Here is a 72089-nt window from a genome sequence, read left to right on the forward strand (position 1 = left end):
TTAACAAGGTCCTTCTGTATATAGCACAGGGAACTATATTTGATAACCTATCATAAAACATAAATGGAAAAGTATGTAAAAAAGAATGTGTGTGTGTGTATATGTATATATATAGCTCAATTACTTTGCTGTACAGCAGAAATTAATACAATATGGTGAATCAACTATACATTAATAAGATAAATTTTAAACAACTCCTTTATGACAACCTTTGCCTTTTAATTAATGTGTTTAGTTCACTAAAATTTAATGTAATTTTTGGAATTCCCGTTGTGGCTCAGTGATTAACGAATCTGACTGGGAACCATGAGGTTGCGGGTTCGATCCCTGGCCTTGCTCAGTGGGTTAAGGATCCAGCATTGCCATGAGCTATGGTGCAGGTTGCAGATGTGGCTCGGATCCCACATTGCTGTGGCTGTGGTATAAGCCAATGTCTATAGCTCTGATTCGACCCCTAGCCTGGGAACCTCCATATGCCACAGGAGCGGCCCAAGAAATCAAAAACAAAACAAAACAAACAAAAAAAATTAATCTAATTTTTGATGTGGTTGGATTTAGGTATGCTAATTTATTGTTTTCTTTCTTTCTTTCTTTCTTTCTTTTTCTTTCTTTCTTTCTCTCTCTCTCTCTCTCTCTCTTTCTTTCTTTTGTCTTTCTGGCTGCTCCAGCAGTGCATGGAAGTTACCAGGCTAGGGTAGAATTGAATCTGCAACTGTCGGCCTACACCACAGTCACAGCAACACAGCATCCTAACTGCATCTGCAACTTACACCACAGCTCACAGCAATGCTAGATTCTCAACCCACTGAGTGAGGCCAGGGATTGAACCCATGTCCTCATGGATACTAGTGAGGTTTGTTACCACTGAGACCCAAGAGAAACTCCTATTATTTGTTTTTTATTTGTTCCATCTGTTTTGTGTTCCTCTGTTCCTCATTTTCTGCCTTCTGGATTATTTGAATTTTTTAAAAATCTGTTTTAAATAATATTGTGTTTTAGCTATGCCTCTTTAGCTATACCTCTTTACACTAGACTATTAGTGGTTGCTTAGAGATTAAAATATATATAAACTATACATCCTTATATACATGTATATAAACTATACGGCCTTTTCCAGTATAGGTAGCATTAATTCTAAACACCATATATAAAATGTAGAAACCTTACAACCCTATGGACTTACATAGGTCCATATGCTGCCCCCAACAATTCTTTAATCTATAGTTGTCATGGGTATTGTATCCACATACTAATAAACACCAGCAGGCAATGTTATAATCTTTCACTTTAAACAGATTTATGTATTTTAAAGAAATTAAGATTTTAAAATTTGTTTATTTACCCACATATTTCCCAGTTTTGATACTCTTCATTACTTCCCTAAAATCTGAATTCCCAACTGGTATCATTTCCCCTCAAATAACTTCTATTAGTGTTTATCAGAAATAGCAACAAATTATCTAAGTGTTATTTTGTCCCAAATATTTTCCTTTTTGAAGGGTACAATCCCTGGCTATAGACTCCTAGGTTGACAGGTTTGTCTTTCCGCATCAAATACATTGTTCCACTTCCTTCTGGCCTCCATAGTGTCTGATGAGAAGTCTGCAGTAACTCAAATCATATTCTTCATGTACAATGTGTATCATTTTCTTTGGCTGCTTCAGAGATCTCCTTTTTCTCTTATTTTCAGCAGTTTGATTATGATACTTAGACGTGGTTTTATTTATATGTATCCTGTTTGGGGTTCACTAAGCTTTTTGAAACTCAAATTTATGTATTTCACCAAATTTAGGAAATTTCTGGACCACTATAACTTTGAATACTTTTTCCTCCTACATTCTCTGTTTCCTCCTGGGACTGAAATTGCATAGGTGTTAGAACTTTTAGTATTGTCCCACATGTTCCCAGGGCTCTCTTCATTATTTTCAATCTGTTTTCTCTCTCCAGATTGAATCTATATTTAAGTTCACTGACTCTTTCATTTATTATCTCCATTCTGGTAATAAGCCAATCCCCTGAATTTTCAATTTCAAATATTGTATTTTCTTCAGTTCTAGGATTTCTATTTGGTTCTTATTTTTATAATTTCCACTTCTTAGTTGAGATTTCTTTTCTTTCACTGACAGCATATTTTCCTTTATTTAACCGAGTATAGTTATAATATCTTCTCTAAAACTGTTGTCTTCTGTGGAGTTCCTGTCATGGCTCAGTGGTTAATGAACTAGACTAGTAACCATGAGGTTGCGGGTTTGATCCCTGGCCTCGCTCAGTGGGTTAAAGATCCAGCATTGCCATGAGCTATAGTGTAGGTCGCAGATGTAGCTCAGATCCCACATTGCTGTGGCTGGGGCATGGGCTGGTGGCTACAGCTCCAATTAGACCCCTAGCCTTGGAACCTCCATATACTGTGGATGTGGCCTTAAAAAAACAAAAAAATACAAAAAATAAAATAAAATAAAATTGTTGTCTTCTAATTCCAACATCTTGGGGGGCATATCAGGAGTCTCAGTTGATTGACTTCTCTTAAGACTGGGTCATAATTTCCTTTTTTGTTTTTGTTTTTGTATCCGGAATGTCATGTATTGGGAATGTTATGTTGCAGAGATTCTGGAGTCTATTTTGATCCTCCCTAGAATGTGGACTTTTTTGTTTTGGTAGGTGATTAGCATGATTGGACTTAAACTGCAAACTCTGTGTCTTTAGTATCAGCTCAAATCACAGTGCAAATCTTTTATTTTAGCTCAACTGCCTTGAGTCTGGCTACAAGCATGTGTGGTTCAGGGGCCAGTCAGCTATTTGGATAGAGTTTTTTCTTTTTGTGCAGGGCTTTTAGTTTTTATTTTAATTAATTTTTTACCTTTTTAGGGCTGCACCCCAGGATAGGGGTCGAATTGGAGCCACAGCTGCCAGCCTACGCCACAGCCACACCAATGCCAGAGCCGAGCCATCTCTGCAACCTACACCACAGCTTGCAGCAATGCTGGATCCTTGACCCACTGAGCGAGGCCAGGGATCGAACCTGAATCCACATGGATACTAGTCAGATTCATTTCTGCTGAGCCATGATGGGAACTCCAGGGCTTTTAGTTTTTAAATGCAATTCAGTTGGGTCCAGCAGGAATTTCCTTGGCCATCCTTATATGCTTATTTCTGAAGCACAGGTGTTTTGTTCACCTGTCACAAAGCTGGATGGCCTCTGAGCAGGTGCTTAGTGACAGGAAGAAACACCTTCGCAAGAAGTTAAGGATTAAAAGGCCAACTTTCTCTTAGGCTGAGGGGAGAGCCAGCTGTGGGTGAACCTGTCTGTATCAGTCTGCTCAAGCTATCATCACTATGTGGCTTAAACAACAGAAATTAATTTCCTCACAGTTCCAGATTCTGGAAGTCCAAAAGTAAGGTGTCAGCAGGTCTGGTTTTCCTGAGGCCTCCCTCCTTGGCATGTAGATGGCTATCTTCTCCCTGTGCCCTCACACTGTGTTCCCTCTGTCTTTGTCTGTGTCTGAGCTCCTCTTCTTGTAAGGACAACAGTCATACTGGATTGGGAACCACCCTCACAATCTCATCTAACCTTAAATACCTTTGAGGACTTTGTCTCCAAGTAGAGTTGTATTCTGAGCTGCTGGCAGTTAGGGCTTCAACATATGAATAATTTGGGGTGGGAAACAATTCATCCCATACACTGCCCTTCAAAGGCTAAAGACTGCCCTCCCTTAAAAGGGCAATGAATTCAGCTGATCCACCCCGTGGTGCCCAGGTTATCCTTACGTCCTGTCCTCGTATTCTGATGAGGAAGCTAAGGCTCTGGAAGCTGCCTTCACAGAGCTACTTACTGAGTGGCACATCTGGTGCCCACTTCCCACTTTGGGTCTTGGGCTCTGGTCCTCCAAGCCCAGTAGGTCATGGGTACCAGCCACAAAGCTCAGGACCTCCCACCACAGGGTCAAAAGTACCAACTGTGACCATTCCTGTGCTGATGGAGGGGTCCAGAGAGTTCTGTGGGCCCTGTCTGTGGCTTAGCACTGCCTCCCAGCAGCCCAGACAGCCTGACTCAGAGGTGGGCACTCTCTCCCCATCCTCCAGCACCAGGGCCTGAACATTTCTGAAAGCCCTCCCTCCTTGTCTGCTGCCTCCTGGCTCTGTGGTGCCACAGGCATCCCAGGTCTCAATGGTCTGTGTTTGACGACCCAAGGGAAAGCAAGAGCAGCTCGGCATGGGTGTGAATCACTGCAGAGTCTGAGCCCCTGGGTGTGGCCTGGCTGCAGGGCAGGTGTGTAGCCTACCTCGGGGAACGCTCTGCTGCAAGTGGAGGGGTGGTGGGTCCCAGAGCACAGCGGTCTGAGCAGGGTCCACAGTCCTCTCCTGGAGCATCTGGCTTTGCCGCACTTGCCTCTTCCAACCAGGGACTACCATGGACAATGAAAACATCCAGCGTGGTGGGTCTAGTCTGCAGGGTGGGGAGGGGGGGTTAGCTCTTCCGAGGAACAGCTAGAAGGATGAAGCCACACCTGGAATGACCAGAATCGGGATGTTTTGGAGAACTGGGCTTCTCTGAAAGTCATTTTGAAGCGCAGATGATTTGGAAGAGCACGGCGGAGCCCTGAGCCACCAGGAAGTCGGGGTGGGGTAGGGAGGTGACGGACAGGCAGAAAGGCTGCCGCTGTCACTATTCTCCACAGCTCTGTCGCCAGCCCGTTTTACTTGTCAAAGACCATTTCTAACCAAGCGCCACGGCTTTCCCCCAGCGTGAGTCCTGCGTTCACGTCAACGCAGCATATTTATGCAATCTGCCTCAATTACACTGTCTAGGGAACAGCCCGGCAACCCATTAATCCTCTGGGAAAACATTTTAAACAGACCAATTCAGAGACAGCGCCCTCACAATGCTGACCTCCGCCAGCTCCTTTTTTGGCAGAAGGAGGCAGGGCGCTTGACCTCCCAGGAAGAGGCGGTGGGCGCCGTCCTGCGTCCTAAGCCTGCCCGCCCGCCGTCCAGCCCCTGCTGATTCACTGCCCGGTGTGCGTGCATCTTGCCACCAGGTAACTGTAGCCTAACGTGTTGCCCAGTGTAGGGTCACAACAGGAAGACGTGCAATTAAAGGGACAAAAATACCCCAAGGAAATCAACACGGGACTTATTAATATCAGACCCATAGGTGACAAGTGTCAGACAATCGGTCAACAAGGGGCCCCGTGTCTGCGTGATCCCAGCTAACCCATTATGATCTTTATGAAGTGTCCTTCTGGGGGGTCCGGATCTGCAGATATGAGGGGAAGCCCCTCTCCTTTTATTAGCAGCTAAGCTCTTTATACTTTGACCATATTGCAGCAGGTTAGAAGTCTAAGCTTTATTGTCTTATGTTATTGAAAATCCAGATTCTGGCAGGCTTCTCCCTCAGGTCACGCTTTGTCTGCGAATACATTCTCATCTTTCCATGTACAGAGACCGTCTGGAGAGAGGCAGAAAAAGATTAGGACTGTAATATACTTAAATCCAATTTATTTGCCTGGCCAGAAACTTCCACCCTCCACAATTGCTTCCTACCCGAGATGTTGTCTTTAATTCTTTCGTGACAGGGAGAAACACAGCTCCCAGCAGGTTCCGGCAAGAGGAAGGGCTGGGGTCCTGAGGCGTCCACACCGGTGGGGAACAGGGGACCTGGGGTGGGGGTATCCCAGCCACAGACTGAAGTTTCTGGTTCAGAACGGCTCCCTTTTTTATGAGGAATAATCTTAAGTCGCTGTCATTCATCAGAAGAGAAACGCCTTCATTAGAGGGTGGCAGGCCCAGAAAAGCCAGCTGGCCGAGGTCCCTGCCACCATGGCTCCCTTGTGCTTTGTGTCACCCAGGAGGGGCTGTCCCCTGGCCGCCTGGCTCCCGCCCAGGTGTCAGCCCCAACCAGGTTGGTCCCCACAGTGCAGCCCAGGTCCATCTCAGCCTGTAGTAACTTTCCTTCCAGACTCTGCCTCTGGACGCAGACAGGGAGCCTGGCAGGGACACGATCGGGGGGGGATTGTCGTCAATTAGTGTTTGCTCAGTTAAGGGAAGGGCTGCCCAGTGGCTGCCCACCCCTCTCCCCCTCCCCACCCGGCAGAACCAGGGCATGAACTCAGAGCTGGGCTGCCCCCATTGTTACCTGCGGGCCCTGCCGACAGTCAGCACAGTGGAGGAGGGGTCAGAACACAACTGATGAGCACCGACTGTGTACACTCTTCCATGCCAGGCCTTGACAAAGGGAGGAAGCAGAGATGGGCATCCAGAAAGAAATAATGAACAGGGGACCTCCGAACTCAGGGCAGGGAAGTGGGATGTGGGGACAGGGTCCCAGCTGGCAGGGAGCACCCCAGGAGGAGCTTGGGAGATCCTGCACCCAGTGACCCACTGGGGCCCCTTTTCCCGGAATGTGCCTGTTAACACCGAGAGTCACACATCCCAGGAAACCCTCAGGTCCGGACAAACCACCCTAGCAGCCAGAGTATCATCTCGGTGCTGCCCTGTCCCTCCTGGGTGACCTGAAAGTCAGCTCGCAACCTGGTTAATTCCTCACCCATGCACCCTGGGCACGACAAGGCCTTTGACCTCTAGGAAACCTTGAGGCTTTCCCGCTCTCCTCCGGGTCCGTGGTCTCCCCCAAGCTCCGGCTGCCTCTTAGAGATAGCAGGTCACCATGTTTGCTGTCCCTCGAGAGCCACGGGACGTGATCCATTCCAAGACGCCGCAAGCCACACAGCATCAAGGTGCAGGGCTCGGGATAAGAAACCGGCTTCCTGGGGAAGCGGCTCCAAAGCCAACAGTGGGAGGCCCTGGCAGCCGAGCAGCGAGCAGCTCCAGGACGGCGCCCCATCCTCTGCTGCCTGCCCTCGCCACGGGGTGAGACAGGAGGGGAAAGGAGGAGACAGTGAGGGAGCCCGGGTGCTCCTTTTTAAGGGAATGCTGGGAACCTGGGCTGCCAGCAGCACCAGCGGGCCTGGGTCCCTGCATCCCCAGCCTCCAGTCCCTTCTGGGCAAAAGGTACCGCTGTGCCAGCCAGCCTGTTGCCAGGCAGCCCATAAAGAGCTACAACAGTGGTGCCAAAACATGAGCTTGTCCTTGATGTTCAAGGCACACGTGGGCGTTTCGGTTTCCCCAAGGTGAAGGCCATGTCGAGGCTACTTTTGCAAAACATCTTGGAAAGTGGCCACGTGGGTCATGGACATCAGATTCTGTCCTGGCATCACATTCTGTCCCATTAGAAATAAGACAGCACTGAACGCCTTTGGTGGTTGTCCCAGCCCAGCCTACCCTGCCTGCCTCCAGCAGTAAAGCGCCTACTCAGAAGACTAGACGAGACCAGAGGGGGAGTGGAACCAGAGCCCCAGAGAGGGGCCCCCAGGCCATGAGGGGCTTCAGGAAACTGCACTGACCTCCTTGCCAAGGGCACCATTCCTGGCCATGACTAGGACCCACCACCCCCATCCCGGACATTTGCGCCCTGTCTGTGCCCCCCACCCAGGGCGGGGTTCCTCCTCTCTGGAAAATCTGCTCCCCTTTGAAGGAGACAAGCTCCCAGCACCTTGCCAGGGAGATGCTGTGTTTGAGACAGCGCATCCCAAGCACCGGTGGCTTCACAAACCTAAATCTCCGGGGGCACTGGCAGGTGTCACCATCCCCACATAGCACATTTGACTCCAGAAGGGAAAGAAGACAGTGGTCCCTTGGTAGGCTCCGAATGCAGCTTTGGGCATAAATCTGCGCACAGAATCAATTCTTTGGAGGGAGCCAAATGGAGTGAAGAGCAGGGGCAATTTGCACAGGACTACGTTTTGCCAAACTGTCTTCCAAAATGATTGTAACACTTTTCATTGCTACAAACAGTGACTAAGTGCCTATTTTCCAACATCGTCACCAGCACTAAGTGTTATGCTTTTCAAAAATTCCTGCCAACTTGATAGCAGAATACTTAGAAGACTTGGGGTTTTAAACCTACAAGTTTTAGTCATTTTTGCTGTAGCCAAAATTCCAGATCAACCGAAGTGTCTGTCAGTATGATGCCAGCAGCCTGAATTGCTGCTCACACGGTCAGTGTAATAACACACGGCTCTTTAACGGACGAGCCAGATCCCTGCGGGTGAGCTGCGTTCACAGCAAAGACCCTCGGGACATAGTGTTGAGTGAAAATAAAGTTGAAGGAGTTGTGCCTGTGATTTTAATAGGCTCTACACACATGTACACACACGCACATTCGTGTACAAACTCACGTGTGCACACATACACACTCAGAAATTCACCCTCCCCCCACCACCGGCGGCACCCGTGGGCATCAGGGAGGAAGAGGAGACGGAGCCCAGTGGGAGGGTGGCCGTTGTTCCGGCAGGTCAGGGCTGGACTCGTGCTGGGACAATAAACCAAAGGCACAGAGCTGCCAGGTAGGTACGAAGGTCACCTTGCAGGCGTTAACCAGTTAGCAAGTTAGCTGACCAAGGATACATCCTGAAAAATGCACACTCTACTAAGAGAGGTTTAAGTGCCCCCCCCAGCCCTGGCCTGCGGCCTGCTCAGTCACACTAGTTCCCGTGCCTCGCTGCCCACCCCCAGCCAGCCCTTATCTCTCCCGTCCCCCTTCTCACTGGGGTCCAGGGGTCAGTAGGCCATGGGGGGCCACCCCCAGCAGGTCATTTTGGACCCCACCCTGAGGCTGGGTCTTCCCGGAGGGTGGGCGCCAGCTTTGTCGGCCCCGGCCTGGCCGCTGGCGACTCCGATGACCTTTCCCTGCATGGCAGGCCGTGGGGGGGCTTGTCGCCAGGAACTGGCCCTCACTCCTCCCCTTCCCACCGGCGAGGCTCTCCCATGCCCTAAGGGGACTGCCGTCCCAAACCACTGCCACTGTCTCTGGCTTCCAAACCGCCAGGCCCTGCTGCCCCACGTGGGAGAGCACAGAGGGGGATCTGGCCGGGTCCAGTGTCAACACTAGGAGGCGATTAAAACGTGGGGCTGCCCACAGGGACAGTGACCACCCCCACACTCTCTGACACCGGACTCAGCATTTCCACAGCAGCCGGGACCTGGCTTTGCTCACTCAGATACCACAGCACAGGAGTTCCTGTTGTGGTGCAGCAGAAACGAATCCGACTAGGAACCATGAGGTTGCGGGTTCGATCCCTGGCCTCGCTCAGTGGGTTAAGGATCCGGCGTTGCCATGAGCTGTGGTGTAGGTCTCGGATGCGGCTCAGATCCTGTGTTGCTGTGGCTGTGGTATAGGCTGGCAGATGCAGCTCTGATTCGACCCTTAGCCTAGGAACCTCTATATGCCACAGGTGTGGCCCTAAAAAGCAAAAAAAAAAAAAAAAAAAAGAGAGAGAGAAAGAAGGAAAGAGAGAGAGAGAGAGAAAGAAAGAAAGAAAGAAAGAAAGAAAGAAAGAAAGAAAGAAAGAAGGAAGGAAGGAAGGAAGGAAGGAAGGAAAGAAAGAAAGAAAGAAAGAAAGAAAGAAAGAAAGAAAGAAAGAAAGGAAAGAAAGAGAACCACGGCATGGCATTGCTGCAGCTGTGTCAGGACCTCTATTCCAGAAATGTTTATTCTGTGGAATTTTCAATTGAAGCAGAGGCTTTGAAACAATGAATGCAGACAAGAACGTGTGATGGGGGCCATGGCACGTCCAGTCACCCCACACAGATGGAGGTGAAGCACGACTGAGAAAGTCACATCCCGTCACACCGTGTGGCCCGCACCTGTCTGTGGTGTGGACATGGCTGCAAATGCTGGCATCTCGTTTGTGATAGTCCCCCAATGTACCAAACGCTTGCCCTATCCCCAGGGCAACTGATAAAGGAGTTTGATACAAATAAATTGTAGATTAGACCCCGCGAAGTCTGTTTTCCCGGGCAATGCGAATGCACCTGCTTTGGTTTCTGGCAGAAGTTGTTATCTGATGATAGGACATGAAATATGTGGAAAGGGTGCGATCCTTCACCCGACGGGGGTGGGGAGAGACGGCGCCAGGGGACGGGCGGGGGGAGGGGCTGCAGGGGGCACCCTTGGGTCCTGTGCTGGCTGGACAGCCCTGCTGTCCCCTCCGCTTGGCGCCTCCCCCACCAGGACTGCCCAGGAGCGCAGCCTGCAGTCCATACCTCCGAAGGCAGGCGTTTGGTGGTTCTCACCGCAATTTATTTTAATTATGTGTGACATAAAAAGACCACCTACAGATGAGACAATGCCGCCGTAAGAGTCTCGAGGTTACTGTAGGGAATACTTCATAACCGAAGTGTGTTTTCCCCAAGGAGTTAGACTACCATTTGATTTAATTTTTAATTTTTACATTTTAATCAAAAATAGATCAAATGGTGGTGGTCTCTCCGGGGAAACATGCTTCAGATAGGAAGCCGGCCATGCTCCTTTTAAATATGTAAAGCTGCCATCTCCGTATAAGTCACGGGTGGCGCCTGCTGCCAGCCGCGACACTGGGCTGGCCGTGTTTCCGGAGGAGCGGGGCCGCCGGCAGCGACACCTGCTCCAACCCGTGATCTTTAAACAAAAGACGGGAGTTTCTTTTCATCAATGCACCTCTGCACCACAGGGGCTACGGTTACGTCTCCCAGAGGCGTCTACCTGGATGTCCGCAGAGCCGGGTGGACGCTTCCAGGACAGGGCGGTGGGCAGCGTGAATCACAGCGTGTGAACACCTGTGCACACCTGCTCTGGATTCTCAACAATAACAACTTTTCAGTGGCAGGAAAGGCACGCATATTCCCAGCCAGGTGGCTCTTCCACCTGTGGGGGTCGCATCATCACCTTATCACATCACCTCCTTGAGGGTGGCCCAGGCGCCTGCTGGCATCCAGGTGGGCTTGAACAGCAGCCACCCGACTCCCGGCGTGATGCACGTGTATGTTCTGTGGCGCCCGTGGACTTGATGTTCCCATCTGGAAAGGGGGGACAAAGCCGGGACGTGCCCTGATGGCGTGGGAACCAAGCGCCCCTCAGCGGACTTGCTGGGGATGTACTGGCCGCACTCAGTAAGCGCCAACGGCATCTCACTGACATCTTCCCGCTGCCTGGGTAGCAGAGGTCATGTCTCCTTCTCTCTCCTCCTGAGCGTCCCCTCAGGACTCGGAGGGCTGTCCGAGGCCTGAGAGGGCAGGTGTTTGGTGGGGAAACGGCCTGGACCACAGGGAGACCCAGGCCTCCAGAAGCCCCGCCCTCCCCAGCGCTGCTCAACGCCTCGGCAGCGCCCACAGCCCTGCAGCCCGTGGGGCTTCCTCGAGTACCTGGATCTCCCTTCCTGGGTAACCCAGACACCCCCAGGCTTCCAGGCGTCCCCATTACAAAGCTGGGGAGGGCCACTTCCTCTGACTCCTTTCCCCGCATCAGCTGAGACCCGGGACCTCCCGGCCACATCAACCTGGCCCTGGAGACCTGCTTTCACGGCCTGCAGTATTTAGTGCCTCCCTCTGGTGGCCCAGGGAAGGGAGGTCCCCAACCTGCCCCCAGTGTCACTTACGTGTTTCTTCTGAATTAGCTCTAGGGGAATAGCGTGGTTTCCCAAAAAACAGGTATGCCTCCTTTCTCCCGGCCACCAGGCATATGGGAGACCATCTCTGTGCCTCAGAAGCCCAGAGAAAAAGCTGATGCTCGCGTCTGGTGGCCTGGCTCTCGGTCCAGTGGGCCTCTGCTTTGGTACCTAGCTTGCTTTCTGCCTCCACCTCTGTGGCTCCTCACAGATGTGCTTTGCCGTGGGCTGTCCACTCCCTCTGGATGCCGAACGACAGCGGGGGTAGGAAAAGGCTGGACTGCCTGTGTCCCCTCTCTGTCCCCACCCACCAAGGCTGAGGGCGGAGCCGGACTTGGTGAGCACCCCACCCACTGGCCAGGTGGGAGCGGGCACCCCCTTTCCTGGAACCAGCACCTCTTGCACCCGGCACCCGGCACTGCCTTGGCTGGTGGCTCGGCTGGATGGGCTAAGTCCCCAGTGCCCCCTGCTTGGGCCACCAGGGCCTCTGTTTCGGCTGTGGCTTTGGAACAGCAGGATGGGCCCCCAGCTCAGGGGGAGAGGGTTTGGCCCAGGGGAGGTGAGGTCTGCAGGGACCTCCGTCAGCTTCCGGCTCCAAGGGCCACCCTCTCACCCCCAGTTCCACAGGTGCCAGCAGTTGACCAGTTTTCCTCACAGAGCGTGCAGCGTGGAGAAGGCTCAGGAGAGAAGGGGAGCCGGGCAGACGCGTTCGTGACAGACCTCATTCCCAAAGCCGGGGCCTCTGACCCTCAGCACTGTCCCAGCACATCCCCGAGGGTGGCCCCGTCCGGGCTCACTCACACGTCACCTGTTTGGTCCCAACCCCCAGGGGACTCAGGCAGCTGAGCGGGTGGGGGCCTGGGGCAGGTGCCTGCCCCACGGTGACCAGACCAAGTGGACACGAGCATCCAGAGCTGGGGGACCTCGTGATCACAGCCTCGCTCCGCCAGTCTGCTCGGACACCACCGCCTGTCCGGTGTGGGGAGAACTCGGGTGAGAAGGGGGATGAAAGTGGGCGCCCAGCTCCGACGCCCGAGCTCGGACCAGCCCGCGGCCTGTGGGCCGGGGACGGTGATGGAGCCCTTGCAGATGCTGCACCAACCGGAGAAAAACGCATGTTCTGAGAATGTTTTCCGCACACGTCTGCCAAGGCCGGTCAGGCGGAGAGTGAGCTTTGGTGCGGAAAACGTCTGCCACCGCATCTGAAGAGCACACGGCGACGGGCACCTTCCACAGTGACACGCAGCGTCAGCAGGGCTCTTCCGGCGAAGACCCGTCCTCCTGAGAGAAGGCCCGTGAGGCTCAGCTGCCTCGGGCCCCTGTCGCCTGCCGAGCCCACGGCTGCTGTTCCCGCGGGCTTGGGGCAGAGGCCCATCTCCGGGTTCGAGCCTGAGGCCGCGCTGGCATTTTCCAGTCTTGGGCCCAGAGCAGGTGGGGACCTCGCAGCAGGGTGTCGGTGTGTCAGGGCTCGGCTGCGGGCCGCTCGGCAGCCCGGTGGGGACAGCGGCCGTCGCGGGCTTCTCCAGAGCTGGGCTTGCAGAGCAGGGGGCTCGAGACACCCATCAGTGATACGCCAGGGAGACCGCAGCCTAAGTGGAACCATCTGGAGGGACAAAGAGGCTTTGTGAACAGCCTCCTCCTGCTCCATTCGGGGGAAACTGCTGAGCACGGGGACAGGGAGTACAGGTCCTTCAGGAGGAGCCTCCCGGGGGAGAGGCAGCCCTGGAGCCCGCATGCAAAGACCACAAATGGGGGCAACCCTCCCTCCCCAGTGCCGCTGCGTTCTTTGTAATTCTATGTGGTCATGACACTTAACAGGGGATCTAGCCTCTCTCGGATTTTTTTTTTCTTGGTCTTTTTGCCATTTCTCGGGCCGCTCCCGTGGCATATGGAGGTTCCCAGGCTAGGGGTCGAATTGGAGCTGCAGCCGCAGGCCTACACCACAGCCACAGCAACGCAGGATCCAAGCCACGTCTGCCACCTACACCACAGCTCATGGCAACGCCGAATCCTTAACCCACTGAGCAAGGCCAGGGATCGAACCCGCAACCTCATGGTTTGTAGTTGGATTTGTTAACCCCTGCGCCACGACGGGAACTCCCTCTCTCGGATTCTTAAGTGTGCAACACACACAGTAGGGCTGACAGGCATGGTTGTACAGCAGAGCGTGGAGCTCAGCCACCCTGCAAATCTGCAATCCTACCCACGGAGCGGCAACCCCTGCATCCCTCCCCGCAGCCTGGCACCCCCCGCATCCTGTCCTCTGCTTCCCTGAGCCAGACTAGTTCGGATTCCTCCTCTAAGCAGAATCATGCAATATTTATTTGCTGTGACTGGCTTATTTCACTCGGCATAATGTCCCCCAGCTTCACGCATGTTGTCACACATGCAGGGTTTCTTTCTTTTTCAAGGATGAGTAACATTCTGTGTGTACACACACCACGTTTTCTTTCTCCATTTATCAGTCGATGGCCATTTAAATAGCTTCCATATCGTGGTTATTGTGAACAGTGCTGCAGCAGCCATGGCGAACATATCACTTCAAGAGCCCGATTCCAATTCTGTCAGTTTTCGGCCCAGGAATGGGATTGCTGGACCATAAGGTGCTCCTGTTTTTTCTTTTTTGAGGCACTTCCACATTATTTTCCACAGCAGCCACACCACTGTCCTACCAGCCAGTGGACAAGGGTTCCAATCTCTCCAGGTCTTCGCCAACACTCCCCCTTGGCCTTTTTGGTGACGGCAGTGAGGTGCCATCTCACTGCGGTGCTGAGCTGCGCCTCTGTCACCATCAGTGATGCTGAGCAGCTCCTCATATGCCTGCTGAAGACATCACACTTGCTGATTTCACTATACATCACAAAGTTATAGTAATCAGAAAAGTACAGAATGGTATAAAGGCAGACATACAGACAAACAGGACAGAAGAGAGTTCAGAAATAAACCATGCACACATGGTTACGTGATCTTCAAGGGAGCCGAGAATCCACAGTGGGGGAAGGACAGCTTCCTCACCGGGGGGCTGGGAATCTGGAGACATCCACACACAAAATAGTGAGTCTGGACCTTTATTTATTTATTTATTTTGTCTTTTTGCCTTTTCTAGGGCTGCCTCCGTGGCATATGGAGGTTCCCAGGCTAGGGGTCGAATTGAAGCCGTAGCCACCGGCCTACACCAGAGCCACAGCAACGCGGGATCCGAGCCACGTCTTCAACCCACACCACAGCTCACGGCAGCGCCGGATCCTCAACCCACTGAGCAAGGCCAGGGATCGAACCGGCAACCCCATGGTTCCCAGTCGGATTCGTTAACCACTGAGCCACGACGGGAACTCCTGGACCTTTACTTTAAACCAAGCATAAAATCAACTCCAAACGGACTGAAGGGCGGAAACCGTGAAACTCCCAGCAGAAAGCACAGAGGAAAAGCTTCATGACGCTGATCTTGGCCATGACATGATACGGCATGTAAACAACAAAAAAGTGTGGGCAACAGAAGCAAAACTAGCCACGTTAGATGACATTGGACTAAAAAGGCCCCACATAGCAAAGGCCACAACAAAGGGAAAAGGCAAACCATGGAGCGGAAGAATATTTGCAAACCAAGTATCTGTTAAGAAGTTAATTTCAGAACTATGTAAGAAACGCCTATAACTCATTAGCAAAAAACCCAAGTTACTCACTTTGAAAAGGGACTAAGGACTTGACGAGACATTTCTTCAAAGACAACACACAAACGGCCACAGGGCATTTTTGATGATCAGCAACTTTTAAGGACTGGAGGAAGCATTTATGACCCCTGAGATTAGATTTCTTCTGCCGATGCAAATTAATTTTTTTTTTGTCTTTTTGTCTTTTAGGGCCGCACCCATGGCACATGGAGGTTCCCAGGCTAGGGTCCAATCAGAACTGTAGCCACCAGCCTACACCACAGCCACAGCAGCGCGAGATCCGAGCCGCGTCTTTGACCTACACCACAGTTCATGGCAACGCTGGATCCTTGACCCACTGAGCAAGGCCAGGGATCAAACCTGCATCCTCATGGATGCTAGTGGGGTTCGTTAACCACTGAGCCACGACGGGAACTCCCGATTCAAATTAATTGTGAAGAGGTTTGTCGAGAATGCTTGAAAAATTTATTTAGATCACCATTGAGCCGGCTTTCCTGAAACACAAGTGGGCTTCACCAGAAGGGACCAAAAAGATCCCTTTAAATGTAACATACACTTGTGATTGACAGCTACATCCTTTCTTGTAATTTTATTCTTAATAAAGGTCACAACTAATCCCTGGCCTCGCGCAATGGGTTAAGGATCCGGCATTGCCATGAGCTGTGATGTATGTTGCAGATGTGGCTCGGATCCCGTGTTGCTGTGCCTGTGGGGTAGGCTGGCAGCTTTATCTCCCATTCGACCCCTAGCCTGGGAACTTGCATATGCCACACGCACAGCCTTAAAAAAGCGAGAGAAAAAAAAAAGGTCATACCTACATGTGATTTAAGTTTGCATTTGTGTAATTATTTTCACCTAAGTAAATTTGGATGTCAGTACAGAAATCTTGTTTATTCTGAGTTGGGGCTAAAAACTCACCCTATGCATATGTAGTAAAAGCTCAGGCGGCCCTTGCTGACCTGACCAGGCCTCCGGGGGGCCGGAGAGGCCCCAGGCCGCGGAAGCCTCCGGCTCGCACCCTCACCACGCGCCAGTGGCAGGACGTGGTGGGCACCTGGAGAGCCACACACAGGTGCCCAAGTAGCAGCCCCCTCCTGCTCAGCAACCTCTGCGGGTGCACTGGGCATTTCCTGGGGCTGCTGACAACTGGTACGATGACTCGACACCCGGGGTCGGCCCCCAGATACGGCGGAGGAAATGGATGGTCAGACAGGCACCCCAGCTGAGTCTGGGAGAGCCGAGCGAGACGAGCCCTCACTCTGCGCTGCGTCCCCAGCGTCACTGCAGGGAGTGGCCACCCGGTCCCAGGATGCACCTGCCTCCTCACCTGCTCGGAGCCGCCCAGAGAGCAAACCTCCCTGCCGGCTGGACCCTCACTGGGCTGTTGGTCCTCAGAGCGACTGGAAACCGAGGACCCTGGGTTTGTGACTGCCGCTAACCGCCCGCTTCTGGAAGGTCACTTTGAGGGCACTACTGCCGAGATCTTAAGGTGGGTAGTTCCACCCATTATAAGCCGAGGGGTCGGAGGCTCCACGATGAAGGCTGTTGGGTGGCTGAGGAAGGCGCTCCGTGGAAACCGCACAGCGCGAGCAGGGCCTTCTCGCCCTCCCTCCTCGTCTGGACCAGCTCCTTCCACCCCTGCGTGCGCTGGAGGGAAAGGCGGCGGTCCCCACAGGCTGCGCGGTGCGGCCCCCTCCCGCCACTCTGACCCACGCAATGAAGTCAGCGGAGTCATCGCCCTGCGTCGTGCTCCCCTGCCTCTGCCTCCGCGCTTGTGGTGGGAGGCTCAGCAGCGCCACCAGCCCCTGCAGGACATCTCAGTGTGGCCAGTGTCCCAACACTGGTCTGAGCTGTGTCCCCCACCTGGGGTCGAAGGGCCATGCCCAGCTCTCCATGACCATTTCCCCCCAGAATCCAGGGCAGGGGGGCTGGTCTGGATCCCCAGGTCACCCCAAGGTTTCCAGTGGCTGGAAGAGACCGAGGAGTGGAGAATGAGCGGGTGGATTTGAATCACCGATTCCCAGTCAGTGGCTCATGGGAAGCAAGGAACAGACCCGCCACTTCTCGCAGAGAAAGCGGAGGACCTGCCCTGATCTGGTTGGAGATATATATATATGTATATATATATATATTTTTTTTTTTTTTTTGGCTGCCCCACCGCACATGGAGCTCCCAGGCCATGGATCAGATCTGAACTGCAGACGCGAACCAAGCCGCAGCTGTGGCAACCCCGAATCCCCAATCCACTGTGCAGGGCCGGGGACCGAACCTGCGTCCCAGGGCTCCCAAGGTGCCACCGATCCCACTGCACCACAGCAGGAGCTCCCAAAATTTACCATTCTTTCCATGTTTAGTGTGCCTTTCGTTGGCATTCAGTGCCCTGTTGTGCAACCATCACCCACCCATCTCCAGATATTTTCCGTCCTCTTCAACTGAAACTCTGTCCCCACTAAGCCCCCCACTCCCCCTCCGAGCCCTGCTGTTTGCACTGGGCAGCCTGCCTGCCTCCCAGGCTCAGGAGTCACAGTGATTGTGTGAGAAGAACAGTTTAGAAATCCTCACCAAATATGCCCACGTATCCGTAAGCAACTGATGGGCCGGAACTTCCTAAAGGCTCTTTAAGATACACACAAATGCCACGAATAGTGGTCAGGAACTTAGGTCCTGCCAGCGGTGGGACTGAGGGCTGGGGTGGCGCCCTCCACGCGGCTCCGGCTGCAGGGGAGGGTCTTCACGACCGAGCCCACGCCAGGGGCAGAGAGAGCCCGCTTCGACCTCCCCCATCACGGCTACCTGTGACCCTGGGTGCTGGGCCAGGGGCTCCAGAGGCCCTGTGAGGGTGGGCCCTTTCCAGCACCTCAAATTCATCGCCCCGCTGTCCGGCCCCGCGGCCGGCCCGGGATGGGCACCATCGATCCCATTTTACAGGCAGGAAAGCGAGGCTGCGGCTGGAGTGAGGACGCCGCAGGAGCCCAGGTGCCACAACATACCAGACACATCACTGCTGTGGACACTGAGACTCGGGACACAAGCAGAAATGCCTTCTGCACCGGAACCGGGGGACAGCCCGCACCCCCAGAAAGGTCCCGGCTCATGGGGATCCTAAGCCACTGGGGGGCGTCCGGGCTCTCAGTGTGGTCCGGGCATCTCCTGGGAGTTCGTTCCAAAGGCACAGTCCCCAGCCCCTCCCTGGCCCCTCCCAGCCCCTCCCGCGCCGTGACCCATAAGTGCCGCGGGGGGCGCGGGTGGAGGGCGATGCTGGGGCCTGGGGTGGTAAAGGACCTGGCCTTGGCGGCCTCTACCCTCATCAGAACAGCGGGGACGAGTCACGTCTCAGAGGGTTTTCTGAGGGTTAACGTGATAATTCGGTACAGCGTCTGACACGCAGCTTCGCTGGATCGCCAGAGAGCTTCTTCCCCTTTGCATTTGGGGAAAAAATGCACCACTGGGTTTAAATGGCAAAATTTCCGGAAGTGATCTGGTACAATGGTGATAAGCTGAAAATGCAATGGAAAAAAGATGACCGAGGCTTGAGCTTCAAGTGTAAGACCTACATACTAACAACAAAATCAACAATGAGGAGGAAAGGGGCAACTTTTAGAGACACACACAGTGTGATCACAGCAACACGTACACCATCGCCAGGCGACGGGTCACAACGCTGTCAAGTAACTGCCCCCTAGCACTTGCACATTCTGCACAAATCCAGTCAATATTACGTGGGGCTTTTTGGGTTTTTTTAACAGCCGCACCTGCGGTATAAGGAGGTTCCCAGAGCCGCAGCTGAGGCCTCCACCACAGCCACAGCAACACCAGATCCTTAACCCACTGAGTGAGGCCAGGGATTGAACCTGCACCCTCACAGGCATGACGCTGGGTCTTAACCCCTGAGCCACAGCGGGAACTCTGCGGTGGTTATTTTTGGTATCTGACAAAGTGTCCTAACGTTGATCTGGAAGAATGAGCATCCGGGAAGAGCCAGAGCTGCGACAGGAAGGAGGACGATGGAGGCGCTCTGCCCACACGAGTGCACTGGGCCCAGATCCTCGCCTTTTCACGCTGTCGCTCGCGAGTCACATCTTACCAAAACAGCCATTTGCGCACACACGTGCATACTCGGCACACACACACAGGTAGTGTCATAGCCACCTGACCTCTGGGAAAGATCAAAGCCCAGAAGGGGAGCGCAGAAGCAACCACACATACGGCAGAAGCAGCAGAAAGATGTGGTTAGAATAAATGATTACTATTTGGGGAAAAACAAAGTTAGAGATATCAGCCTTTATGCCCCAAAACTCTGTAGCTAAAGCAAAGTTTTGCATGTTAAAAATGAAATCAGACTCATGCAAAAATGCAGGTGCATAATTTACACGTCAATTCATATAATGTGCATAATCCTGGGGAAAGGAAGGCCTTTCTCTAATGGTTCCGAAGCCAGAAGCGCCTAAAAAGAATACATGTGAATTGACCTGGTCACTGCTGTACAGTAGAAACTGACAGAACACTCTAAATCAACTACAATGGAAAAAATCAAAATCGTAAAATTAAAAAAAAAAGGGGTAACAATTATGACAGTAAAAACCTTCCAGCAAGGGATACCATAAACATTCATTGAAAAAAATGTGAAAAATCATAAAGGGTGAACATATTTGTAGCAGATGGGAGAAAAACAGATTTAAGAGCCTTAATATTTAAAGAACTTTTTTTTTTGTCTTTTGTCTTTTTGAGGGCCACATCTGCGTCATATGGAGGTTCCCAGCTAGCGGTCCAATTAGAGCTGCTGCCGCCGGCTACACCAAAGCCACAGCAATGCCAGATGCCTCTGTGACCTACCCCACAGCTCATGGCAACGCCAGATCCTTAACCCACTGAGAAAGGCCAGGGATCAAACCCGCAACCTCATGGTTCCTAGTTGGACTTGTTTCCTGTGAGCTATGACAGGAACTCCTAAAGAACTTCTAAAAATAAATAATGGAGATGTGAACCCCACAGTAAAATGGGCAAAGATGGGACAGTCACAAAGGGTGCACGTGGCTCTGCACCCTTTCACATGGCAGAAATGCAAGGGGGCACTGTTCACAATAGCTAGGATGTAGAAACAGCCTCAATGTCCACTGACAGATGAATGGATTAAGAAGATGTGGTACACTGACACAATGGAATACTACTCAGCCATAAAAAAGAACAAAACCGTGTCATTTGCAGCAACACGGAAGCAACTAGATATTCCTATGCTAAGTGAAGTAAGTCAGAAAGAGAAAGACAAATACCACATGACAGAATCTAAAACATGGCACAAATGAACGTATCTACAGAACAGAAACAGACTCACAGACAAGGAAAACAGACTTTCCATTGCCAAGGGGGAGGGGCGAGGGAGAGGGATGGATGGGGAGTTCGGGTTAGTGGATGCAAACGATTACACGTAGAATGGATAAGCAATGAGGTCCTACTGGACAGCACAGGGAACTCTATCCAATCTCTTGTGACAGAACATGATAGAAAATAATACGAGAAAAAGTATATATGTATGTATGACTGGGTCACTTTTCTATACAGCAGAAATTAATACAACATTGTAAATCAACTTTGTAAAAAAAAAAAAAAAAAAAAGATTTAAGGAGTTCTGGTTGTGGCTCAGCAGGTTAAGAACCTGACTAGTATCCATGAGGATGCAGGGTGGATCCCTGGCCTCACTCAGTGGGTTAAGGATCCTGTGTTCCGTGAGCTGCAGTGTAGGTCGCAGATGCACCCTGGATCCTTTGTGGCTGTGGCTGTGATGTAGGTCGTAGCTGCAGCTCCAATTCAATCCTTGGCTTAGGAACTTCCATATGCTGCAGGTGTGGACCTAAAAAGAAAAAAAAAATTAAAAAAAAAAAGAAATGCAGTGCAGGACCCGCGCATTAAAACCACAATGTCAGTACAGAGGTCAGACGGGGAGGGACCAAAGCAGAACTTCTACCAAAAAATGAAAATGGAATCTGATCAAGCTTCCGGATCAACACCAACTTAGCAGCACAGAGCTCGGGGGGGAGATAAACACGGGAGGGATGCAATTGGCAACATGCCACACAACCTCTACCCACCGCGAGTTTCCTGAAGATACGCACGGGGGGTGGGGGACGGGGGAGACCCAAAGCAGCAGACGCTCAGGACGGGACGGTCACCCCACCGGGGACAGGGGCCTTGTCTGCATCCAATTTGAACACGTGAAAAAAGGAAGCCCATAAACCCAACACCTACGAAGTTAAAGAGGCAGGTGGGAACTTGATCAGAGAGTGTATCTTCCGAGCCAGCAGTACAATGTCTAGAATCTCCTCCATGAACAGATTGGTAAACCTTACACAAATGCACGTGTAAGAACTTCTGTAATAGTAAGTAGCCTAGAGGATGAACCAACGAATCAATGACGCTACACACCACGCCCTGCCAGGCAACGCAGTAAACCGTGGACGTGCTGCCAGGCTCGGCCATGGCAGGTCTGTGCAGCAAGGAGGCTGACAGTGGGCTTTGAGGGGTGCAGAGAGGGGCTGGAGCCTAGCCCCTCCGTGCTTTCCCCTGCCGACCTGCCTCACACTGAGAACGCGGAGGTCACAGCCACCCGGGCCCTGCTCCTGATGCTGTTTCCTCTACCAGCTGGCCCGGCAGGGCCCTGGGATAAAGCCGCTGCTTCCCACAGGCTGGCCGCCCTCACTGCACCCCGTCCTCACATTCACGCTGTCAGGCCTCTTGGTGGTGCGCTGCTCCAGAGAGGAGCGCCTGCTCCGGCGTCAGAGGGGCCGTGGGGCGGGCAGGGGATGGGTCCTGAGCAGCGGCCAGGCCCTTGCGCTCGCTCCTGGGGATCGTGCTAACGACATGTCCTCATCGGACCCTTTCACAGCCGGGAGCAAGGCGGAGACGCTGGTGACGTCGAGGGGAGAGGGGACCTGACCCCACACCCTCCCGACTCCATCGGGGGGGCCCGCCCTCTGCCGGGCAGGGCGCTGCTCGGGGCTCTGCCTGCCCAGAAAAGCTTTCCGTCCACAAGATCAGCCGGGGCGATCCGTGAGCTGCTTCAGGTAGCGAAGCCCCCGGTGTGAAGGCAGGGCACCTCTGCTCCCCACGAACTTGGGGGAAAGAAAAAGAGCTTGTACACAAATGCTGTCATCTCGAAATTTTCATTTTCCCATAAAAACTGATGGCTCCTTCTGAAAAGAGAGCAACAAACTATAGCTCTTTAAAAATGTATTTTTAAGGCCATGAATCTCAACCCTTTCTCCCCATCAGCCTTGACCGGCATCTCCTCATCACGTCACAGCTCTGCGATCTTACTGGGGTGAGATATCCGGAGCCCCTCAAGGACCCTGGGGGCAGAAAAGTCAGTTTGTCCCACTGCCTGGCGACGTGGCCTGTGCCTGGACCAACCACACAAATGGTACTGTTAATGCCAACGCCCTGTCTCCTCCCGGACGTCCTTCCTGGACGAAGCTCCTCCGTGACCCCCCAGGCTGCTTATGGAACCGCGTGTTTTGGGTCGGTCTCTGGCAGGGAACCCGGCCCCGTGGAAACTCTGGGACACACGCAGAGCAGGGGCTTGTCCAGGAAAGGACCCGAGAGCAAAACCTATAGCCCAGCGGTTTCGCCAGGACCTGTGTCCAGGCGACCTGCAGACCCAGGGAACAAGGCCACAGCCTCCACAGGCAGAAGACACGCCGAAACCCAAGAGAAAAGGAGAAACTTCCATTTTAATACAGAAGTGGGCCTGTGCCTGACAACTCCAGCTGCGGAATCACACACAACAGACCGGAGTGCGGTATTTACTAAAATGCAATTTAAGATTACAGAGCATTCTGAATACAAAAATAGGACTTTTCATTAAAAAAGAGGACATGAGAAGACCTGGGTGTGTCCACCAAATGATAGAAAAGTATAAAACGGAGCTGCATCTGGATACGCTTCCATGAGCCACAGGGTCCTCGAACCTCACAGGAAGCGTGATTCTGAATTTTTTAAACTTTTAAACAATGCAACTGATCTCCTTCTCAAGCAAGATGCCCTTGAAAGGAGGCTCGGTGAGCAGTTCCACGTGGCGGTGCTTCTGAAGTGACAGGGGCTGCCGGCTCTGGCGTGGAGGACGGCGGAGACCCACGGCTGGGGACAGCGGCTGCCCTGTGGACGGGGGCACCCACACGCCTCAAGGGGGGGTGACATCCGCTGGCACAGAGGGTCCAAAACCACAGATGGAATCTTCCTTTTCAACCTGCGTCTTCTACCGATTCTCGGTGTGGTTAAAGTGTCCCTGCAGTGACGAAACAGCACATCGTGGAATTAATTGACCTTGGCTTGGCGTTCACGACACAAAGCACCGAACTGCAAACGACTGAGCTGATGCTTACTTTCAGGGTAAGTACATACTTACAGAATCTACATAAAAACATTATAATTAAGATATTTAAAGCACTCCCTACAGTGCCTGGCATGTGGGATGTTTTTAATAAATATTACTTCCTTTCTCTCCGACAGTTCTATGGGGGCACAGGGAAGAGAATGAAAACATTGTTTATATATTTATGCACAGAAGTTTTTAAAACGATGCTGTCCCAATACATGGGTTCGACCCAGAGGCACTGCAGCAGGCTCGCTGCCGGTGGCCCTGCCCTGCCTCCCCGAGTCCCACCCTGGCCTCCAGGAGCCGACCTCCTGTCTCCTCACTTCCACCCGCAGAAGTAGCTGGAAGAACCAGACGGCCGGGGCACCCTGGTGAGACTCGGTGCCACCATGAAACGAGGTCCTGTCCGGCATCTGGAAACCTCTACCACACCTGCCACCACCCAGCCAACAGCAGTGTGGCTCCACGGCCCCTCCCTGCTCTCCGAGGCCACGCGTGGTGGTGGCGGTGGTAGTCGGCAGGCTCCCTGGGCAGCTGAGGCCAGGAAGGGAGCGGTGGGCCAGGCAGTGGGTGGGCAAAGCAGGCTGGTCCAAGGGGGCCACACACGAGGAAGAGGACTGAGATCTAGCATCTTCCACACAAATGAACCTGAAAGCACTGGCACCTTCCACTCAGGCGCTTTTCCCTGGCACGACTTCGAGTTCCCCCACACTTATGCTCACTCCTCCCCACCGCAGCCCCCTCTCAAAGCTCGGACCCCAGAGTCAGCCGAAAAGGACACACCCCATGCGATGCAGAAGTGAGGTCTGAGGCCCGAGGGCAGGGACCAGCCGCTGGAGGCAAGTCTGTTGGGGGCTGTGTGGGCACGGAGCCCCCGACCTGATAAAGCCATCAAGGAAGAGGTCAGTGGTGCCTGCCATGCAGTCGTACTGCTGATAATTAATGCGCCTGTTGCCTGTCCAGATGGGCTTGCAAAGCAGTATTAAAAGCAAGCGTGGGGAGTTCCCATCATGGCGCAGTGGTTAACGAATCCGACTAGGAACCATGAGGTGGCGGGTTCAATCCCTGCCCTTGCTCAGTGGGTTGAGGATCCGGTGTTGCCGTGAGCTGTGGTGTAGGTCACAGATGCAGCTCGGGTCCTGCACTGCTGTGGCTGTGGTGTAGGCCGGCGGCTACAGCTCCGATTCGACCCCTAGCCTGGGAACCTCCATAAGCCATGGGTGCAGCCCTAGAAAAGAACATTAAATGAATGAATGAATGAATGAATAAGTAAATAAATACATAAATAAATAAATAAAGGACATTAGACTGTAACTCAAATCCACATGAAGAAATAACCAATAGGGTCCTTTTCCTAATTACTACCAAAGAGTAAGAATTTATCTATGTCCCCTGCTCCATCCAAGCTCACTTCAATAGCAGGCCTTTGCTTGGGAGGGACCCCTCTGGCTACACCTCTCCATGGGGTAAGGAGTCCACAGGGCCAATGGGATGTTTCCGCCCAAAGGCCCTGTCCCCTTCTAGAGCCCGTCTCCTGGCTGGACCAGGCTCTCTCACAGGGGCACTCTCCTGAGCTCAGCACACATCACTGCATTTCAGCGGTTCCTCCAAGGTCCCTGGGGTCTGCTGCTGCTACTGGGAGGTCTGCCGTCCGTCACATCACTGTTCCCTCATGGAAATGAGGCCTTTCTCTCCAGGATTCTGCCTCGAATGTCCTTCAGTTTCACCATGACCACAACGGACGTGCAGCTATGTCACATGCTAGACTTACTGTGACTTTTCAGGAATACAAAGAAGGACAGACAGCAATATAACACACTTATGAACCACCACGTAGCTTAAGAGACAAAACATTATAGATTTAACTGAAAACCTGCTGTATCTGAGCCCTCCCTCCCAAAGTAGAATGATGGCTATCATTCTCAGGAATGGTTCTATTCTTTTGTTAATATGTATGAGTGTTTTAGATACTGAAAATTATATCTAAATGGTATCATTCTATACATACCCTTCCTTAATTTCCTTTTGTAAGCTCATTTTCACTACTGTGTATATTTCGCTGAATAAACATCAATTCACTTCTCCATTCTCTCTCTCTCTTTTTTTTTTTTTTTTTTTTTTGTCTTTTTGCCTTTTCTTGAGCCGCTCCCGTGGCACATGGAGGTTCCCAGGCTAGGGGTCTAATCGGAGCTGTAGCCACCGGCCTACGCCAGAGCCACAGCAACGTGGGATCCGAGCCGCGTCTGTGACCAGCACAAGAGCTCACGGCAATGCCAGATCCTTAACCCATTGAGCAAGGGCAGGGATTGAACCCGCAAACCTCATGGTTCCCAGTCGGATTCGTTAACCACTGCGCCACGATGGGAACTCCCTCCATTTTTCCTCTTGATGGACAGCTATGCTCTTCCTGGCTCACTGCCATGCAAACAATGCTACAATTATTTTACACGTATTTCCTTGGGCATTTGTGCGTACACGCCTAGGACTGAGACTTCCGGTCACGGGGACACCGGCCTTGACCCTTCCTAGAGACCTGCGCTCCCATCACTGTAGCAGGTCTTATTGGCTCCGCTGAGGTGCGAGACGCTTCCACTCGACATCCGCCCCCACTGCCATCACCACACATCTCTGCTTCTGCTGATCTGACGCTTTAATCTGCATGCCCTGCATCGCTAGTGAGGTGGAACATCCGCTTACGGTCGGTCACTGGCTGGCTGGGCTGCCTCATCTCTGAATCGCCACATTTCTCTGCTGCTCTCTGTTCTGCGCGTTGCAAGTGTCTCTTCCCTGCTTCAAGGAATCTTCTTAAATATGAAGGAGGGAGTCTGATTGTGCAACAGGTCTTGGGTACACAGTCAAATACACCAGTCCTTTCCCTTTGGGTTGACTTGATTTGATAAATCCTCTTAACGTCCTAAGTATCTTCTACACTTTCTACTCTAAGTTGTAAAGATATGTTTTGTGGTTGGGTTTTTTCACATTCAGGTTCTTCAATTTCCCCAAATTGATCTCTGTGTGGGGTAGAGATCTAACTTTATTTTTCCTCATATGTGGATGGCCAGTTGTCCTAGCACAATTCATCGAGTAAGTGGTCATTCCCAGCTGACTTACAACAGGTTCTCTGTAATATAGCCAGCTGTCACATATGCATGTCCAAAGCCCTTGATTTTACCCACTGGTCCGTCTGTCCACCCCTCCGCCAACACCACTGGCCAGTCACCGCAGCTTGGTAATGAATCTTGACATCCAGCAGGTGCATTCCTCACCCTGTCTTTCTGCTTCAGAATTGTTTGGCCGCACATACCTTCCTTCAATTCTGGGAAATTCTCAGCCTTTAGCCTTTACTTTCTAAAAAATTAATTTGTAAAATTTATTTTTTGGCTGCAGCATGCAGCAGCTTGACATGGGATCTCTGTTCCCAGACCAGGGACTGAACCCAGGCCACAGCAGTGAAAGCGCCAAGTCCTACCCAACAAACCACCAGGAACTCCCTGTTAATCTTCTCGAATCAGATGCTTTTCCTTGCTTTTCCTTGCCCATTCTCTAAGTGCCTTCCTTCTGGATTTCTGAATGGACCTTCTCATTCTTCCCTCTGACTGCTGGTCATACTCTCGCACTTTCCGTCTCCTTATCTCCTGCCGGGTTTCGGATGAACTTCCCAGATCGAACCGCCGCATTCACTAATTCTGTCTTCCACAGTGTCCAACCTGACGGGTTTTTGTTGGTTTTTTTACTTCAATGACCATATTGTTCACTTTCAGAAGGTTTTTTTGTTTTCTTGTTTTTTAAATCTCCTAACTCCTTTTTCATACTGACCTTTTCTGTCATTATGGCCCTATTTCTTTTTCAATCATTAAAAATTTAAAAAAAAAAAATACTTATCTTTAGCACGAACTTCAGGTTCTTTTAGTAATTCAGAGTCTCCCGTGTGTTAGAGTCCCTGACGCCCCCACCCCACGGCAGGTTCTTTACGTGGTTGCCATCACTCCATGGTTCACATGAACCCTGCCGGCTCTGGATGGTGGAAGCGTGTCTAGAGAAGACTCTGTCTTTGCCCTACCCAGGGCTTCAAGGACGTTAACAGTCTCTGTGTATTCTCACCTCAGGCTTTGAGTTTTGCTTCCTGCACCACTGCGACACAGAAAGCGTGCAGTCCACACCCATGTACGGCCTGGCAGTTTAAGTTCTGATCCCCTTTAAGGCAGAGGCTGACCTTCCAGACACAGCACTTTAGGCAAGGGTCCAAATTCTAGCTCCCACACCTCCCCTGGCCAAAGTCACATGTACCCCTGGACGTCAGCATTCCAGCCGCAGCCCTGGGCCCATTCCAGGCCCAAACCCAACAGAGGCCAGGACCTGGCAGCAGCCACCAGAGACCCAGGTGCATCGACCGCTGTCCTCTCTGTACCTACGCTCGACCGTATCTTTACTTACGATACATACTGCACGTTTTTACCTGCAGCGGGAGGGGGTTCATTTATATTAGCTTAGTCTACCACATAGATCTAAACTGAATTCTTGTTAAAATGCTAATTTTCCTGTGAAAACCCATCTCCCCGTCTCCTCAGAGTGTGACTTTCCTTCCTAGAGAAAGGAGTTTTAGTTTTGATCTTCCAGTCTCTTGAAGGCTCTGATCCTTCACAGCCTGGAAATATCTCAACAACAAACTTCAACAACTTTAAACTGTTTTTCTGGTATCTGTATTCCAGAGAAAACGAAAATATTTACTGTCAGAAGCTGTATCTGAAGATTTCGTCAGCAAGTCCATTCAAACTCATCTATTTGGGGATTTGCATTTGGCTCGAATGGACCCAGCCCAGCTCCTCTATGGCCAGCTTACTCCTGGAGTAATCCTGGAGTAATCCTGCCCTGTGTCTCACCCAGAAAGCTCTCGTTGTGTCTGGGAATGACATCCACGAGGACCCAGAACCACACGGCTGTGCGTCGCAGGCGGCGCTGGACGGGGTCGCTATGCGGAGGCCGGGAGTGACGCCGGCACGGGGGGCTGTGAGCCCAGACCCGCCAGGGGAGCAAGAAGAGGAGGGGGCTGGTGTGGGCGCTGCAGCCCCAGGCTGCCACAACCACGGGGCACGGCAGGCCGGTCCTTGAACCCCCGTGGACCTCACTCCCCTCATCTGTCCAGTGAACTCCGGGATCCCTGGCAAACCTACAGGAGCATGTGCCCAGGGCACTATCGTGTCGTAGGGGACCATCGATGAAGTGCCCGCAGATCCCTCTGTGACTGTGCTTTCTTCTCTGAGGACGTGAGAAGGAAGGATGACCAGAGGCCACCGCTGCCGCCACGGGACATAAAGAGTGAGCCACTCACGCCACCTTCCTTAATCTCCGTAGAACACTGCGTCTTCATCCTTGGCCCTTGGTCCCGGCTGGACGCCTGGGGACAGGGAGCACCCCTGCCATGACTGCCAGCCTAGGAGAAGGGAGAATCCTGCTTCCACCAGGTTCTGGGTCCATTCCTGTTTTCCGCGCGGTATGTATAGACGCTATCGATGCAGGAAGCAATTACCAATAAGACAGGTGCATGCAATATACAGCAAGTATTTCAAAGGTCACCCATTTGGAGATAAAAAGAAATACAAGGAACTAACACATCCATTTAGAATCAGGATCATCATACCTGGGCTCCTGCTGCTGCCTCTACAGGGAAAACTGAATCCAGACGGCAAGAGCCGACCAGACCGCCCCCTGCCCCGCCCTCTACCTCAACTCCCGCGTCACCTGCCTCCCCCTCCCCCACCTGTCAGGCAATGGATTTCAAGGTCAAACAGTGAATAATACAGACACTCACGAAGGCCACTCCCTTAGAGTCTGCCCTCAACACTAATGAACAGGCTGTTCTCCAAAACCAACCTGTGGGGCTGGGAGCAAGGAGGCAAATCCACAACGCCCAAGACATCGCGCTCCGCGCCGAGGCCTCTCGGTGGCAATTCACAAGCCTGGGTGACGAAACCCGGAAATCCCAGCCAAACAGACACAAAGGAAGAGCACTGATGAGCAACATAAACGGCCTGACCATCTTTTTCAACCTGAGGCCCAGGTTTTCAGCTCTGCCCATGGGATGCACAGCTGGGACCAGCACTGCCAGCTGCTCCCAAATGCTGAGCTTGCTGGGCTGAGAATCTCAGCTTCAGGATGGGCAACACGGACCCGGAGGCCTCTGTCTAAAACAGCAAGCTTCTTATTTTCAGGAGGCTCTGTCCACTCCTTAGATGACTAGCCAGGCTGGGTCCAGTCAGAAGAGCTTCAAACAGAGGGTACGGGATTCAATTACATCAAAGATGGAAGACAAGCCACACGGGGCAGGCGAGGCAGATGCTCCCCCAGCAGAGCCCCTGGGAACATGGCGTGACCACAGGGCCAGCGGCGCCCAGCAGCAGCTGGGACCAAAGGGGGCAACTCTGCAGGAGCTGGGACCCTGGAGGGAGGGGCTGAGAGGCTGCCTTGGTGGGGGTCGGGGAGACATGCCCTGGCTCCCCTGCTGCCCCCAGCATTCTGGTGTCCGCAGTCAGACTCCAGAGCCCAAGCAGGCGAGACAAGGGTGGGGGACGCAGCGGAGAGACGACAGACGAGGGACCATCACGATGACCCAATAAACCCTGAGGGTGGCCCCTTCCCTGAGGAGCTGGGGAGCATCAGAGGCCAGGTACCACCCAGAAAAGGGGGTGCTGAGGACACAGCATCTGCCTGCTACCCAACAGGCTAAAGCTGCTCTTCCTACTTTTCTGCCATAACCCCCCCAAGCCCACCACCACGGGTCTCTGCCTGGTGCCTGTGGGACTTCTCACCGCCTCGCCAGGCTCCATCTGATGGGCAGAATCTGCAAAACAAGCGTGATCGCCATGCTACCCTTGGCTCCCACGGACCCCCTGAGCTGAGTGAGAAAGGAAGGCGGCTGCAAGGCACAGCCCAGCCTTGGGACCACTGTGGGGGGAGCAGAGTCCCAGGAGATGGCGATCATCAGCCCTGCCCGGGCACCCGCTCGGGACGGTGCACAGCAGAGGGTGGGCTGCCCCGGGGAGGGCGGTCACCCAAAGTCATAACACCACGGCCCACCCCAAGAATGGGGGCGGCTGTGTTCCAACTGCTGAGACACAGGCAGCGGCTCGGGGTCAAGAGTAGCTGCTCCTAAACAATGACTTGCACTAGGAGTGGAACCCAACAGCGACCACTCCCAGCCGGAATGGTCATCCCCACGACAGTGAGCTGGGGGACCACGTGCCGGCCTGGAGTGGGGTTTGAGGAGGTCTATGGAAAAGCCCCTGCAGAGCCGAGCAGTGACTCAGACTAGAAATCAGGCAAAGCTCTGCAGCAGCACGTCAACAGGGGCTCGGGCAGCGAGCTGAGACGGCCAGGTGAGCCCAGAGCAGAACCGATCAGATCGGCTGCTACGCTGAGTGGGAGACCCAGCAGAGAACTGAGAGGCAGAGGGGGTGCTCAGGGAAAAGCACCAAACAAGCAGAGAAGCACCGTGAGCTCCCTCTCAGGACAGGTGCATCGCTGTGAATGGAGCTGTGTGCTAATAAAGTCTTCTGAAATTTGGAATTGCTGCCCATTGGTGACTTGCGGTTAAGCACCTCTCCCTGGGATCTTGCATTTCTAAAAATACTATTTGCTTTTTATTTAACACTGAGCCTTTTTATGTTCTAGAATACAAAAATAGGGTCTTATTATTTTAAAAGCTTCAGAGAGAAACTAGCCATATTATTAGAAAAAGAAGATATATGCAGCTATAGTCTGTTCAAATATCAAGAGGTGTGACTTTTCAAATTCACATTTCAATCTTTATTTACATAAGACTTTTAGAAACAGTGGGTGTAAATATTAAATCACCCGAGCCTGGGTGAAATTTTATTGAGAATAACTACAAATAAAGAGAAACTGATTTTTTAAAGTCAGTTTCTGAAATTTAGATGAAAAGAATATCGAGCATTAACAGAAAATGATATATTTACATATCAATATGGGTTTTCTATGCACAGATTCACTGCCTATTACACAGAGAGGCCAGCTTGGGAGTGAGTTACAAAGGGAGGAAAACCCTCATCAGACAGGTACTGTTGTGCAAACAGAGCATTAGCTTAAATGATCCAATTGTTGCTTCAGCCAAATTTTTTTTCTTGCGCCGTTCATACCAGAACACAGCCTCTCAGAGCGTGAAGAATCCGTATTATACTTCAAGTGTCTGCCCAGCAGACGGGGGATGTGAAAGGCACATTCCAGGGAAACGGGCTGGGGACAAGCAGGGTTGCTGGTGAGTCACCAGCGATGAACCCCCTACCGGGGTCAGATTTCTCAGGTACACGCCGTGTACTCAAAATCCAGGGATGTCTGGCAGGTGCATGAGTCAAGTGAAACCAGTCAGTTCAAGGTGCTGGATCTCTGACCTCACTGCCACTCAGGATCATACTACGAAATGCAACAGAAGCTGCGGGAATCTTCCGAGGACAGCGTGTAAGCAGTCGAAAAGCATATCTTCACGGGCTGGGGGGTCGGGGGGGCGCGGGGGGGCTGCCAGCGACCTTTGTTTTCATCTCACCAGAGGCTGACGTGGGTGACAACGGACTCAGCTCCAGGCCTTGGTTTAAAACCAAACCATTGCCTCTCACTGTAAAACAGTCACCTGCCATGTGTCAGGTGAAGAGCTCTATAACTTAGTGACTCAATCTTTTGCTTCCAAAACAGCAACGTGTTTCTCTAAAGCTCTTTAGGGGGAAGTCCTAGAAACTCTCTCTCTCTCTCACACACACACACACACACCACACTCCTGGCCTCTATGTGGGAATTAAACACAACTCTATGGCAATATTAAGACAGCAAATCTAAATTAAAAAGAACTACAGAGGTTTCAAACACAGCAAGGTGCTCTTAGAGCGAGCTGAAAATGAGTAACGAAAGGCACCACAACACTAAAGGAGCCCTTTATCACACTCTGCCCGACACAGGAGACAGACCTGGCGCGGGTAACCTGCTAAGACCTCCCTTTACTTTGCATTCACGGTGTGAATGCTGCGTTTCTCCTTCTGAAACCTGTGGTTTACGTGAAGTTGATACAAACACGAAAGACAAGCTTAAAGAGAGAAGAGAAAAAACAACACGGATTCCGATTTCCATAATTAAATGAGGTTATTAGCACTTTTCTCTAAGATGTCCTCAGTCTCTAGTTAAACCATATCCAGGGACTGGAGCCTTGTTTTGAAAAAGAATTTAAATGCATTTTCAATTTCCGTTTCCAATCTGAAGCGGGAAACAACGAGTCTGTACCCCAGCGGAATCCTAAGAAAAGCCTAAATCGATCTGCACCTTCTACTGCACCTGCTTCAGTCCTTAGAAAGACGGTCGCTGCTTTACAGATCTAGGATTTGACACGAGTCTGTCTCCTACGTCACAGCAAGAAGGGGAGGCACTTACGGACTCCCCGGCGAGGCACCTCGGGCAAGGCTGGGCCGGGCTCCTTCCACCGATCCGTAGACTCTATTCAACAAATCAGAGCCGCAGATGAATGAGAACTTGGTATTTACACTTTTTACTCAACACTGAAAGGATGGTTCAGCGCGGGCAGGAACCTACCTCCACACCTGGTCGCCCCTGGCCGCCGTCCGGCCTCGGTGCGGGGAGGCGGCCTCTGTCCGGTGACTCGGGCTCCCGGCTGCCCCAGGACTCGGGGGGGCGCGCCTTCACCTGGGGGCAGCCCCCGTCCTGGGCCACTTCCAACCTCCGGCATGCCCGCTTCTGCCACAAACAAAATGCCACTTGAGATGGCCTCGCAAAGCACAGGACACTTACTGAACCTCGGCTTCAAAGACAGACCCCGCGGAGCTGCCCGAGTTGATAGGACGTTGGAGAGGGTGACTTACACTTTGTCTTTCAGGAAAAAGCACCGTCAGCTACACGAGGCCTCGTCATTTCTAGCCCTATCTGATGCTTACTTAGCTGTACAGACTGAAGACAGTCATTTTAAACAATTCCGGCCAAAACTTGTAATCAACTATTGTGACTGGTTTATTGATACTGAAAATGCACAAAACCTACAAATTGTGTTCAGGAAACCAGTTATACGCCTCAGTATCGAGTGACATACTTTCGTCACTTAATACGAATAATCCACACGTGAATACTTCTTTATCTTACAGACACTGAAGAGCAGACGAACTTCGTTTGTTTCGAAAGTTGCACACACAGCTCCTGACTGACAGCCTTCGGGAAAGTCACCGTGTGGTCTCTGCTGCCCGTACACTAAAGATGAACTGCAAAGGGGACAAAAGCCGTTCACTCTCCAAGTCCCAAGACCCTGCGTACTTTGCGGGGTTACAATGTTTCCCTGGCTCCCAGCTGAGAGGCGGGAGGGCCTCTGCAGGTGGCCAGGCGTCGGCCCTTTGCAGGTGGATCCGGCACCAGCCATCTGCCTCGGGAGCCCTGCAGCGGCCCCGCGGGCGGTCAGCTCCCGCCCAAGTGAGAAAACACGCCTGTTACACGGCACCACCACACAGTTGAGTCCTTGGCAAACCCTTGCCATCACGTGCCAAATTTGTCTTTCCTCTGTATCTGTCCTGTTCTTTATTTTCTAAATTGACCTGTTTTACTTAATGGACTTATTTATCTAGTATCTCATGGGTTTTACTCTCCCCAACATGCGTAAAACAGACAGCAAAGGACGGAGCTGGGAAACGTTGACCTGTGGGCCCCCAAACACTAGAATGACGGTCAGGAGCAGCTGCGGGCCGGTCGCTCCCCTCCCTGCGGCTCCTTCCAGACACAGAGAACTGCAGGAAGGTCAAAGTCACGTCCACATGAAGCCACACCCTGGGCACACCCTGAAGTCACAACCCTGGAATCTGAGCACCCGGCCTGTGAGAGAGAAAAGCCACCAAACCCAGGGTGGGTCCCCTCGTGCTCCCAGCCCACAGGCCCAGACAGCGCTCCGGTTGAGCCAGGGTGGGAGAAGCGGTGAGCGGGGCAGAGCAGGGACACCAGCAGGGGTGCGCGCCATCCACGCCCGAAAGCCCATCGGGACCCGGCAGCCAGGGGGAGGGCTGAGCTGCGAGCACGGGCTGGGGGCAGGGGCTCCGTGCCCACCCAGTGGAAACGGACAGACACCACTTCAAGAGGCCCTCCTCCAAACTCACAGCTCCTGGGAAGCAAACGGGCAAGAGAGAAAGGGACAGGGCCCCTTGGGTGCTGCGTGGGGAGGGTTAGGAGGAGAAAGAGGGAACGGTTAGGGTCCTGTAAGAAAGGAAGACCACACGATCAGAGGACTCACAGCCCCCCGTCTATCACCAGACAGACAGGCCAACAGACAGCTGCTGCACCTGGCCTTGGCCAAACTAACGGAAGACGACGGACCATTAGACCAGCAGTGACACCACCAGACCCTTAACCCACCGAGCCATCAGGGAACTCCCAGACCAGCCATCTTTTCAAAACACCCAATGACATACAATTCCTCTCATAAACAACCATGAATCCAATGAAAATTGGAATTTGAATACTCCAAAAACACAATTAAACATTCGAATAAATATCTGAGGAGACAGGAACCACCATGAATTAGAAATGTAAAATTAAAAACAGCAAGGGACAGAGGCAGGGGGAAACCAAGAGAAACCTGAATGGACTCAGGAAAGAGGTGGAAGGAAGCATCACAATTATCTTAGACATGAGTGACTATAAACTGCACTGAGAATAAATTCCAATGAAAATTAATAAAGGGCTCCAAAGAAGGATAAGAGCACAACTAAGAGAAGGAAAATGACAGAAAGAAAAATATTAAAAAGGAAAGAAAAGCAGCAGCAGGAATGGAAGCCAAAAAAGGAATAATGTTCACAAATCAGAGTTCTGAAAAGAGGAAAACAAAATAATGGAGCAAAGCTAATATTTAAAATTACAACCCGGCGAGTTAAGGATCCGGTGCCGTCACTGCTGTGGCTCTGGTTACAGCTGTGGTGCAGGTTCGATTCCCGGCCTGGGAACTTCCACATGTTGCAGGCATGGCCCAAACAAACAAAGAAAAAAATCGCTATAATCTGAGAAAACTTTCCGGAAACAGAAAAATGACCAAATCTTAACATGAAAGGGCTCAGAGGGTACCTGGGAAATGAACCCAGAGTGATCAATGCTGAGACCTTTCCTAATAAAACTGTGAGGTTTCAAAGATAAAATCTTCAAGACCCCTCCCTGGGCATGCGGATCAGTGAACGTGCAAAGGCGTGAGACTGGCATCAGGCCTTTCAAAACCAACATACAAGTACGACAACAACGGAACTTCTTTAAAACTCAACGAAAGAAAACACGAACAAGAATTTTAAAACCAGCAAAGTTGTCTGTCCTTCAAACATCAAGATCACAGAAAAGCAGTTCCAACACACATGACCTTGGACAACGCTACTCCCGAGGGGTCTACGCGAGCATGAAGGTCCAGCTGACCAGTGACGACTGGAAAAGCCCCAGCACAGGGACTTCAAAGTATTGAGATGTCCATCTAAGACTCCATTCAAAACAAAGGTGGGATTAGGCTGAAAGCCTAGTGTGCAAATATTACCTACTGACAAAGCAGAATAATTCAAATGAAAAATGGAAGGTGAAGGGAGAGGGAAAGAGGAAAAACGCGGACTGTTACTTAAGTCAGTCTTGGGTAAGTGACAAGAGCACATCAAAGGAGACTAGAGAAACTGATAGATCAGATAGTAAGGAGCGAAACAGCAAAGCAGGTTGTTACTAAGGACATTAAAACAGATTTACAGACAAAAGTAATCACTAGGAACTACAAATCCTCCCATGTCCACAACAAAGAGCCTCAGTAAAGACACACAGGGAGTTCCTATTGCGGCTCAGCTGGTTAAGAACCTAACTAGTATCCGTGAGGATGTAGGTTCGATCCCTGGCCTTGCTCAGTGAGTTAGGGACCCTGCATTGCCGCAAGCTTCAACAGAGGAGGCGCCACAGAAGAAAGAGACGGTTACGAGCAAACAGCCCAGAAAAGGCACCAGGACCAGCCAGTTCCACAGGGGATTCCACCCAGTCTCAAAGATCAGATCATTCCGGTGCACGACACAGAGATCACTCCTGAGCACCGAGAAGGAAGGAAGAGCCCCAACTCCTCCTACGGAGCATGTATCATCTCTGATAAATCAGATGCCGAGAACAAAGAGAACTGCAGACCAGAGTCGCTCATACATATCAACGCAAGAACAGCAAACAGAGCATTAGCAAACAGAAGTCAACACCACGTCAGGAAATCAGATACCATGACCAAGCAGGATATTTTCTAGAAATGAAAGTTGGATTCAATATTAGGAAATCCATTAATATTCACTACATTCATAAAGCTAAGGAAAATACAATATTATTATCTCCATGGATGCTGAAAAATCCTTTGACAAAATTAAAAACTCATTTACAAAAACTAAAGAACACAGGAATTGAGTGTTACACTCTTTTTTTTTTTTTTTTTTCGCCTTTTTGTCTTTTAAGGCTGCACCTGCGGCATATGGAGGTTCCCAGGCTAGGGGTCTAATCGGAACTGTAGCTGTCGGCCTACACCACAGCCACAGCAATGCGAGATCTGAGCCGGATCTGCGACCTACACCACAACTCATGGCAATACAGGATCCTTAACCCACTGAGTGAGGCCGGGGATCGAACCCTCGTCCTCACAGATGCTAGTCCGGTTCACTAACTGCTGAGCCATGTTGGGAATACCAAGTGTTATATTCTTAACATGAATAAATATACACAGCTGAACCCTAAAGCCAGTATCTTATTTATGGGGGAAAGACTAACAGCATTTCCACAAAGATGAGGAACAAGGCAAGACTGCCCAGGCTCCGTTTCTAGTCACCACTGTCCTAGGGCGTCAGCTTACTCAACACAACTGCAAAGGAAAAGCCAATCAGAGAGGTAAGAACGGGTTAAGAAGTTGCAGATGACATCATAATGCATATCTGGAAACCCCCAGAGGTTCCACGATAAAACCAGCTCAAACAGTAAAATAATCCACTAGACAACAGGATATAAGATTAATAGACAGGAGTCCCCGTCATGGTGCAGTGGTTAACAAATCCAACTAGGAACCATGAGGTTGCAGGTCCGATCCCTGGCCTTGCTCAGTGGGTTAAGGATCTGGTGTTGCCATGAGCTGTGGTGTAGGTTGAAGAAGAGGCTCGGATCCCACATTGCTGTGGCTGTGGTGCAGGCCAACGGCTACAGCTCCGATTCGACCCCTAGCCTGGGAACCTCTATATGCTGCGGGTGCGGCCCCAGAAAAGGCAAAAAGACCAAGAAAAAAAAAAGATTAACATACAAAAATCAATAGCCTTCAAATTTAAAACAATAAGTAGTTATGGAAACCCCATGTAAAAGAATTACAACAAAGGAGATTAAAAGTTTAGGAATAACCTTAACAGGAGGATTTCAAACATTCTGGAAAGACACAGACGTGCACAGGAACAGATGAGAAGGCACCGTCTGCTCCTGGGTAGGACGACAACACTACAAAGACGACAGTCCCCCCCCCCCCCCCCAGTTTCTAAGCTCAAGGCACTCCCAGCAACACCAGCAATGAACCACTGTATGGACTTGCACAACCGATACTGAAAATCACAAGGAAAAGCAAATATGCAAGAAGAGCTGGGAAAATCCTGCAGGGAAAAAAAAACGACTGGACAGTAAAACATACCGTAAAAACTATAATTAAGCAGGGTGCTGGACAGCAACATGTAAAACAATGAAATGAGCACATTTCCCCACATCATATACAAAACACAAAAATAAACTCAAAACCAAGTTCCCAAGTTGTCTCTGCAGCAGCTTGGGTTGCTGCTGAGGTGCAGGTTTGATCCCTAGCCTGGAGCAGCCGGGTTAAGGATGCGGTGTTGCTGCAGCTGTGGTAGGTCACAGGTGTGGCTCAGATTCAATCCCTGGACCAGAAACTTCCACATGTTGCAGGTGCAGCCAAAAAACGGCACAAAACTCAAAATGGTTTAAGGACCTAAATGTAAGACATAAACCTCCTAGAAAAGAACTAGGCAAAACATTCTCTGACATAAATTGTAGCAATCCTTTCTTAGGTCAGTCTCCCAAGGCAAAAGAAATAAAAGCCTAATAGAAGCCCAATAAGATTTTAAAGGAACCTAATCAAATTTAAAAGCTTTTACAGAGTAGAGGAACCCACCAACAAATTGAAAGGACAATCTACAGAATGGGAGAAAATATTTCAAACGATGCAAATGACAAAGGGTTAAATCCAAAACACACAAATAGCTCATAACACTCAATAAAAAAACAACCTAACCCCAAAAAAACGAGCAGAACTAAACAGTTATTTTTCCAAAGAAAACATACAAATAACTAGCAGGCACATGAAAAAATACTCAACATCACTAATCATTAGAGAAACGCAAATCAAAACCACAATGAGGCATCACCTCACACCAGTCAGAATGGCCATAAATAAATGCTGGAGAGGGTATGGATATAAGGGAGCCCTCCTTCACTGTTGGTAGGAAGGTAAATTGGTACAACCACTACAGAAGTCGGTATGGAGGTTCCTTAAAAAACTAAAAACAGAACTACCATATGACCCAGCAGTTGCACTCATGGGTATATAGCTAGAAAAAAATGAAAACTCTAATTTGAAAAGATACCTGCACCCCAGTGTTTACAGCAGCATTATTTACAATAGCCAAGACATGGAAGCAACCTTAGGTGTCCATAAACAGATAATGGGCTTAAGAAGATGCAGCACATATACACAATGGAATATTACTCAGTCCTACAAAGAGACACTGCCATGTGCAGCGACATGGATGGACCTAGAGAATATTACACTGAGTAAAATAAGTCACACAAAGACAAATACTATATGACATCCCTTATATGTGGAATCTAAAACATAATACAAATGGATCGATATACAAAGAGAAAGAGACTCACAGAGATGGAAAGCAAATTTATGTCACCAGAGGGAGACAGTGGGGCAGGAGGAACACATTAGGAGTACGGGATTAACAGATACAAACTACCATATGTAAAATAGATACACAACAACAATTTACTGTATCGCACCGAGAATTACACCCAGAATCTTGTAACAACCTGCAGAGGTATATAATCTGCAAAAAAACGAAAAAAATTAAAAAGTCAATTCACTATGCTAATACAAACTGAAACCAATACAAAACTGAAAATCAACAATACTTCAATTTACTTAAAAAAAGCCAATACTGGTGATAAATAGACACTGAGACCAATGGGATAGAAATTCATAAACAAACAGGAAGGATGTGGAAATATCAAGTCAGTGGGATAAAGATGGACTCTTTAATAGACGGTGCTGGACAGGTGGGCAGCTATTTGGAAAAAGACAAAATGAGATCTGTATTTCTTAGCCTATACCTCAAATGGATTAGGGATCTAAATGTAAAAAGATGAAACTGTGACTCCGGGCAGAAAATGTGAGGAGATGCTTCTTGAACATTGATGGAGGGAAAGCCTTCTGACTATGAGTCAAAACCCAGAGGTAACGAAACAGAAATTGATCATCTGGACTATATAAAAATGTCTGCAGGGAAAATCAAAACAGAGCCCTAAACAAAGCGAAGACGTAAGTGCAAGCTGGAGGCAAATGTCTGCAGCACAAACCACAGGAGAAGGGCTAATAACCCTGCTACACGAACACGGACGGACGAAGAACCCAGACCCAGAGAGAAGGAGGAAAAGAGACATCAACGGACAGCTGACGAACAAAGCTGCAAAAACGGCCTCCCAGCACCAGGAGAAAGCCTCAGCTCAGGAACACTTACACAAGTGCAAACTGAGAGGATATCAAGACATCACCGCCGCCTCGCAGGCTGGTAAAATGTTTACAGCGGAAGGAAGGTCGTTCTGGCGGTGAGCTGTCGGGCGTCAAAGTGCTGCGGGGAGTCTGCGCATCAGAGAGGGAGCCACAGGCACAGGCTTCAACTCGGAAGTGACATCTCCAGGGACCTACCCTCCAGGCACACCTGCCACAACGACAGCGGGAAAAGGAAGGACCACACGGGTTCTGCGCTGCAGCACCGCTTACACACGAGCCACGCTATGGAAACGATCTCGGCGCCCCGAGCCGGAGCGCGGCGGGGTAAACGGGCCCAGCCAGCGGTGGGCCCAGGCCGCCGAGGTGCAGGAGCCTGTGCCCGGGTGGCCCTGAGCCTTGGAACCGTGGTCACTGTTCACCCCAGCATTAGGTCGAAATGTCCGTCAACCAGGAGGTCAGGAAGCGGGGCCCAAACGGCCCACGAAGGGTCACAAGGAAGCCTGCGCGTCCGACCCGAGAGCCGCAGCCCTGAAGAGCAAGCCTGAAAACACGGTCCTGAGCCGACACTCGGGAGGCTGCGGACAGGCCAAAGGAGCCGACTGGCAACGGTGGAGACGAGAGCACAGGACAGACCAAGTCAACAGAGGACCAAATTCTGGCGAGTCCCTGATGAAACTAATCACCCGTGAGACAGAAGCAGACACTTACCAGACTGCAGCCCAGGGGCTCAGAGACACACAAAACTGAAAACCAGTAACGGGGAACGAGGGTAGACGGAAGAGTCAACAGACATCCTCGAGGTGTGGGGTTCAAATAAATGAACGACAGCGAGGCAACACTGATGACTGAATTTTCCAGAATCAAAGCATGAAATGAATTAGATTGAAAAGTTCAACAAAACCCCACACAGAATCAAAAAAAAAAAAAAAAAGAATTCACATTCAGACCTATCACCACGTTACTGCAGAACATCCAGATAAAAGTAAAGAGACCACCTCTTTACAAGCACCTCTTCTAAGGCAGGGGCTGTAAGTCAATCCCAGCTCTAGTTAGTGAATCTGTGTCTCGAGAGGTTAGCAACTGTGAGACAACTGCATTGGTGTCCTAGGATTGAATAAATAAGCAAATGTTTTGTAAAAAATGAGAGCCAGGTTTCTGCGCTTGAAGACATGTTACAAATGAAGAAACAGAGAAGAGGCCACAATGACCTCTCGGGGGGGAGGCTGGACTGGACACGGAAGAGCATTAGCGTCAATGAACAGTTGTTCGTACATATCTGGACAGAGAGATGGGAGTTGTGGGTATACGTAAGTGTAAATACACACACACACATTTACATCCATACATAAGACATCTGTATTTTATAACACACATGATACATATGTATACAACACACACACTATACACATGCCCACAACACACACCTTTCCCAGCTGAGTGCTGAGAACAACGGCAAAACAACACCTAGCCCCTAGATCCTGGTTTCTCAATACCATTCTCCCATTAAAGGAATCTGGGCTCCGTGGAAAGGGGCTGCTTCCGGGATGGAGCAGGGAAAATATAAGAGGAGCGTTAAACGTTCTGTGGCACCCAAAATTAAAAAAAGGTGTTTTTTTAAAAGGACAAGAGCACATCAAAAAGAAATAACACCGATCTGAAGGCGGCCAGAGCTGGTGCGGCCCAAACAATCAAATAAATAACAATGGTATTTGATCGTAACCCACAGAATAAACACTCGTCAGGCCCCCTGTGTAGGTAACTGGGGGAGAAAAGGCAGTCCGTCCTTACAGCTGAGTTCTGATTAACAAGCTAAAATGAAGGCGCGAAAGACAAACCCACCGTTAGGTAAGTACCGCAGTGAAAGACGGCTCAGGCAGGATTTACCAACAGACATCAAAACCAGGGGGCAAAAGTGTGCGGAGGCACAGGATATGGGGGCAGTCTCAAAGTATCCCCCCAGGGATGTTACTAATTACAAAGAGAAAAGCAGTGACTCCCCAGTGGAGGAAGCCACCTTCCTCAAGTGGCAGGGCTAAGGTCCGCAGGGACGAGACAGGCGGATTTCACGGCCCCGATGTGATGCACCGGGAAAGCGCCACCGCCTCTGGGGGTTCGCGCCTCAATCTCATCACAGAAAACGCTGGACAAACCAAAGGGCGCGACATCCCTCCGCAAAATACCTGACCCAGCTCGGTAACAGCACCAAGTCGGGAAAGATGAGGGCGCCTGACGGGTTGGAAGAAAGAAGCACCAGGACCTGCGCTGTGCGACGGGGGGCCCTGGACTAGAGCAGGGACAGGAGAGGGGGCCAGTGGGAAAACGCGGGAGACGGGTGAGGGCTGCGAGAGGCCAGCAGTCCTGCACCACTGTCAACTGCGGCCCGCCAACGGTACCAGCGTTATGCGAGTTGCCTAGGGGAAGGCTGTACACAAATTCTCGATATTGCTTTTTGCAATCTTTCTCTAGGTATAAAACTATTTCGAAATCAAGATTTTAAAAATGAAAAAGTCCACACTTCTGGGAACACTGATGCAAAGTCAAATGGCCCTCCCACCGCCTTCACCCACCATTCTAACTGAGCAACATAAAATAAGTAGTCACTTGTATAAAATAAAAATCCTTCTGGATGGCTGAAAACAGCTCTCGGGAACGTCTGAGGCTTATTCCCGCCAACTAAACATTCCCACTGCCTTTCACTGTCCCATGTCTGAGGGGTTTTCCACAATCTTCCTAACCTAACCTAGACGCCCTGCCCTGGCGTTTCTAAATCGTCAGTATCTTCTTAAAACCAACCACGCAAGACAGCCCCGATGCCCTGCTGCCACCGCAGAGGACAGCAGGCTCCCCGCTCCACGACCTGGCCCCATGTCTTCAGGAAGAAACCACTGGCCGAGGGGCCTCGGCAGCAACATCACCTGGGTGCGCGGAGGCGGCCTCCCTCCCCGGCTCCGCGTCTGCTCTGCAGGAAGGGCTGGCCTCTTCCTACGGAGTGTCCTCCTCCCTTCAACTTAACCGCAGGCTCTCCCGTGTGCCCCTGATGTCCACGTCTAACTTGACGTCCACGCTGTTCTCCAGGGCACCGGGATACCGCCAATGCTGCAGAAAGCGCGTGATGGGAAGTGACGCAGCCTTCGTCCTCGCCGGAGTCACGGGAAATCCTGCCGAGGACCGAGGACCGGGTCTCTGGGAATTCGGGACCTGCCCAGTCTCTCTACCGCAAACAGAGGCAGGCCGTAAAACAGCTGTACTGCCACCTGCCAATCACCGGGGCAGAGGGAAGAAGTGGGAACGCGGCGTGTGCCCCGCGTCATTTTACACACGGATTTCCTCGTTCCTCCACCAGTAAGCGAGCGCCCAGACAGGTAACAGCGATGACATACTGTCCCTCGCTCCTTCTGAGACTATGAGCTGGAAGCCATACGTTCTGGGCGAAATCCCACACACTCTGAGGCCACATTCAAAACCATTTCTCCGTGGGGTCAAATAACATCTGGCACATCCAGGTCAGTGGACCTATAAGGATCCATGGTGACAAGCTGGCATTCTTCAAGCGGCTCAGGTGGCCGGACGTTGGATCCTCCAGCCCGTGGGAGGCGAAAGTGGGAGCCACAGGGCCTCCGCGGTGGTCGGCAGCCCGGGCTCCTCTAGGGAACCTGGATTACCTGCTTGGCGGCCCTCGGCAGCCGAGTGGATGAAATGACTCATGTTTTCTGCTATTTGCGGTGGATTACTGAAAGCTGGCTGCATGTGACACTGACCTGCACGTTTACCCCGCAAATAGTCCCGGTTACGGTGGACCGGGCTGGACTGGAAAACGAAGGCTGCAGAGGCATTTAAGTCTGGTGCTTGTGGTACATGGTTCGCTGTCTCTCACTCCCCCGGAGCGGATGTGTCAGCCTTCACAAAGGCAGATAAAGATCCACCCACCCCCCATCTAGAAAACTCCCACACTGGACAAACAAAATTAAGATCCTGAGCATACTACACAAAGACCTCGTGCTTTAATAACAGCAACTTTAATAATAATAATAACTGAAGACCAATGGAAAATCGACCGCACCAGAGGACATGGGGGAGCAAGAGACGTCACTTGGCAAGACGTGAGAGTTAAACACGGAATACGTACCGTGTCCCCCGACCATGGGACACGCGCAGCTGGCAGCCCAGGAAACAACAGGTGCACCCCGCGAGGGACGGCCACGTCTTTGCTGCCAGGACTTTCTCCTTTACAGGAAGTGATGGGGTCCCAGCGAGCTTGCTGAGTGTGGTGAGCGGCAGCTGCGGGGGAGAGGTTCACCATTTGGCAGAAATGATGTTCAAAGCCCCGGCTTCTGTGCTGAAGAACAAGAAACCAGACTGGGGCTGTTCTCCTGACGCGCCTGGGGACCGCCAGTGAGCCGGGGGACAGGGACGTGCAGGGCGGAGGCCCGGCCCGGCCAGGGCTGAACCCAGACATCCTCTGGACCCCCCTCCACCTGCGCTTGGGAAAATGTGGAGAACAGAAAGACGACACCAACTTCCTGAACGCTCGGACAGAAAGGCACTGAGCATTCTTTTGAGTCAGCACAGCAACCAAGTGGCAGGGTCTTAAAAACTGAACACCTTACATTAAGCATATATGATCTACATGCTAATACACAAGCTAAGCATGTGCACTAGACATGAGAACACCTGTGCAAATCGTTACAAGTTGGTGATGCATTTAATGTAACACACACACACACACACACGATAGTCTCACTTTTCCCTCTGAAGGTACTTTGAGGATTTTAACTGACTAATGGAATTTATTCTAAAGATCATTTGTGTTGTAACAGTCTGATGCTGGTTAACTGAGGCCTGGTCTGCTGAGTGAGGCCGTGCAGCTTTCAGTCTCCCACAGCAGAGGAAGCCTGCTCTGCTGGAGCAGCGGATGGGCCGGCCGCGGACACAGAGCCGTTAGCGCCGGGCGAGCAGGATGAACGAGGCCTGGAAACGGCCCTTTAGAAAGTCAGAGCACTTCCACCAGTAGAGATTCCTTCCCGCTGATATCTTCGTCTGGAAAAGACCGTGCACTCCTGGAAGGCCTGCCTTCTGCAGCAGAGTCAGTGGCAGAAAACACCAGAAGCCGGGATCCCCACTCTCACCACGAGTCAGCAGAGCTCCTGGGACCTCAGGATGCTGGCTTCACTCCACACCTTGAGCAAGGCCAGCCTGGCACAGGGCAGGCAATTCAGGAGGAGACGCCAGCCTAGTTCCAGGACAGCTGGGTGCCCGGAGGAAGAGAGCAGAGAGGGGCAGACTGTTTACCTCCAAGTACAACCGAAAGAGAAGATGCCGGCTCTGGACCGAGGATCAGGTCTGCCTGCGTGATTCACCTGGGACACTACACACCCAGTTACAGAAAACCTACTTACCACAGGTAGAACCAAGCAACTATCCCTTGCAAGGACAAACAAAAACAAAACCACTACCGTTTAGAGTGTTTCCACATTTATTTCAATAACAAACAAAAATCCCACGACACAGAAGAGCAGGGCGTTTCACTTCCATTTGTAGATGACGAAAGTGAAGTCGCCAAAGTCCAAAGACCTTGCCTGGTGGAGTCTGGTGGCTGGAAAGGGCAGGGCGGGACTCAGTGTGGTTCAGTCTAACTGGGAAGACAAGACTGAAACTTACACTAAAGGAACAATGTATGAACACATCTCAACACTTAACACAAAGCCACGGGAATCAAAACAAGGCGGTACTGGCACAGGCACAGACATACAGATCAACAGAACGGAGCTGTGGCTCCAGCAGAAACCTTCCATTTATGGTCTTCTGGCAAGCGTGCCAAGACAATTCAATGGAGAAAGAACAGTCTGTATAAGAAATGGTGCCGGCATAATCTGCTATCCACACGCAAAAAGAGCAACCCGGGGCCGCATCGTATACCACACACAAAAATTACCTCAAAATGGATCAGAGAGCTAAATGCACGAGCTAAAAGGGTTAATTCTTGGAGAACATAGGAGAAAAATCTCTGTGGTCTTTGGTTAGGCAAAGATTTTTTAGATATGCTACCAAAAGCAGACCCAAAAAAGAAACAAATTGATAAATTAGATTTCATCAAAATGGAAAATTCTGGACTTCAAAAGGCACCATTAAGAAATAAAAAGACAAGCCAAACACAGGGAGGAAATGTTTACATGCTACATGCATGTTAAAGGACTGGTCTTCAGAATTCACAAAGACGTCTTTCAACTCCACAAGACAAACAACGCAATTCTTTAAACAAGAGAAGGATTCGCACGGTAATCCTGCCAACAAAGCACACACGCGGGCAACGTGTACGTGAAAAGATGTTCAACATCGTTAGTCATTAAAAAATGAAACTCAAAACCCAAGACACCGCTTCCCACCCACTAGAATGGCCACAGTCAAACAAGTGTCCGCGAGGATGTGGGGAAAAGGGAACCCTCACCTGTCGACGGTGGCAGCGGAAACGGTGCCACTGCTTTGGAAAACAGTTTGGTGATTCCTCAAATGTAAGCAGTTACCTTACAACCCAGCTGGCTATCTATCTACCCCAGAGAAATGAAAACATACGCCCCCACAAAAACTTGTACATGAAGTTGTCACAGCAGCAGGACTTATGAAATCCCCAAAGTGCAAACAACCTGTCCATCAGCTGAGACACGGTTAAGTAGAATGCGGTATTAACCACACAAGGTAGTGTTTTTTGGCAACAGAAGGGAACGCAGTGCTGCTACATGCCTCAGCGTGGATGAACCTGCGGGGCATCAGCAGGCAAAGCGAAAAAAGCCAGTGACAAAGGACGAAATCCCGTACGATTCCACTTACATGAATTGTCCAGGGCAGGCAAAGCACCAGAGCCAGAGTAAGCTGGAAGCTGCTTAGAGCTGGGGAGGGAGGGCGGGAGGGCGGAGCGGCTAATGGGCACCAGGTTCCTTCCTGGGGTGATGAAAACGCTCTGAAATTAGATAACGGTGATGTTTACACAACTCTGGTCACAGGCTAAATCCACGGACCGTGCACTTAAAAGCATGAGCTTTAAAGGGATGTAAATGTGCAATACTGTGATTTATGGGAACCTGCACGAATGATTATTAAGCATTTCCCAGCTAGATCTGGTCTTTGTCCTGGGTCGCAGCTCCCGAAACCCTGGGGTTTTCCAAGCAGCAAGAGTGATGGAAGCACCTGCAGCATCTCCATCACCACACCGCTGGTCCTCGGCCCCTGAAATCGCTCCAGAGCCATCAAGGTGAAACGGGTGTCTTGTCATTCCTAACAAGCTCCTCCGACCACAGCTGAGTCTATGTGATGAGGTGACTTCTGCAAAGCACCTAAGGACCGGGGCTGGTTGACGGAGAAACCAGCCAAGGACAGCTGGCTGGAACTTCAGTCCCACCCCTTGATTTCCGGGGAGGGGACCGAGGCCAAGGGTCAGTCCCGCCGACACAATGAAGCCTCCCTAACAGGCTGCAAGGAGGGGGTTCGGCGAGCTCCCAGGCTGGGGAGCCAGAAGGCTTCCACACGCCCCCAGCTCGGGAGACAGACCCTCCTGGGAACTCATCCTGTGTATTTCTCCCTCTACCTCCTGGGTCACGCCCTTTACAATACATTGGTACTTTAGCGAGTAGACGGGTTTCCTGAGTTTTGTGGGCTATTCTGGCAAATTGACTGAATCTAGGTGGGGACGTGGGAAGCTCCGATTTAGAGCCTGTCGGTCAGAAGCACAGGTGATGACCAAGCTTTGAAGCGGCGTCTGAAGGGGAGGACGGTCTTGGGGGACCGAGCCCTTTACCTGTGGGACCTGATGCTCCCTCCCACCGGGTAGTTAGGCTGAAGTCTTGGACATCCCACGGGGGCCGGGGGGGCCAAGAACTGTTGCGGGGAAGCACCTCCCCTCGACATACATACATCGCAACTGGGTCCAGGAACCCATTTAAAATTATACATAATTTAAGCTATTTTTTTTAATGGGCAAAAAACTTGAATAGACAGTCCACTGGAAAAAAGGTATGAATGATTAATAAGCACATAAGAAGACGTTCAATGCTGTTAGTCATTACGGAAATGCAAATTTAAATTGCTGTGAATACCTAACTTCACATCCATTGGAATGACGAAAACCAAAACAACAGACGACTCGAGGACGTGGACAAGCTACAGACCCCCCAGGGGACGCCAGCAGGGATGCAAAATGCTGCCGTCTCGGTGGGAAACAGGGTGGCAGTTTCCGGAAAGTTACACTTAACACTGGAACCGGCTCCAGTCTCGAGTGTGTCTCTACGAGAAATGACAACGTGTGCACACAATGGTCTCCGGGTGAACTTCGTGTTTTCAGCCCAATTCGTAACAACTAAAAAGGAAGAACAGCCCCACTGCCCACCCACTGCTGACTGAATAAACGGGGTGGTGCATCTACCCAACGAGATATTATTTAGCAATGAAAAAACCAAGCTACTGGTCTATGTTTCGTTGTGGATGAATCGCAAAACATTATGGGAGTGAAAGTAGTCACGGCAAAGCCACACACTGTATGATTCTGTTTGTTTGAAATGTCCAGAAAAGGCAAATCTAGAGAGACAGAAAGGAGACTCGCAGCCGGGGTAGGAACAGGAGTGACTGCCAGGGAGCACAGACACCGATCTGAGGGCAAGAAAATACTCTCAAACTGGGTGGTGATGGTTGCACAACTGAATTCAGGAAAAATCACTTCACTGTACCCTTAAAATTTTAGGAACCCTAATCACTGTGGTCGTGGTGGGAAATGCAGACGGGAGACCCGCGAGCCGTGGGCGTGGTCTAAAGGGCGCCGACAACTTAGCATTTTTCCTAAACAAACGATACTTTGAAAACACCAACAATTTTATGCACCATGTAACCCTCCCTTCGTTGCTGTTCAGTTAAACACACACACACACACACACACACACACACACACACACACGTTAGGCAATGACCAAGCACCTGCTGAACACCTGCAGGGCGCCTCACCACCTTCAGGCACCTGGCACCTAGAGAAGCAGATGTCAAGTCGCAGGCCTTGCTGGCTCCCTGCTGAGCCCGACGGACACTTGGACGGGCCCCGGCCGTGGAGAACCACGCCTGACTGGCCTAAGCTCATTTTGACTTTTCTGCGTCACATACAGAGAAGTGTCCTGAAAGCTAGGAATGATCGAGGCTGTGTGCAGCTGGCGGCGTGAACATCTGTATCAACCATATTTGTCACTGAGGACGAATTATTATTGATCGATTTCCTTTTTCTAGATGGGAGGATGACGGAATGCAATTAAACTGAGTAGACCAGACAGATTTCCAAACTAAACAATGGGGTAGAGAAATAAATGTTTCTTAAGGAGAGAGTTACACTGATTCCGAATGAAAAGGTGACCCCAGAAAGGCAAACCGAGAGGGTTTTGTCAGGGGTCTGCCGCATCAGCTCCTCTGCATGAGGTGTGCACAGCAGGGTCTCGCTCAGCAGAGGAGATATAAGACCTACATCCTACAGTTGAAACAAAGCAAATTTAACTGGGAACGCTCTCCCTTTCTAAGTCAGACCCTGTAGGGTTACTTAAATGGAGCCAAACCCATCAATATGTTTAAGTGGTCGTGCTGCACTGGCAAATTTGCCAGGTGTCAGCAGAGGCAGATCTGAGGGTTTCCACGGGGAGATGGACATACACTCCCCTCCGCCCTCTAGCCTAGGGGCAGCTCCTCCTCATGCCGAGAAGGGGTGAAAACGGCAGGTTGGAACTTTATAATTTCCTCACAGCTACATTTCAACAGCTGCACCAAAAACCGTCCAGACCGTACCTCAAAGTTATCTGCCCTCTTGCAGAGCGCAAGCTCGTCACTCCCGGACGAAGGCCATGATCTGAGTGCAGGTGTGTGTGTGGGGGGAGCCTGTCTGCGCACCTGAGCACTGTCCGGCCTGCAGAAGCAGCCACGCCGCACAGCCAAACAGTCACACCAGAGCCAACGACGGAAGTCTGTGCTGAGGACATGCACTAAATTGTTAGTGGTTTCAGCTGGCAGGGACATCGCTGCTGCGGTGCACAACCTACGCAAGCTCTAAACGCGCTGCGTCAAGACAGAAAGTGTTTGCAATCACCATTGCGGAACGGTTTTAGGAGCCCCTCAAATTTAACAGTATTCAGCATCGGTGTGTGTGCGGCAACTTCCTTTTAAAACCTTTGAATCCATCATCCAAGCAGCTCTTCAGGCCAAGATGGAGCAACAGGGACTAGATTCACCCTCCTGCGTGAAACAACCAAAAGATGGACAAAATAAGACGAAACAACAGATTTCAAGTCACTGAGCAACAAGTCACAAAGAACAGTGACCCCTGGGATGGGGACACAAACGGGCTGAGCCCTGTACCCCTGCCCCCCGTCGCTGCCTCCCGTCTCCAGGCTGCAGCCCATGAGGGGAGCAGAGGCAGAGGCTGCAGCCAGGAGTGCAGAACACCCCGCTGCTGAGTGTGTGGGAGGCTCACAGGACAGAGCCCTGGAGAGAGGACAGTGGCCTGGAGAGGGGAAGGTGACAAGCCATACTCATTTCACTGAGTGCTCATCAGCCCACGTGTGAGGAAAGTACCCAAGGGCAGGAAAGGGTTAGAAACAGCAGTGCCTGCGCTCAGACACGGCTGGGAATGCTGTCTGACCCCACCGGCAAAACCGGAAGCCACCTGACTCTGACACACAAGGCAGAGAACACAGACAACCTGCTTGGAGTAATGAGCCCCAGACTGAGCCCTATTCGAGTCTCACCCAGCACATCTTAAAAGCAAGATCAAACTTTTTCCAAGTCTCTTATCTGTGACCCAGAACAAAGTTCAAGCATATTTATAGGAATCTACAATGTCCCCATTGTGGCTCAGCAGTTAGCAAAACCGATGGGCATCCATGAGGACACAGGTTCAACCCCTGGCCTCACTCAGTGGGTTAAGGATCTGGCATTGCCAAGCGCTGTGGTGTAGGATGCAAACTCGGCTCGGATCTGGTGTGGCTATGGCTGTGGTGCAGGCCAGCGGCTATAGCTCCAATTTGACCCCAGCCTGGCAACCTCCATATGCCCGGGTACGGCCCTAAAAAGACAAAAATAAATAAATAAATAAAATATCCAGCACCCTATATGGTAAAATTCACAATATCTGTCCAGCAAAGAGGCAGAAAAATGTGGTCTGTAGTAAAGAGAACGAGCTACCAAGGCTGGCCCAAAACTGACACAGAGATAATAATTAGCAGAGAAGGACATTTATAAAGTTTATAACTGCATTCTGCATATTCAAAACATTAAACAGGGATGTGGAAGATATTTGCAAAAATCCAAATCTAACATTATGTGTTGAAATCTGTAATGTCTGAGAGTTTTAAAAAATGTACTGGGTGTAATTAACAGCAGAGCCTGCAGAAGAAAAGGTCAGTGAACTTGAAGACGTACCAGCAGAAACTATCTGAAAATAAAGAAGTTTTTTTTAATTGAACAGAGCATCAGTGGTATGACTTCAGGCTTAAATGATGGATAATTGCAGTCCCCAGAAGGAGAGGAGAGCAGGAAACAGAAAAGAATATTTGAAGATTATAATTGTTAATGGCTGAAAATGTCCCGAATTGGAAGACAACTATAAGCCCATAGATCCAAGAATCTCAGTAACCCCAAGCACACAAAAAGATGAAGAAAACTTGGAGTTCCCGTCGTGGCGCAGTGGTGAACGAATCCGACTAGGAACCATGAGGTTGCAGGTTCGACCCCTTGCTTACCGTGAGCTGTGGTATAGGTTGCAGACATGGCTCAGATCCCACGTGGCTGTGGCTCTGGCGTAGGCCGGTGGCTACGGCTCTGATTTGACCCCTAGCCTGGGAACTTCATATGCCACGGGAGCAGCCCCAGAAAAGGCGAAAGACAAAAAAAAGAAAAAGAAAAAGAAAACTATACCCAAAGCATGTCATGAGCAAACTGCACAAAGCCACTGACAGAGAAAACTACAAGGGGCCAGAGACCAGAGACACACTACATCCTGAGGAACCGAGACGGGCGATGACAGATCTCTCATTGAAACCAAATCTAAAAAGACGGCAGAGCTACATCTTTAAGATACCGAAAGAAAAAGCTGTCAATTTAGAATTCCATATGTAGTGGGAGAAGCTTTCAAAAATGAGGGTGAAATAAAGACACAGAAAAGGTGAAAATTTTTAACACCAGTAGGTCTGTCCTTTAAGAATGTTAAAGGAACTCCTTCAGGAAGAAAACCAAAAAATGAAACTAGGGGGAAATATGAATCTACATAAAAGAATGAATTGCACTGGAAATGGTAATTCTGTGGGTGAACAGCAAGTTTTGTTCTTGTCACTGAAACCTCTTTAAAGGTTAATGGACTATTTAAATAGAAATAGGGAGTTCCTGTCGTGGCTCAGTGGTTAACGAACCCAATTAGCATCCATGAGGATGTGGGTTTGATCCCTGGCCTCGATCGGCGGGTTAAGGATCCGGCATTGCCTTGACCTGTGGTGTAGGTCACAGAAGCGGCTCAGATCTCCTGTTGCTGTGGCTCTGGCGTAAGCAGGTGGCTACAGCTCCGATTGGACCCCTAGCCTGGGAACTTCCACGTGCAGCTAGTGAGGCCCTAAAAAAAAAGACAAAAAGACTACAGGGAAATAGTAACAATACAGCACAGGGTTTAGAGCGTATGCGAAGGTAAAATGTAGGATAACGACCTCACAAAGCAGAGAGGAGAGGAGTGGAAATATACTGTAAGGCTCTCCCGTACACAGTGGTACAGCGCCGTCTGATGACAGACTGCAGTTTGAAGATGCACATTCCAAATCATAAAGCAAAAAACAAAGTTGCAGCTAATAAGCTAACAGAGGAAATAATAACATGAAAGCATAAAAAATGTCTTACCAAACCAAAAAGGAGAAAGGGTAAATAAAAAACAGACAGGACCAACAGCAAACAAAAGGCGGGTTGGTAGATTTCTAATCTAACTATATCGACAGTCACACGGGGAGTTCCCGTCCTGGCGCAGTGGAAACGAATCCGACTGGGAACCCTGAGGTTTCGGGTTTGATCCCTGGTCACGCTCAGTGGATTAAGGATCTGGCGTTGCCGTGAGCTGTGGTGTAGGTCACAGATGCAGCTCGGATCCTGTGTTGCTGTGGCTCTGGTGTAGGCTAGCAGCTGTAGATCCAACTGGACCCCTAGTCTGGGAACTTCCATATGCCAAGGGTGCAGCCTTAAAAAGCAAAAAAAAAAAAAAAAAAAAAAAAAAAAATTCACATTGAATGTAAATAGATTACGTACTCTAATGAAAAGGCAGAGATGGTCCGATTGAATAACAACGACAAAAACCAGAACCCCAAGACCCAATTATAGGCTGCCTATAAGAAACTCACTTTAGTACAAAGATACAAATAGATTAAAAGGCAAAAGATGAAATAAACTATACAGTGCTAACCCTAATCCAAAGACAGCTGAGGCTGGTATACTAATATCAAAATAGATTTCAGAGTGGAGAATGTTACCAGGGATATAAAAGGTGATTTCATAACGACAAAGGAGTCATTTAATCAGGGAAACATACAATTCATAAATGTATATGCACATACGAGCTTCACAATACATGAAGCAAAAGCAGAGGAGCAAGGAGAAAAGGCAAACCTGCAACTATACTCAGAGGTTTCAAGACCATCTCACAAAAACTGAGAGAATATTAAAAATGACAGAACATGATGAGCCTTGTTAAGGATACAGAAGATATGAATCAAATTATCAACCAACTTGACTTTTCTGACACTCACAGAACACGGACTCAACAGCAGAGACACATCTCCCAAGACTGACCATATTTTGAATCGCAAAAAAGTTGTCTCATTGGAAAAACAGTATGGAGGCTCCTCAAAAAAATAAAAATGCCATGTGAGTGGACCATCCCACTTCTCTGCACTTGCCCAAAAGAACTTCAATCAACACCTCAAAGAGCTACTTAACATGTCCATGTTCACCACAGCACTATTCACAATAGCTGAGATGTAAAAACAACCTAAACATCCACTCCAGAAGAATGGATAGAGAATATACGGTATATCCAAACAATGGAATACTAGTCAGCCCTAAAAAAGAAGAAAATGTTGCAACATGCAACAACATGGAGGGACACTGAGGACTGTTCGTTCGGCTCAGCAAAATAAGCAAGGTAACAAGAGACAGTGCATGACTCCACTTACACAAAGTATCTAAAACTGTCAAATTCACAAAATCAAAGGCTGGGAAACCAGAAACTGTGGAGAGGAGGAAATCAAGGGTTATTCATCAACAGGCATGAAGTTTTAGTTACATAAGATGAACAAGTCCAGAGATGTGCTGTAGGGCACTGCACCTCCAGTCAGCAATAACGGACTGTACACTTAAGATTTAAAATGACAGTCCTCATGTTAAGCATTCTTACCACCATAACATTCTTAAATTAAATTTTTTAAAAAGTCTCAGTAAACATCAAAGGATTCAAGTCATACCAAGCACACAATGGAATCATAGCAGAAAGCAGTAACAAAGGTCTTTGGAAATATCCCCAAATATTTGGAAACTAAGTCCCACACTTCTAAATAACAAATGCATCAGAGAAGACATCAAGTGGAAATTTTAAAGCATTTGGAACTAAAAAAAAAAAAAAAAAAAAAGCCAAAACTGCACTAGGGGGAATGTACAGCACTAAGTGTCAACATTAGAAAAACACGAAGGGCCTCTGCCCAGTGACCTCAGCATCCACCCTCAGTCATTTGAAACAAACAAACAAAAAACAGGGGAGCCAACATGAGAAGAAGAAAGGAAATACTAAAGATGAGTGTGAAAATTGACATAGTAAAACCAAAAAGCCATAGAGAAAAATCAACACTTAGACATCACATGTACACAGCGGCATCATACTGTTAAGACGGCAATAATTCCTCACATTAATTTATAGATTCAATACAATCCCTATCAAAATTCCAGGTGACTTCTTTACGGAAGTTGATAAGCTTACCAGAAAATGCATCGGGAAATTCAAGGGACCCAGAGTAGCTAAAACAATGTTGAAAAAGAACGAAGTTGGAGGACACTCACTTCCAGGCTTCAACACTTACTACAAAGCTATAGTAATCAAGACAGTATGGCACTAATTTTAGGACAGACATGCAGATCAATGGAATAGAACTGAGAAACGGAAAAAAACCCCGGTGCTGGGGCAACTAAATGGGTAGAAAGAATAGTCCTTTCAACACATGGTGCTTGGACAGCTTAATACCTACATGCAAAAGAATAAAGGTGGAATCCTACCCCACACCACATACAAAAATCAACTTGAAATGGAATGCAGATCTAAATGTCAGAGCTAAAACTATGACTTCTAGAAGAAAAAAAAGGAGAGGATGGGAGAATAATTTTGAAAATCATGTTTCCAATAAGGAAGGGACTTGTATTAAAATACATAAAGAACTACTACAGCGTGACAATAAAAACACAACCACCCAATTTAAAAATGGGCAAAGGATCTGACGGACGTTTCTCCAAGTAAGATATACAAAGGCTGAAGAAGCACATTAAGAGATGCTCAGCGCCATCATCATCAGGAAAATGCAAATCAAAACTACAAAGAGGTAACACTTCCCATCCCTTGGAAGGCTGCAAGTGAGAAACGGATTAAGTGTGAGTGAGGATGGGGAAAGGCTGGACCCCTCTTACACCGCTGGCGGGAATGGAAAACGAGGCAGCCGCTGCGGAAAACAACTTAGCAGTTCCTCAAACGGTTAAAGCTGGTTACCATACGGCCCAGAAACTCCACAGTATATGCCCAAGAAAAACGAAAATATTTGTCTATACCAAAACTTGAACATGAATGTTCACAAAAGCATTATTTGTAACAGCCAAAAAGCCAGAGTGTATATCCCAATAATGATATTAAAAAAGAAAAAGAAGTAAAAAGCCCTGAAAGAGCCAATGAATTCAGGCATCCTTCTATATTATTTGTAAAGGACAGTGACAAGGAAGGAAAAGAAGATGCAGCACAGGAAATAAGGGATCTTGGATCAACTCAGATGAAACCCGAAAAGACACCCACTCAATTGTGAGCCCAGGCAACTCAGGCATGCTCTGCCCAGAGAACCGGCTCTTGCTCTTTTTTTGAAAGGAGAGTTTTCAGAGAGATACAGGCTGAGTCGAAATGAATCTTCAGGTGTCCCAGGCAGACAGTATCAGTCTGAAGCCTTTGGCGTGGTGAGCGTGGTGGACAGGGGCTGAAAGGAGCGAGGCACTGCGGGCCCCTGCGTCACAGGGTCCACAAACCAAGGACTTCATATCTCTTTTCTTATTTCAGAGCCTAGAAGAGAGCTCAGTACATGACAGGTGCTGGAAAAGCATCTCACCTGACAGAAGTGAGAAACACGACGGCTACTGAACTGCTACACGTGTTACCTTGTGAGCTAATCTTACCACAATCAAGACTCTCACAAGAGTGACCGGTTTGGCGTAAGAATCACTCACAGACCCAGAGACAGGTCCTGGGAGCTGAAGCTCCTCAAACACCACGGGTGGGTTTAATGCACGAGGTGTAGAGCCACTAGGCTGTCAGAGAGGCAGGAAATGAGCTGCACTTCCCAAGGAGCCAAATTCTAACGGGTGTGTGTGAGAGAGCGAGAATGGAAAACTTGGGACAAGACCTTAGAGACTTTCTTGAACTCAATCTGGATTATGAGATCAAAGACTAGGACGCACTACAACATAACAAGAACTTGACCACATCAGGAGGTAATACACAGCACAGCAATAAGACAGCACCTCCTCCCTCTTTGGTTACCATCAGGAGGTGTTGTACCTCAAACGGGGCACCTAATTCCAGCAATTCCAGATCACTCAGGGTTTCCTCTAGTAAGCCTTCCCTGTTCTCTCTGATCCATAATGACCTCTGGCTCCCCATCCCTGACAGCCCGTACCATCACACTTTTCATCCTTTTATGACCATTGAGGACTTGGTTTCCAAGTCTCATGTTTTCCTTCCACGAGCCCCCATGGGAAGCTGTATAGCCCAGGGGTTAAGAACAGGCTCTGGAGGCAGACCTCCTGCGCCACCTGCTAGCTGTGTACCCTTGGGCTAGTTGATTAACTTCTCTTTTAGCTGCTTCCTCATTGGTAATACGGGCACTATACAGACGGTTGTGAAATTGATAATCCACGTGGTCCCCACTCAACTACTAGTAGTTCCTGCCACAACTCTGCAAAAAGTCTCAAAGACATAAAACTCAGCCTGGCCCCAGGAACTCCCTGCTTTCTCCTGTAGTCACACACCACTCCTCCCTCAATGACAGCAGCACCGCACACCAGGTGCTCAAGGCATAACCCGGGAGCCACGCGGACTCCTCCCTTTGCACAACCTTCCACGGCCCCTTCACCAGCAAAACGTGTCAGTTCTTCCTCCAAAATATACAGCCAAGTTTGGGTACTGTCACCATCTCACTCTCCTCTCTGTCGTCGCCTCTGTCACCCTCCTCTGACCACTATCTCTTTCATTTCCCACAAAGGTGCTCTGTGCAAACAGTAAGCTCTTTAAATGCCAGTGCAATGGTGCCACTTTACTTCCCTTTGTCTGGATGAAGACACCAGGGCATGGTGGAGCCATGAGACAGAAGGAAAACGGGGTCCTAAGATCTTTGATTTAGGTACCACCTGCCCTACTTATATTTAGGGGCTCTGTGTTCCACGACCCTGGGCTCACCTCCCTACTGTTAGGTAGGGAGAATCAAACCTCCATCTGGTTTCAGCCAGTATGTTTTGACCTTTCTGCTACACTAGCTTAACCTATGCTCTGTAATCTGGCACAAGGAATGGGGTGCTGCTGTGACAGAACATAAGTGACACTGGCTTCATGGTCAACCAGTGGGTAGTGAGGAAACAGATACTGCAGGGCAGAAAGCTAGCCACTCTAGATATGCTGTGCAAAACATTTGTGAAAAACACTGCCTGCACTAACTCGGAAGGCATATCCTGTGCAGATAAGAGCCTGTATGTGAGGGTGAAGCAGACACAAAAAAATCAAATGCTCGATATGCAGGCAGCTCGGTGCTGCTCTTAGAAGGAACTATGAAATAAACGAGATGGAGTGAGAACCAGTCAATTCGTTAGCAGAGGCGCTGCTCAAAGGCTCTGCACTCCTGCTCCAATCGCAAAGGACTCCCTTCATTCCCTAAAAACCTAAGTGCTTCCTACCTATGTTCTCCCTTCAAGCCTTACACAGACCTGATTACCCACCCGCCCCAATCTCGATCAGGGCCCCCCACTACCAATCACCTCTTACCCTGCTCTCCTGCAGCAAAGGACAGGCATATCTGTTCTCGTGGCACCCAGCCGGCGCCAGCACGTGGAGGCGCGACTTACGAAGAGCTGCGAGCAGAATGCAGGACACCCCCTGACTTAGACACTGAGTCCCGGAGACCTTGCAGGGAACGCGGCGCGCGTTTGAGAGACCCTGGATCTCCAGTGCCCCGGGGCACCCGGGTCCGCACCTCTGCGCATGCGCGGCCGGAGGGCGCCCCGCCCACCCAGGCCCCGCCCACCACGCTCCGCCCCAGCAGGTGTGCGCCGACCTCTCCGGCCGGGCCTCCTCCCCAGCAGGACACCAGGAGACTCAAGGCCCGACGCCCCGCCCAAGCCCCGGGGGGGCTCACCGCGTCCCCCGGAACCTGCAGCTCCTCTGGTCTCCGCCGTCGCCACCCGCTCAGCGCCACGGTGTCCATGAGGCCCCAAGCCGGACCCTGCCCGGCCTCTCATCCCTCAGGCAGCAGGATGCCGCCTGGCCAACTCCGCCGCGTCCACGCCCTCTCCGCCCACGTGCCCCGAGGGAGCCAATGAGGGGCTGGGGGCGGGGCGCCGTGAGGCGCGCGCGAGAGCCGCCGGAGCAGGGCCGCAGGCAGGAGTAGCGGAAGCCAGAGCTTTCTGGAGATGAGGGCATATCTGCCCCAGGCCATTGTTTCGGGAAGAGGTCTGGCCTGTCACCGATCCGAACACTGCGTCGGCCGTGGGGCTCTGAAACCCTACTCTTAGGGTCCCGCCACGAGTCTACCACAGATCTGGGATCCACTGGATGAGCGCCCGCCTCCTCTCTCTTGCGATTGGTCGCTGCCCGCGGTCTTCCTGTGGTTGGTTGGCTGATAGATGGCCCAGCGGGCCTATCGGCCTGGGAGGACCCGAGGCGTTTCTGGGAGTTGTAGTACACGGAGGCCGCCTCAAGTCCCGGCGGGAGCCGGCACCCAGGCAGCTGTAGAGCTACGGCCGTCTCCTCCAAACAGGTTTTTGCCCCAGAGCACTGTCGCTTCTCGCCCTGGCTTCCTGAGGCTGCAGGCCTGAGCTGCTCGGGCCCCCGGGCTGTGCCGAAGGGGAAACTGAAGCCCCGCGCTGTGGCGGGTCGGGGGTGGACTAGGGATTCCGGCTGTGCGCCCTTCCCAAACCGTGGGCGTGGTCCCCGCCTCTGCGTGGTGAGCGGCTGCAGGGCGCACCTCTCTGGCTGCAGAGGGTCGGGACAGGCCGGAGCGTGCTCGGGCTCCGTCGGCCCCCGCGTCCCACTGCGGAGCTCCCGGCCTGTCCTGCCCTACAGTGCCGAGTCCCACATCCTTTCTGGTTCATTAAAATTGGTATAAGCCAATCCTTTGCAGTGATTGTCTGGTGGGTCTGTTGAAGGCAGTGCTCTGGGACAGATGTTCCTTAACTGTTTAAAAAGAGGTAGGCGAGAGTTCCCATTGTGGCTCAGCGGGACCGGCTAGTATCCATGAGGATGCGGGTTCGTTTTCAGGCCTTGCTGGGTGGGTCAAGTATCCCGAGTTGCCTCAAAGCTGTGGAGTAGGTCGCAGATGTCGCCTCAAAGCTGTGGAGTAGGTCGCAGATGTCGCTAGGATCCAGGAGGCTGTGATGTAGGCTGTCAGCTGCAGCTCCTATTGGACCCCTAGCCTGGGAACTTCCATATCCCACAGGTGTGGCCCTAAAAAGAAAAGAGAGTGGATGGTTGGCGGGCTCTGGCTCTTTCCTGCTATTGCTGATTCCTGGAGCTTCTGCAGCCTTCTTATCACCATGAGGGCAGCTGGTAGGAAACAGTGGAAAGTCTAGGAGCATCTAGGCCCCAACTACCTGAAGCTTCTGAACCATCCCCAAACCAGCTGCCCATGAGTCTCCAGACTTGTTGCTGTGTCTATTATTTGAGTCACTGAGTTTACCATTCGATTCTTCTGGAGTCCTCTTTTGTTACAAAGACCCGTCCTTATCAATTGCAATGAAATGCATGAATCATTTGGGCTACTTGCTGCAGTGATATCCAGCCAATGAAGTAGTGGGTTACCTCAAATTTCTCATTAATGAAAGATGACTCTTATGGTATTCGGAGGATTCAGTGAGACACTTATGTATAAAGCATTTAGAACAATCCCTGACACAAACCAGTACGCAATATGGCTAGTACACCTAGGGCTATAGGAGCTGCTACTAGTTAATCCTGTATCAAAAACCCTTGGGACCGTCCAGTTACAAGGTAAGTTCTGGGCATAGTATACGTCATGGTATAACAGCACTGTATTGTCCCTTTGAAAGATGGCAAGAGTAGATTTCAAAATCTCTCACACACACAGACAAAATGTAACTGTGAGGTGATGGGTGTGTTAAGTGATTGTGGCAGTGACTTTGCTGGGTACACATAGAGCATTGCCTTGTACACAGTAAACTTACACAACGCCAAGTGTCAGTTATATTTCGGTAAGGTGGTAGGGGGAACCTTGGGGCCAGATGTGGTTTTGGAATTCAGAATTTTTTGGATTCTGATTTAAAGGGCAGTATATTGAAACACCTTCATCTTCTGGGGAAAAAAAAGTCTTTCTGCAGCAAAACTGAATATTGGAGTTCCTGGTGTGGTATACAGCAGGATCAGCAGTATCTTGGGAACACGATCCCTGGCCCAGCACAGTGGGTTAAGGATCCAGCACTGCCGGAGCTGCAGCTTAGGTCGAGACTGTGGCTTAGATCTGATCCCTGGCCTGGGAACTCCATATTCCTCGGCCGCCACAAAATAAAAAGCAAACAACAAACTGTGGATATTCACAAATATTTAACTGACATGGGATCTATAAAGGCTATGAATAGTCTCATGTTCAAATGATTTGCTACAAACTTAGGGGAAAACATCTAATTTTTAGAACTTTTTGCATTTCAAAATTGAAAATAAAGTACTATTATGGACCTGTATTCCTGCTTCTACTTTAAAAACTCTGCTTGTAGAGAAAGCATGTGACAAAGCCCAACATCCATTCATGATCAAAATCCTTACCAAAGTGGGTACAGAGGGAACGTACCTTAACATAATAAAAGCTATTTATGACAAACCCTCAGCAAATATAATACTCAATGGAGAAAAGCTGAGAACCTTTCCACTAAAATCTGGAACAAGACAAGGATGCCCACTCTCACCAATGTTATTCAACGTAGTACTGGAAGCCCTAGCCACAGCAATCAGACAAACAAAAGAAATAAAAGGCATCCAAATAGGAAGAGAAGAGATAAAACTGTCACTGTATGCAGATGACATGATACTATATATAGAAAACCCTAAGGGCTCAACCCAAAAACTGCTTGAACTGACCAACAAATTCAGCAAAGTAGCAGAATATAAGATAACATTCAGAAATCAGTTGTGTTTCTGTATGTTAACATGAATTATTAGAAAAGGAATACAAAAATACAATACCTTTTAAAATTGCACCCCCAAAAATCAAATACCTGGGAATACACCTGACCAAGGAGGTAAAGGACTTATATGCCGAGACTAAAGAACATTAATCAAGGAAATTAAAGAAGATGTAAAGAAACGGAAAGATATTCCATGCTCCTGGGTTGGAAAAATTAATATTGTAAAAATGGGCATATTACCCAAAGCAATCTACAGATTCATTGCAATCCCTATCAAATTACCCATGACATTTTTCACAGAACTAAAACAAACAATTCAAAATTTATATGGAACAACAAAAGGCCCAGAATTACCAAAGCAATTCTGAGAAATAAAAACTAAATAGGAGGCATAACTCTCCCAGACTTCAGGCAATACTACAAAGCCACAGTCTAAGACAGTGTGGTACTGGTACCAAAACAGACAGACAAATGGAACAGAATAGAGAACTCAGAAATAAACCCAGACACCTATAGTCGATTAATCTTTGACAAAGGAGGCAAGAACATAAAATGGGAAAAAGACAGTCTTTTCAGCAAGTATTTCTGGAAACCTGGACAGTTGCATGCAAATCAGTAAAACTAGAACACCCTCACACCATGCATGAAAATAAACTCAAAATGGCTCAAAGACTTAAATATAAGACAATACACCATCAGACTCCTAGAAGAGAATGTAGGCAAAACATTCTCTGACATCAGCCTTACAAATGTTTTCTCAGGTCCATCTCACCACAGAAATAAGAGAAAAAAAAAAAAAAAAAAAAAAAACCAATGGGAGCTAATCAAACTGACAAGCTTTTGCATAGCAAAGGAGACACAAAGAAAACAAAAAGACAACTTCCAGAATGGGAGAAAATAGTTTCAAATGATGCAACTGACAAGGGCTTAATCTCTAAAATATGCAAGCAATTTATACAACTCAAAAGCAAAAAAGCCAATGACACAATTGAAAAATGGGCAGGAGTTCCTGTCATGGCTCAGTGGTTAACGAATCTGACTAGGAACCATGAGGTTTCAGGTTCAATCCCTGGCCTCGATCAGTGGGTTAAGGATCCAGTGTTGCCGTCACAGACGCGGTTCAGATCCCAGGTTGCTGTGGCTGTGGTGTAGGCGGCGATTAGATCCCTAGCCTGGGAACCTACATATGCTGCGGGTATGGCTCTAGAAAAGACAAAAAAAAAAAAAAAAAAAAAAAAAGAAGGAAGAAGAAAAGAAAAATGGGCAAAAACGTAAATAGACATTTATCCAAAGAAGATATACAGATGGCCAACAAGCACATGAAAAAATGCTCAACATCCCTGATTCTTAGAGAAATGCAAATCAAAACTACCATGAGATACCACTTCACACCAGTCAGAATGGCCATCATTAATAAGTCCACAAATAACAAGTGCTGGAGCGGGTGTGGAGAAAAGGGAACCCTCTTGCACTGTTGGTGGGAATGTAAGCTGGTACAACCACTGTGGAAAATACTATGGAGTTACCTTAGAAATCTATACATAGAAATACCACATGACCCAGCAATACCAGTCTTGGGCATATATCCGGACAAAACTTTCCTCGAAAAAGACACATGCACCTGCATGTTCATTGCAGCTCTATTCACAATAGCCAAGACATGGAAATAACATAAACGTCCATCCACAGACGATTGGATTAGGAAGATGTGGTATATATACACAGTGGAATATGACTCAGCCATAAAAAAGAACGACAGTGCCATTTGCAGCAACATGGATGGAACTAGAGACTCTCGTACTGAGTGAAGTAAGTCAGAAAGAGGAAGACAAATACCATATGATATCACTTAATCTGGAATCTAATATACAGCACAAATGAACCTTTCTACAAAAAAGAAAATCATGGACTTGGAGAATAGACTTGTGGTTGCCAAGGGGGAGGGAGTGGGGTGGATTGGGAGCTTGAGGTTAATAGATGCCTTTGGAATGGATTAGCAATGAGATCCTGCTGTGTAGCACTGGGAATTATGTCTAGTCACTCATGATGGAGCATGATAATGTGAGAAAAAAGAATGTATACACATATGTGTAACTGGGTCACCATGCTGTGCAATAGAAAAAAAATTGTATTGGGGAAATAACAATTAAAAAAAGTAAATTTAAAAATGAAAATTCTGCTAGTATGTGTCTTGCAGTTGAGATTAAATGCGCTCCTTTGGGAGTTCCCGGCGTGGCTCTGTGGTTAACGAATCCGACTAGGAACCATGAGGTTGCAGATTCGATTCCTGGCCTTGCTCAGTGTGTTAAGGGTCCGGCATTGCCGTGAGCTGTGGTGTAGGTCACAGACGTGACTCGGATCCTGCATTGCTGTGGCTCTGGCGTAGGCCAGCTGCTACAGCTCCAATTCGACCCCTAACCTGGAAACCTCCATATGCCATGGGAGCGGCCTAAGACATGGCAAAAAGACTAAATAAATAAATGCCCTCCTTTTTCATCCAGTTCCAATTTCACTGCTCTTTGCCTCCGGGGCTGCTTTTTCAGATGCTTGAGCCAGCTATTGGGTGATTGGGGACAAAAGCCAGGTCCCTGACTAGTGACACATGACCCTTGTCTAAACGTTACTCAGACGAGTCTGAACTCTTTTTTTTTTTTTTTGTCTTTTTGTGTTTTCTTGAGCCGCTCCCGTGGCATATGGAGGTTCCCAGGCTAGGGGTCGAATCGGAGCTGTAGCCCCGGCCTACGCCAGAGCCACAGCAATGCGGGATCCGAGCCACGTCTGCAACCTACACCACAGCTCACGGCAATGCCGGATGCTTAACCTACTGAGCAAGGCCAGGGATCGAACCCACAACCTCATGGTTCCTAGTCGGATTCGTTACCCACTGCGCCACGACGGGAACTCCCGACTCTGAACTCTTATCAAGTAGTCAAGCTCTGACTTTTGGGCTCTGGGATTTGTCAATTCAGCAAGAATCCTGCTGAGTCAGCTTTGCCCAAAGTCCCCACCCAAACCCTGGTCTTTTTAGGGCCGAACCCGAGGCATATGAAGTTCCCAGGCTAGGGGTCCAATCGGAGCTGCAGCTGCTGGCCTACACCACAGCTCACGCAATGCTGGATCCGTATCCCCCTGAGCGAGGCCAGGGATCAAACCCGTGGCCTCTCGGATACGCGAGGACTAGCCGAGCCAGGATGGGAATTCCCCACCCCGCCCCCTCCTGACACTGGATCACCCCAGCATCTGATTGCGCGCCTCATCCTCCTTCATCCCCAGATGATGTCTGATCATAGGGCCTGCCTTCGGCAAGAATCCCGCAAGATTGGTGTAGCCCCAATCTCCCCTTTCCCCTGATGACTCCTCCTAGAAATCTTCCATCTGCTGACCACCCCCCCACTCCCCTGCCCTTCCCTGCTCCTTGGCTATAAACTCCCACTTTCCCTTGTATTTGCAGTTGAGCCCAGTCTCTCTCCTGCTGCAAAAGCCCATTTCACTTGTCCCTGCCCTGTCGCAGTGGTGGCCCTGAATAAAGTCTGCCCTACCTTTCTGTAGCAAGTGTCGAGATTACTTTTTTCCTTTAACACTGTATACAGCAACGGGTGTATTTAGAAGGATGCAGTTTAGCTTAGCACACTATGTACCAAACATCAGCTATTTGGCTCCCAACCACAAGATGTACACTAAACCTCTATTATTTACCTGGGATATTTAAATGCTTAATATCTTAAATTTTAAGACTTTAAAAATAATAAAATTTCTATAAAATGATAAAGTGCTGCATATTTTAATATGTTGAATACATTAACTGTTAGAAGAAAACATAAGGAAAGCCTCATAACATTGGATTCTTGTATATGATGCCAAAAACAGTCAACAAAAGAAAAATTAGATAAACTGAATTATGTAAAAATGTAAAGCCTTTGTGCATCAAAGGACACTATTTTCTTTTCTTTTTTTTTTTTTTTTTTGTCTTCTGTACTTTTAGGGCCACACCCATGACATATGGAGGGTCCCAGGCTAGGGGTCTAATCAGAGCTGTAGCTGCCGGCCTACACCACAGCCTCAGCACCGAAGGATCCGAGCCCCATCTGTGACCTACACCACAGCTCACGGTAACACTGAATCCTTAACCCACTGAGCGAGGCCAGGGATCGAACCCGCAACCTCACGGTTCCTAGTCGGATTCGTTTCCGCTGCGCCACGACGAGAACTTCTCAAAGGACACTATTAACACAGTGAAAGGCAATCCACTAAATAATCTAAATATTTTCAAATCATGTATCTGATAATGATTGATATCCAGAACATATAAATAATACCAACAAGTCATCAAAAAGCAAACAATTTGACTGAAGAATGGACAAAGACAAGAATAGACATTTTGCAAAGATGATATGCAATTGGCCATGAAAAGATGCTCAACCTCACTAGTCATTAGGGAAATGCAGATCAAGTCCACAATGAGATGAAACTTTATACTCATTAGGATCAGGTGTTGCTGTGAGCTGTGGTGTAGGTTGCAGACGTGGCTCAAGTCCTGAGTTGCTGCAGCTTGTCGTAGGCCGGTGGCTACAGTTCTGAATCAACCCCTCTCCTGGGAACTTCCATATGCCGCAGGTGCAGCCCTAAAAAAGACAAAAGACAAAAAAAAAAAAAAAATGGTGAGACTAGAGCTCCCACGTGGCTCAGCCTGTTAAGGATCTGGCATTGTCACTGCTGTGACTCTGATTGCAGCTGTGGTTCCTGGCCCAGGAACTTCCACATGCCTTGGGTGCAGCCAAAAAAAAAAAAAAAAAAAAAGAAAGAAAAAAGGAAAAAAATGGTTAGAATGTCAATTTATGCTACATGTACTTTAACGCAATAAAAAATAAATCTGTTCACCATGAAAAGTTGTGTGTTATGCACACTTCTTGTCGCCTTGCACACCACATTGATTCAGGGGAAGGAGCTCAGAGGAAGGGGCCCGTTCCGATTCCACCGGTCAGCTTCCAGCACCTGGGCAAGCGGCTTTGATTTCTCAGCTTTAAATGCGTGTTTATAAATCGGTGCCCCTCTCAGTGGGGTGCTGGGTGTTCAGTGAGACACGGTGTTGCCTGCCGAGCATGATGTGCGAAGCAAGCTCCCGGTTCCCGGTAGCTGGCGTGGTTACCTCTGGTCTTTCCCCGAGCGCTGGACCACTGTGGTCCAGGAAGTTTCTGGAGAGGTTTTGTTTGCTTAACTAGTGAGGTGTGCTGGGGGAGTGTTTATTCCTGAGCCTCAGTTTCCTCGTCTGTAAAATAGGAGGGAAGCCTTCCAGGCGTGTGTGTGTGTGTATGTGTGTGTGTGTGTGTAAGAGAATTGTGAGGAGAGGGGGTGAAGAACTGTTTGGAGTCAACGTTGCCAAGCTATTCCGTCTACTGTCCCATCACCTTAAGCTCCTTCCTTTCAATCTTCAGTGATCTCTGAAAAATTTCCTGCTTCTGCTTCTCTTGCTGGCATGTAAAAGAGAATCGTATATATGCATATATACAACCTGTACCCAGAGCCTGGCACAAAATAAGTGTTTAATAAATGCTCTTTCTCTAGAGTTCCCGGCGTGCCTCAGTGGTTAATGAATCCGACTAGGAACCATGAGGTTGCGGGTTTGATCTCTGGCCTTGCTTAGTGGGTTAAGGATCCGGCGTTGCCATGAACTATGGTGTAGGTTGCAGACGCGGCTCGGATACTGCGTTGCTGTGGCTCTGGCATAGGCCGGGGGCTACAGCTCCGATTTGACCCCTAGCCTGGGAACCTCCATGTGCCAAGGGAGCAGCCCTAGAAAAGGCAATAAGACAAAAAGACAAAAAATAAATAAATAAATGCTCTTTCTCTTCCTTCTTGCCCTCTTATTTTACAGAAAATTCTAGCATTCCCCAGTGGCTCAGCAAGTTAAGGATCCAGCGCTGTCACTGCTGTGGCTCAGGTCAGTGCTGTAGTGTAGCCCTGGAACTTTCAAATGCTGTGGGTGCAGCCAAAAAAAAAAAAAAATTAAGAATGATCTATCCGGACAAAACTCTACTTAAAAGAGACACGTGCACCCGCATGTTCATTGCAGCACTATTCACAATAGCCAGGACATGGAAACAACCCAAATGTCCATCGACAGATGATTGGATTCGGAAGATGTGGTATATATACACAATGGAATACTACTCAGCCATAAAAAAGAATGACATCATGCCATTTGCAGCAACATGGATGGAACTAGAGAATCTCATCCTGAGTGAAATGAGCCAGAAAGACAAAGACAAATACCATATGATATCACTTATAACTGGAATCTAATATCCAGCACAAATGAACATCTCCTCAGAAAAGAAAATCATGGACTTGGAGAAGAGACTTGTGGCTGCCTGATGGGAGGGGGAGGGAGTGGGAGGGATCGGGAGCTTGGGCTCATCAGACACAACTTAGAATAGATTTACAAGGAGATGCTGCTGAATAGCATTGAGAACTATGTCTAGATACTCATGTTGCAACAGAAGAAAGGGTGGGGGAAAAAACTGTAATTGTAATGTATACATGTAAGGATAACCTGACCCCCTTGCTGTACAGTGGGAAAATAAAAAAAAAATATTATAAAAAAAATGCCCCCAACTTCCTTGGGCAGGAGTATAGGTTATTGTTTTTTTCTTTGAAATTCCTAATTTCTTTAGATACTGTATCACAAGGCTGGTTTTCATCTTTGCCTGGACACGCTTCCCCCTAGACGGCAACAGCTGTTTCTTTTTTGTCAGAAGTTGAGGAAACTGATCCCTCTCCCGCTCCGCTGCCCCCCTTGGTGGAGAGAGATGTCGGGGACCCACCCCTGGGCCTGACTCGGTCTCCAGGGTCTCTCTTCACCAGGAGGGAGCTTTCTTTTTCGGGGACTGAGGTTCCAGATCCCCTCCAGGACGGCTGTTCCCCGCTGCGCGGAGCAGGCGGCAGCCCCCTTTAGAAATCACCGTCCATCGGGTGTGAACAGACTTTAGCGGTCAGTGTTGTTCCCTGATGTCCCTTCATCCTCACGGCGTCAGGATGTTCCCTGCCGCACCCAGAGCTGCAGAAGGTTGAGGATGGACCTGAATGCAGACCCAGCTCTGGGGCTTTTCCTTCCATCGCTCCTGCCCTTGGTTCCTGGGGAGAAGCCTCCTGGTTAAGCTTCGGGCCCCGTGAGTTGGATCAAATAACGACAGCTTGCCCCAGGGGCCTTCATTTCAGAGCACATCCCCAGGCGCTGCTGGAGGGTACAGAGCCCCAGCCGGCTTGGTCAAGGCGAGCCTCTGCGCTACCCGGGCATCCGCTCTCTGTATCCTGAACACCCACCGCAGCATTTGAAGCGGTTCCCACGTGGCGTGTGCCGCCAAGGGCTTTCTCCTAACGATCTGCATCCTGGAGTTCCCACTGTGGCGCAGCAGGATGGGGTATCTCTGCAGCGCCGGGACGCAGGCTTCATTCCCTGTGGGTTAAAGGCTCCAGCGTTGCCGCAGCTTGCCACAACCTGATCCCTGGCCCAGGAGCTCCATCATGCCCAGGGTGGCCAGAGAAGAAAGGAAGGAAGGAAGAATCTGATTCTCAGCAGCCAGCAGAGTCCAGCTGAGTTAGCTGCATGGCATCCGTTCCAGCCGCGGCCGGGGAGACCTCAAGACAGGCACCTGGTCCTCCTGCCCCCTCCGGGCTGTTGTGAATGAAAGACACATCTCACCTCGCTGGGCTGTTAAGTGAGACAAAAACAACAAAAATGCACAAGCTGCCCAGTGGTCCGCTCTGGTCTTAGGTTTCCGTGCTGGAGTCAAAACGCTCCTCAAGAGTGGCTGGTAGGACCGTCTACAGGGCCCCGAGCTCGGCCCTCGGCCTCCGCCTTGGCCTTCGGCCCCACAGCACACAGGTAACTCGAGGGGCCCACTGGCTGTGGACAGTTTCTCCCTCCCAAGAGGATTCGAGTCTGTTTAGAAAGTCAACGCCTGCATGTTCGGCTGAGGGTCATGATTTTGTTCCAATGTCATTTCACCTCAGGGTATTTTATTATGGCAAGACTCCGTATAAGATTTTTCTAAATGCAATCCTTGTAACAATGCAGGAATATTTCTCTAAGGCAAATAATAACAATAATCAACCATTATTTTCAACTTAAAAAATAATATTGCTACATAGAGAGCTTTGTGATCTAAGCTAGCTCCCCAGATCACTTCCTGATATTGTACATGTGCTCTTCAGGGACGACGAAAAATAGAAAAGTCTTTGAAAGACTTCACGGCCGAGGGCAAATTAGGGATGTGTACACTATCACGCAACATCACGGTGTGAACCCCCATCCATCCCAGAAGTAACTGGAATCACTTGCTCCCTGCAGTAAGCGAGGGTGTTGTAGTCTGTCATTTTGCAATTTCCACCTAGGTGCTATAGAAAAATTAATTTTTTTTTTTGTCTCTTTGCCATTTCTGGGCCGCTTCCGTGGCACGTGGAGGTTCCCAGGCTAGGGGTCGAATCGGAGCTGTAGCCAAAGGCCTCCTCCAGAGCCACAGCAACACGGGATCTGAGCCGCATCTGCAACCTGTACCCCAGCTCACAGCAACACCGGATCCTTAACCCACTGAGCGAGGCCAAGGATTGAACCCGAAGCCTCATGGTTCCCAGTCGGATTCGTTAACCACTGAGCCACAACAGGAACTCCAGAAAAATTAAAATATTAATAAACCACAAATGTGGAGTTCCCGTCATGGTGCAACAGAAACGAATCAGACCAGGAACCATGAGGTTGTGGGTTTGATCCCTGGCCTCATTCAGTGGGTTAAGGATCTGGCATTGCCGTGAGCTGTGGTGTAGGTCGATGATGTGGCTCGGATGTGGTGTGGCTGTGGGGTAGGCTGGCACCTGTAGCTCCAATTAGACCCCTAGCCTGGGAACCTCTATATGCCACAAGTGAGGCCCTAAAAAGACAAAAGACAAAAATAAAAATTAAAAAATAAACCACAAATGTGCCTTCTAAAATCAAGAGCACTAGGTGTGAACAGAAAGTATTCGTTGCCTCTCATTTGAACTTACCACTGCTTCTAATCACTGGGTAATAATTGCTAAATGCCAGACACATCCTATGTTTTGACAATAGATTGAAATTTTAGCATGATGTTTTATGTATCATCCTAAAATTTTTTATTTGCAAGTGTGTGAAGCCCTATCGGCTATGTTTGATGATCCATGTTTGGCATGTATTTTCATAGAATTATAGTGGCTTTTTGCCTCTCAGCTCTTACAACATAGTAAGGAGAAAGCCCTAGCACGTGGAAATATGACTGATGCCGCGTTAGCGTGTGGGCTGGAAATAATAAGGATTATAAATGACTGTGTAGGTAGAGAAAATAAGGGGAGAAGACGTACTGGGGAGAAGTAAAAAAGCTTGCTCTCTTTATGCGCAGCCGAAAGAAGGCACCGTGAAAGATATATTTACTCGTCACCTTCTTTTTATTTCTAAGGGGTTTTTATTAACCCCTTTTTATCAATCAAAATGAATTGATTGCCAGCAGATGCCATATTTTTCTCTTTGAAATTATACAACAAAAGCAGAGGCACTCAGACGCACCTTCCACCTCTGCCGGTAAATAAGAGGCAGCCCCTCCAAAGAGATTGCTAAATAGTGTTAAAGAGTTTTATAGCCGGCCCTTAAAATAGGATGATTCGTGTAAGGACAGAAATCGGCCTGGGATCTGTCTTTCCCCACTGTGCTAGTGAGGGGCAGCTTCTCCAGAGCACTTATTTAATTTAATATTTTTGCCCTATCCTGAAAGGACGTATTTGTTTAGGGTAAATACAGTCACGCCCAACAATAACTCGGTCCTGGGTATGGACCGAGTGATAACCTGATCCAAGGGGAGAAGGAACCTGGGGGTGGGGACCCAGGCCACGTGCCGCCGTCATTTCCGGAAGTGACCCAGTGACAGTGAGCGGAAGCTAGAAAGCCAACGTTTCATCCAGAGGGGCGAGAATGTCCTCCTCGTGTCTGAGCGCTGGGGACAGCAGCGGCAGAACACAGCGGCTGGGGAGACGGCACCTCCGGCGGAGGGGATGTGCGGGTGGCAGACCCC

At 49.7% G+C, this 72089-nt stretch overlaps 1 protein-coding gene across 4 annotated transcripts; it reads right to left on the reverse strand.

Moving 5' to 3' along the window:
- Window positions 22856-59198, reverse strand: LOC100511352. Of its 4 annotated transcripts, XM_021073788.1 has the most exons (7): window positions 59016-59198; window positions 58646-58731; window positions 47155-47284; window positions 33108-33269; window positions 32949-33011; window positions 24303-24398; window positions 22856-23429 (listed from the first exon to the last, which is right to left on the reverse strand). In XM_021073788.1, exons 1-7 carry the CDS (start codon window positions 59082-59084, stop codon window positions 23400-23402), a joined length of 636 nt encoding a protein of 211 aa, XP_020929447.1. In that variant the 5' UTR covers window positions 59085-59198; the 3' UTR covers window positions 22856-23399. The 4 variants fall into 4 exon arrangements, 3 of the variants coding, with proteins under 3 accessions (XP_020929447.1, XP_020929448.1, XP_020929446.1); XM_021073789.1 differs by lacking the exon at window positions 47155-47284 and having other exon boundaries at window positions 59016-59189; XR_001301295.2 differs by lacking the exons at window positions 24303-24398; window positions 58646-58731 and having other exon boundaries at window positions 59016-59180.

This window comes from Sus scrofa, chromosome 14 (genome assembly GCF_000003025.6).
Source record: "Sus scrofa isolate TJ Tabasco breed Duroc chromosome 14, Sscrofa11.1, whole genome shotgun sequence".
NCBI classification, from domain to species: domain Eukaryota; kingdom Metazoa; phylum Chordata; class Mammalia; order Artiodactyla; family Suidae; genus Sus; species Sus scrofa.

What these genes read in the sequence shown, in the direction of transcription:
- LOC100511352 (XM_021073787.1), bottom strand. Translation starts at nt 44,785, where the DNA reads ATGTCTGGGTTCAGCCCTGGCCGGGCCGGGCCTCCGCCCTGCACGTCC. An exon ending in GGTGCCTCGCCGGGGAGTCC is followed by an intron (nt 24,399 to 32,948) that starts GTAAGTGCCTCC and finishes TGGCTTTATCAG; the next exon opens with GTCGGGGGCTCCGTGCCCAC. An exon ending in TCACTTCTGCATCGCATGGG is followed by an intron (nt 23,430 to 24,302) that starts GTGTGTCCTTTT and finishes TCGTCACTGCAG; the next exon opens with GGACACTTTAACCACACCGA.